General features: G+C 36.0%; 6 protein-coding genes across 6 annotated transcripts; 4 read left to right on the top strand and 2 right to left on the bottom strand.

Annotated features, from left to right (window-relative positions):
* Window positions 1–4,692: 4,692 nt before the first annotated feature.
* LOC110290220 (olfactory receptor 9G19-like) lies at window positions 4,693–5,628 on the top strand. Its single transcript, XM_021156712.3, has one exon. The coding sequence runs from the start codon at window positions 4,693–4,695 to the stop codon at window positions 5,626–5,628; it is 936 nt and encodes a 311-aa protein (XP_021012371.1).
* A 4,966-nt stretch (window positions 5,629–10,594) lies between these two features.
* Window positions 10,595–11,530, bottom strand: LOC110290180 (olfactory receptor 9G19-like). The gene has a single exon (XM_021156673.1). The coding sequence runs from the start codon at window positions 11,528–11,530 to the stop codon at window positions 10,595–10,597; it is 936 nt and encodes a 311-aa protein (XP_021012332.1).
* Window positions 11,531–24,705: 13,175 nt separating this feature from the next.
* On the top strand, window positions 24,706–25,626 carry LOC110290231 (olfactory receptor 9G19). Its single transcript, XM_021156726.1, has one exon. The coding sequence runs from the start codon at window positions 24,706–24,708 to the stop codon at window positions 25,624–25,626; it is 921 nt and encodes a 306-aa protein (XP_021012385.1).
* A 6,901-nt stretch (window positions 25,627–32,527) lies between these two features.
* On the top strand, window positions 32,528–33,445 carry LOC110290181 (olfactory receptor 9G19-like). Its single transcript, XM_021156675.1, has one exon. It carries the CDS (start codon window positions 32,528–32,530, stop codon window positions 33,443–33,445), a length of 918 nt encoding a protein of 305 aa, XP_021012334.1.
* Window positions 33,446–41,553: 8,108 nt separating this feature from the next.
* LOC110290193 (olfactory receptor 9G4-like) lies at window positions 41,554–42,492 on the top strand. The gene has a single exon (XM_021156687.2). The coding sequence runs from the start codon at window positions 41,554–41,556 to the stop codon at window positions 42,490–42,492; it is 939 nt and encodes a 312-aa protein (XP_021012346.1).
* A 19,831-nt stretch (window positions 42,493–62,323) lies between these two features.
* On the bottom strand, window positions 62,324–63,253 carry LOC110290288 (olfactory receptor 9G19-like). The gene has a single exon (XM_021156814.1). The coding sequence runs from the start codon at window positions 63,251–63,253 to the stop codon at window positions 62,324–62,326; it is 930 nt and encodes a 309-aa protein (XP_021012473.1).
* Window positions 63,254–72,089: the final 8,836 nt, after the last annotated feature.

Genomic DNA, 72,089 nt, shown 5'->3' with positions numbered 1-72,089 from the left:
AGAGAGATTGTATGAGAAAACTGTTATATTTTGAGTTGTTGCAGGCATTTCTGAATTCCAGTTTGAATAAAGATGAAGTGACAGTTTATGTTCATGCAAGTAAGTATTACATCTAATAAGCAAAAGTAAATAGACCATAAATTATGATACAGTCAAGGGATATAATGATTCTTAATGTAAGCAATCCACAGTAGAATTCTACTTCATAAATACAATGAGGTTTCCTAGCTGTGATTATACATAATGGAAAGATGAAGTCTCTTCACATAGCTCCCAGTTAGGCTTTAAAATTTTTTTTTGGTGAAATCAATGGTTTGATCAGTTCCTGGTATATGTTTTTATTATTGTAGGTTTTATGTAGTTATGGCTGGCCTACTATGACCAGTAAAGACCATTTTGTAGTTAAATTAGAAATATTATGAGTTAAAATTTTCATGATTGTAGAAATGTTTCTTTTTTACTGGTAAGCAATGTATGAATAAGTTTCTTCCTTAAGAGTAGGAGTGCACATTTACACACACACACACACACACACACACACACACACACACACACACATACACAAACACTTTTGAAAACAAATTCAGTGACACTTGTATATAAGCATAGGTTGGAGCCATCCACTGGAGCATGAGGATGTATTAGGGCCTTCTTCCTCAAAAATCAAATGTTTCTCTCTCTAAAATTATCCATTATCAATGGCTTCTTGGTGTAGGGGACTGGATATCATCTACCCAATCTATACAATGATTTTTGCTGGCTTATTCGTATAAAGTTTGGATTTAGGTAATGACCACTGCTGTGAATTCATGAATGCAACAGCCATGCCATGTCTAAAAATTGAAATTTCATGCCACTACTCATCCATAGGTTCTTAAGTTCTTTATGCTCTCCATAAAGCCTTGGTATTGTGGTGATGTAGATGTCTGTTTAGGACTGGGCATTAAGCCTGTTATTCTTGGTTCTTTAGGCAGTTATACAACTCTCCACTGTCTGGTATCCACAGCAAAGTCAAGTTTCTCTGACTATGATTGATTGCACCTTAGATCAATGATTATAAGCATAAATATTTACATAAAAATTCAAAGGCATGACCATTTAGCAAGATAACAATAGCAGGTTTGCAATAATAACCTCTGTAGTGATAAACTTCTAACCTGGATTGCAGTATGAGACATGCAATTCCATCTTATGAAGCAAGACTTAAATACAATCAGAACAGTGTTTTCTATCCTAAAATAACAATGCTCTTATGGTACCAGTGATATCTCAACATTCAGGGTCAGTCTCTGGGTAAAACTATTGATTTATTTTCTCCTTCAATAGCATATATAACACCTTTTGACACCATCAAAGCTACTTACTTAGAAGGGAACTTCTGGATCAGTTTGAAATTTTTTTCTTAGATATTCTCTTCATTTATATTTCAAATGTTATCCCCAAAGCCCCCTATACCTCCCCCTCTGCCCTGCTCCCCAACCCACCTACTCCTGCTTCCTGGCCCTGGCATTCCCCTGTACTGGGGCATATGAAATTCTTTTTGCTATGTTTGAAACTGTTTCAGTGTTTTCAGCAATAGGCTCTTACTATGTGGTTATGGTAGCTAATAAGGGGCACGGACAATAGACAGTGATGATTTAGAGATCATTCGGGACTCCCTAACTAAAAACTTATATAGGAAGACATTGAATGTCTTGAACTATGATTTCTTTTTAATAACCCAGGTTTCTGGAAATGACAGTGTCTATCCATGCAAGGTAATTTAACTCAAATCCTTTTTGTTGTTGTTGTTAAAAGATAAATTTTAAAATTAGATTACTAACTAGTAACAAGTAACTTACAGAAACTACTAATTTGTGAGCACTGGCTGTCCTTGAACTCATTCTGTAGATCAGGCTGGCCTCAAACTCAGAAATCCACCCGCTTCTGCATCCCAAGTGCTGGGATTAAAGGTGTGTGCCACTACTGCCTGGCAAGAGTTAATTCTTTAACCTTTGGTCTTGTCATTCATTTTGGTTTACTCGTGTTATTCTTCATTTATTTGCTTTACGATGGGTTGTGTAGTAGTAGGTTCGGATATGACATTTCATACTTCCTTCTTTGGCTCAGTGTCCTTCTTTACATTGATTTCTCCTATACTCTCAAAGCCTCCCTGCTTAAAACTTTCTTCACACAGGATTCCATCTTACGGCTTTTGTTTTACCTATACCTACTAACACTCTTCCCTTAACATATCCCCAAGTCTCATTTCTAGTTTCTTGTCTATCACTTTTGCAAAAAATGAAAGTGATTTGAAGCTAGAAAGAACGTACAACATTGGTTTTGTAACCTTGAGATACTTTTCCAGTATTTTACCTGAAAGTTTCATATTATGTTTTTCCATTTGTATGCTACATTTTCTTATCAATGCATCTTCAATGAGAATTTAGGACTACTCCACTTTATGGGTATAGTGAACTGAGTTTTTATTTAAGATAGGTTCTTACTCTGCAGGCAATGTGGTCTAGCTCTTAGATTGTCCTCAAACTTCTGCTTCAGGCTTCCAAGTGCTTGGAGTACATTCATGAGCCACTATGCACTACTTAACTTTAAATTATATTCTAAGATGCAGTTAGAATAATGTAAGAGAAAATGAAATAGTTTAAAGTTATAAAGAGAAATTGACTCATTCATTCAAGCTAGTGTTCTCATGTAGACCACAGGATTCCTAAACAACCCATCCATGTAAGGAAGAGCAATGCACAATTCAGATCATTCACTAGATTTTATCTGCTATTTTTACTTTATTGATAAAATTGAATATGCTCTGGATCACTCACCTTGCATATTTACTTGATTTATCCCACTCTAAAGTTCCTCTCTATTTCTTACTGACTGTCCCCTTAACTTAGTTATGTGCAATGTCTCTTGTTTCCTGTGCTGTTATCATTATAAATATAATTTATGTTTATAAAAAGCCTTGAAGGGTTCTCCCTGAGTTTTCTTAAATATGTTAATACTTTGGGGGCTTTACATTTAAGTATTTTTCACCAAGGATTTATTTGTGTACAGGGTGAGTTTTGGAGGTCAAGATTTAATACTATGCATGTGATGTTTTCAGCACCACTAATTAAAGAGGCTATTCTTCTTCCAGTGGATATTTGTGGTTATAATGGGGATAATGTGCTGCAGATTAGTTTTCTATACAGGTCTTAATTTATCTCTGGAATCTAGAATCTTTTTTGTGCTATTGCAAACAATATTGAATACCACTAGAAAATAGAGAAATAAAAACAAAAGTCTTCATGGTATATAATTTTACCTTAGTTAAAAAGGCTAATATAAGATGTTTTAGTTGACTTAATATGTAACAAGTACCAGTACAATTGTGAAGTAAAATTAGTGTCATACACTGTTGTTAGGAATGTAATAGTATTTATATTCCAGAGAATAATAAGGAAAATCATCAAAAAACTCTAAAGGAATATATCTTAAGATCCAATATTTTTTCTCCTGTGTGTATACCCACAAAAACTAAAATCTTACATGCCCACAGTTACTCTGGTACTATTCACTGTTACAAAGATATGAAATTTTATTCAGCCATAAAAGATGGAGTCCTATGATTTTCACAGAGCAGAACTGGAAAGCCTTAGAGTAATTGAAATAAGCCAAGAACAGTGGATAGACACTGAAGGTATACAGTCATAAGAGAAAATCATTAAAAAGTCATCTTGAATGAAAAATAGTGACTATTTGAGTTCATGTAGGAGAGTTGAAGAGAATAAACTTGCATTTGGATAGTTCACATTATGTGTTATTTTTGAAATATCATATTGTATGGTATCCTAATAATATGCATAATTAATAAACATGCCTAATGAAATAAAGCCAAAATGAAATATTAAAAAAGAAAATATTTGCTAAAAGGGCTCAAAATGAATCTAGTTAGTTTGATAAAGAAAAGTTAAACATCACTTTCCAGAAAAATCAAAACTCTTATCAATAAATCTTATTTTAATTAAATTAGTCTTTATTTTTGTACTGTCTTAACAAAGTCTAATAAATGGTTCTCTAGTAAACTGTTCTTTGAGAGTCAGTCTTACTTCCTTGGAATAGCCAAGCCTAAGGCACTATGCATTTTAGAGTGTACAGTTAATCTTACTACACTATATCTGCCAGTATTTGTGTGTAGTTTATAGCATCCATGAAAAGTAGTTAATAATTATAGTGTAGAAATATGAAAAAAGCCATTTAAAATCTTTTATTTTTGCTTTTGTAGACTTAAAGAAAACTAAATAGCATTTTTCCAGATTTCACCATCAGTTATTTTAATTTCTGAGGTCATTTACGGAGTACTTTTATCTATTTCTGAAATTATCAGTGTCTTAAAATATCCAAACTAAAGAATAAAAGATTTTAACTATGAACAGAACACACAAGTTTATAAAGATAGAGACACTGGGTTGAAAATGTAAATGATTTGCACTATTATCTATTTAGTAACTGGCATTTCTGGGCAACACGTGGATACTTTGTCATTTGTAACAATGAGACCAATTTAGTATTTTTATATTTCATAATAAGTTATGTTTATGGATCAGTGTTTTTCCTTTCTAGCATGTAGAATGACAAATAATGGAGAAAATATTTAGTGAAAAATTTCAACTGTAATTTAATATTTTCACAGAAAGACCATAAATACCCAAAATCATGGATGAGGAAAATGTTACTGCAGTGACAGAGTTTATTCTTTTAGGATTCACAGAAGACGCAGTGTTACAGCAAGTACTCTTTTTCATCTTCCTTACCATTTACATCATCAGTCTGCTAGGGAATGTTACTCTGATTTCTCTCATCTGTGCTGATTCACGACTCCATACACCTATGTATTTCTTCATTGGAAACCTGTCATTCCTGGATCTCTGGTATTCTTCTGTCTATGCCCCCAAAATCCTGATCACATGCATCACTGAAGACAAAAGCATCTCCTTTGCTGGTTGCCTGGCTCAGTTCTTCTTCTCTGCTGGGCTGGCCTACAGTGAATGCTACCTACTGGCTGCCATGGCTTATGATCATTATGTGGCCATCTCCAACCCCTTGCTTTACTCCCAGGCTATGTCCCAAAGGTTATGTGCCAGTCTTGTTGCAGCATCCTACCTTGGTGGCTTTGCAAACTCCACCATTATCACCAGTGAAACATTTACCCTGAGCTTCTGTCGAGACAATATCATTGATGACTTCTTCTGTGACCTGCCTCCTCTTGTGAAGTTGGCGTGTGATGTGAAAGAGAGCTACCAGGCTGTGCTCTATTTCATATTGGCTTCTAATGTCATCACTCCCACTGTGCTTATTTTGGCCTCCTACCTCTTCATCATTGTAGCCATTCTGAAGATCCGTTCTACCCAGGGCCGCCTCAAGGCCTTCTCTACATGTGGTTCCCACCTGACAGCTGTCACTTTGTACTATGGTTCAATCCTCTTTATTTACTCCCGGCCAAGCACAAGTTATGCCCTGGAGAGGGACAAAGTGGTGTCAGTGTTCTATACTGTAGTGATTCCAATGCTTAACCCTATGATCTACAGCTTTCGAAATAAAGATGTCAAGGATGCATTGAGGAAAATGTTAGACACAGTCAAGTTGTCATGAAGGAAAAAAAAAACAGGCAAAGCAATTTAAAAATGTTGATCTTCATGCAATTGTTCTTAGTTGTTATTATCAGAAATAAGTATATTAGGGATGTAAAGGTAATCTCTCATTGTGCATACAGAGGTCTGGGTTTTCTATTTGTTAAACTGTATTTCTTGAGACAATAAGATTCTATTAACTTTTATGTAAAATTAAAACAATTCTCTTCCCCACACAATAGCCTATCATTTTCAAGTTTTAAATTTTTCATATTTTAATAATTATTCAAATGCATGTATAGAATAAATTGTCATATTTAACAATTTAATGGCACAAATATATTTGTGTTTGTTTGTTTGTTTAACCTGTGTGTGTGTGTATGTGTGTTAGTGTCAGCGGCACAAAAAATGTCAAGGTGTGCAGATGGAGGTCAGAGTACAAACTCTGTTTTTATCTTTTATGAAATAGGTTTTCTCTGTTGTTCATTGCTGTGTAAAACAGACTGTAAGTGTGCAGTGTATTTCCAGCATCTAACTTTATTATAGGAACAGAAATATATAGAACATATACTTAATTGTATGTGAGATTTGAGAATTTAAATTCAGATCCTATTTACTTACCCAATTTTCTGCCTAACCTTATTTACTATTTAATTATCACACGAAGTATTGGGTGTTTTATTATTACATTTTCTATCAAAATTTGTTTTTCCTTGATTCTTTTTTCCCCTGTCTGTATCTTGACATCAAGAATAGTGTTGGGGTTTGGTGTCTAGGCTGGAATGAATCCAAAGGTTGGGCAGTCTCTGGATAGCCTTTTGTTCAATCTCTGCTCCATTTTTTGACCCTGAATTTCCTTTAATCAGGAACAATACCTGGTTAAAATTTTTGAGATTGGTGGGTGGCCCCATCCCTCAACTGAGGGCCATGTCTATCTGCTGGAGCTGGTCTCTTCAGGTTCTATTTCCACACTGTTAGTCATTTTAGCTAAAGTCATTCCCATTGGATCCTGGGAGCCTCTCACATCACTGGCATCTGGGACTTTCCATTGGTTACCCCGGTGGTTTGCATGTAGAAAAATGCAAATTGATCCTTTTTTTTTTTTTTTTTTTTTTTTTTTTTTTTGTTTTTCGAGACAGGGTTTCTCTGTATAGCTCTGGCTGTCCTGGAACTCACTTTGTAGACCAGGCTGGCCTCGAACTCAGAAATCCGCCTGCCTCTGCCTCCCGAGTGCTGGGATTAAAGGCGTGCGCCACCATGCCCGGCTAATTGATCCATTTTTAATCTCCTTGAACAAAGTTCAAATCCAAGTAGATCAAGAACCCTCACACAAAATCAGATATGACAGAATCTAACACTGAATCAAACAGAAGAGAAAGTGGGAAAGAACCTCAAGTACATTGACACACGGGAAAATTTCCTGAACAGAATATCAATGGCTCAGGCTCTAAGATAAACAATTGACAAATGGGACCTCATGAAAGTGAAAAATTTCTGTAAGATAAAGTACACTGGTCTTTGTAACTAGAAAAGAACTTAAGAAGTTAGAATCCAGAAAATCAAGTAACCCAATTAAAAATGGGGAACAGAGTTAAACAGAGAATTCTCAACTAGGGAATCTCAAATGGCTGATAAGCCCCTAAAGAAATCTTCAACATCCTTAGTAATCAGGGAAATGAAAATTAAAATGACCCTGAGATTCCACCTCACACCAATCAGACTGGCTAAGATCAAAAAGTCAGCGGTCTGCAACCCTATAGGAGGAACAACAATACGAACTAACCAGTACAACCCAGAGCTATGTCTCTAGTTGCATATGTAGCAGAAGATGGCCTAGTTGGCCATCAATGGGAGGAGAGGCTCTTGGTCTTGTGAAGTTAATATGCCCCAGTACAAGGAAATGCCAGGGCCAGGAAGCAGGAGTAGTTGAGTTGGGGAGCAGGGCGAGAGGAGGGTATAGGGGGCTTTGGTGGTAGCATTTGAAATTTAAATGAAGAAAAAATAATATATATATATAACCTCAAGTGACAGCAGATGCTGGGAAGGATGTGGAGAAAGAGGAAAACTCCTCCATTGTTGGTGGGATTGCAAGTTGGAACAACCATTTTGGAAATCAATCTGGTTATTCCTCAGAAAATTTGAAATGGTTCTACTTGAAGACTATGCTACACAATTACTGTGTATATTCCCAAAAAAGGTTCCACTATATCACAAGGATATGTATGCCACTATGTTCATAGAAGCCTTATTTATAATAGCCAGAAGCTGGAAACAACCCAGATGTCCCTCAATGGAAGAATGAATACAGAAAATGTGATACATTTACATGATGGAATACTACTCAGCTATTAAAAATGAAGGCACCATGAATTTTGCAGACAAGTGGATGTAACTAGAAAATATCTTCTTGAGTGACGTAAACTAGACCCTAAAGGACATTCCTGGTTTGTACTCACTGATAAGTGGATATTAGCCCAAAAGCTCAGAATATGCATGGTACAACTCACAGGCTTTCTGTTCTACACTGTGGTCATCACAGTGCTCTGATCTATTGCCTGAGAAACAATGGTGGCAAAAATGCCTTCAGAAATGAAACAAAGACAATACATCCATAAGCATGGACATTATTCCTCCTTCTAGGGCTTTGATTATATTTTCTAAATCATTTAATCATAGACATGCTTGTACATTTATCAATTTCACTTAAATTCAGCAAGTGATCCTCTGAAAATGAACTGTTGAACAAATGATTTTTAATTATCATTATTCCCCTGTTGTGTGATATAAAACACTTAATGTGCCTGTTATAGCACTTGAGTGTTTGGTGTTTTTCTAGTTTGTACCTTAAAAATCATTTCATTGGCTATTTATGAATTTTATATGGGGTAAGTTACAGCATTTCAATGATTAAGTTTGATTTTAAAAATTCTAAGCCATGCTACTGTCTGAAGATTTAGAAAGGTGAGATTTACAGATTTGTGAACAAGATTTTATAATTGCATTTGTATAGGTATTACCTATAATACTTGATAAATCACCAATGGAGTATGTACAAATAATCTTATAAACCATACTACATTTACATACTTGTAACATTAGTCAAAATATTTGAGTTTCTCTAAATTTTTGGAAAAACATGAATCCTTTTGGTTGTATGTTACTCTAACCAGTGTGTTATCTTATAGGGAGGAATGGTACTTCATAGAAGCCTCACACAGATCACACATTAACATTACACAAATCAGCAGGAAATAGTGACTTTAGGCAAAATGAAACAAATAAATCAATAGTAGCAAAGTTTACAGGTAGGGTCCATTGCTCTTTCTTTTTGTACCTATCCTGATCTATCCAGATATTGCCTTTTCTCTGTGCTCTTTGTTGTAAGCCAGTATCTTTACCATTATCAATCTCTGCAAAAGTTTTTTTATGATGGTGCAAGATATCTCAGTGGTTTAAATACATTGCCAAACCTGTAAGAACTATGTTTGGCTCTGAGCCTAATTCCTTATAACCTCATATGCTCAATAACTCAACTCTTTTGTGGCCAAAACCAGATAGAATACCCCTATGCTGGTGTGTTTTTCAAGGTCCTGCTGAGATCCTTTCTGTATTTAATTTACATTAATAGGTCAATATGTATGTTATTTACTGGGATTGGGGGGCAGTGGAGAAAAATCACTTTAGGTGCTATCTTAGAGTTGTGTGGGAAACTCCTTTGGGGCAATTTCTCTGCAGTACATTTAGACTTAATCTAAATATACTTTAAGATCAATTAAATAACACTATGATCTCAAAACCAGTACATTTAAGCAGAAAATTTTAATTAAGAAAGAAATAATATTAATACATGGCTGATTTAGGAATAAGTATTTTCAATATCCTTTGCATAAATGGAAGTGAGGGTTTGCACATAAGAGACTCCTTTATCAGAGATTAAACTTGTATATTATTTGGGAATTTCATGCATTCACTCACTGCATTTTAAAATCAAATGTACCTCTACTTTCTCCTCTTTCATTCTTCCCCTACATACCACCCATCATACCACTTTTCCTTATCCTATTCATGACCTCCATATGTGTGTTTTAAAGTTGCAGAATCTACTTAGTATTGCTTGTATGTGAGTGTAGGCCCTTCTACTGAAGTATAGTATCTTTTTAGTGGCTGTATCCCTGAAGATAACATATTCTTTCTCCCCTAGAAGTTATCGTTCTCAACAGCTTCTCAGCTAATGGTGAGACTTCATGATTATATCCTCTATGTATGCTGGAGTTTTGGCTGGCAACAATTAGTAAAATGAATATATTTTAAGATTATTAAAATTAAAAATTTAGCAAGTAGCTATAGATACCACATTGGGTATATGTTAGCTTCCAGTTTCTTATCCTTTCCTTTGCAGTGATGTTTGTTGACACATAGAGACATGTTGCCCCCTCTCTTTCTTTAAAATAAAATTTAACATCCCATATTCATACTCATTGTTATTTAAGAATCATTTCTAGTATTTGGACAGAAGAAATTAAGTTATATTCCCTGTCTGTTATAATTCCATATGATGTTTTCTTCATATCTCTATAATAGGCATTATGCAAGGAAAATAAGAGGGAAAATAAAGTAAACTTCATTTTTTTGAGGAAGTATTATATTCTGTCCTATTTCACACTCAATTCAAACACCCAATCAAACCAGTTTTAATATTAACAAATGGCTGTAAGCAATACTATAGAATATAGTTCAATCATTAGACATACGTAAACATGAAGTAAATATGAACGACGTTCATTATATACTTACATGAAGATATTACAATGTCACTCATCATTTATTACACTAAAAATAGACTTTTAAATAAAAACCCATGTACCCTATTCAAAAATTTTTGGTGGAATTTCAAAAGATGGAAATTTAATTTCTGATACCTACTTTCTCAACCTTGTCCTCAAGTAGTCTGTTACCATTTAGTCCTGGCTTGCCAAGTGTGTGTCAATTTAGAATTCAGAAGGAGCTAACTTAAAGAGTTTCCTCAGAGCTTCCTTTACATCTTTATTCCTTAGACTGTAGATCATGGGGTTCAACATGGGGAATAACACAGTATAAAAGGTAGACACCATTTTATCCCTTTCCAAGGAATAACTGGAACTTGGACGAGAGTAGATGTAGAGAATGGAGCCATAGTACAAGGTCACAGAGATGAGGTGGGACGAGCAGGTGGAGAAGGCCTTGAGACGACCCTGGGTTGATCGGATCCTCAGGATGGCAGCAATGATGAAGAGGTAGGAGGTCAAGATGAGAAGAGTGGGAGAGATGACATTGGAAGCTAGGAGGAAGTACAGCACAGACTGGTAACTCTCCCTGACATCACATGCCAACTTCACCAGAGGTGGGACATCACAGAAAAAATCATCAATGACATTGTCACCACAAAAGTCCAATGTGAATGTGTTGCTAGTTAATATTATTGCATTGACAAATCCTCCTGTATAGGAATATACAACCAAACAGACACACAACCTTCGTGACATAGCTTGAGCATAAAGCAGGGGATTCGAGATGGCGGTGTAGCGATCATAAGCCATGGCAGCCAGTAGGTAGCATTCACTATAGGCCAATCCAGCAGAGAAAAAGAATTGAGACAGACATCCAGCAAAGGAGATGCTTTTGTCTTCAGAGATGCAGGTCACCAGGATCTTTGGAGTATAGACAGAGGAATACCAGAGATCCAAAAAAGACAGATTCCCAATGAAGAAATACATGGGTGTGTGGAGCCTGGAGTCATTGCAGATCAATATGATGAGGGTGGTGTTTCCTAGCAATGTCAGGGAATATACTCCAAGAAACATGACAAACAGTATCTTCTGCATCACTGGGTCTGTTGAGAAGCCCAGCAAGATGAAGCCAGTCACTGTGTGATTGCCCCTCTCCATCCCTCTGGGAGCTTGCACCTAGGAGTACAGAAAAGCTTAGTTTTCTTTACAAGTATGAAATGTCAGCATTTTTTTTTCTGATAAACTCCTGTAACATAATCAGCACCAGGGTGAACACTGTATTTCTTTTGTAGGTGATAGAAATCTCCAAGTGTAAACACATTTTCAATGACTGTAATTAGAATACATTGGTTGGATTTTAGAGGAATACCAGAGATCCAAAAAAGACAGATTCCCAATGAAGAAATACATGGGTGTGTGGAGCCTGGAGTCATTGCAGATCAATATGATGAGGGTGGTGTTTCCTAGCAATGTCAGGGAATATACTCCAAGAAACATGGTATCCCTCTAAAATCCCAGTAGCAGCATGTTTGGAATACATTTGAATTTTGCTTAGGGTACCTAGTACTTAAAGTATAGCTGGATTCAACTTGTGAGATATAAAGTCTAATGTATAAAGTAATATTAACATGGAGTGGGAGGAGGGGGAAGACAGTGGTTACAAGATTAAACTGAAAGGTCACAAATACTTGCCATGCTTCTAAATCGAAAAAAATACAATGTTTCTTCAAATTTCAACTGAAAGGGATTTATATGGAACTGATAAAACATATCGTTTCCATAAAAATGAGAAATCTCAGCAAACTTCGTGTCAGTGCTGGTGACCTCTATAGACATTGCAATGGCATTTGTGTGCCTGCCCTATATGAACATGCCAAAAAGAAATTCACATTTACCAAAGGAGATGGAACGATGGATCAGCAGTAAGGGACACTTGCTGATCTTCAGACACTCACATAGTAGCTGACAACCACCTGTAACTTCAGTTCCTGGAGATTCAACACCCTCTTCTGGCCTTTAATAATATGTAGTTAACAGTTATACATGCAGGCAAGTCACGATATATATAATATTACAATAACAACAAACACGAGATAATAACCTTAGAGTTCACTGCTGACAAACCTAACTTGGTGGTGACCAATAATTGATCTATTTGGTCTATTCAACAAGAAAGAAGTCATGCCTGAAATTGGAAAACTAGACAACTACTAAGTGCTAGTGAAGTCATGGATCTTGGAGGAAAATCTATAACTATTACTTTACTAATCTAGCATAATGCCTAGCAAAAATCTAAGCATTTGTCTCCATACCTAGAGATAAGTATTGTCCTCACTCTTCAACAAGGAAACTTCTATTTGCAGCAGAAGGAGACCATGATAGAAAATAACTGACCCAAATTGCAGATTTGTGGAATCCAATCCCAATGGATATATCTAAAAGTTATTTCCACACCTAAGGTTTAGAGAGTATTCTGAAAGAGGGAAAGTAAAACTGTAAGAGCCAGAGGATCAGGGAGTTTGCTGAGAGATTGTTTCCTAGTAATATCGGAAGATACTTCCATAAAGTGTCAGTAGCGTGACTGCTTAAATATGAGCAGAACAAGGGCAACAGATATAGACATGACAACCTGAAGCTTGTCTCTCTACAAAGATAACTAGAGGCAATTACGTTATACTGAGAGTAGAAGAGACAGTCTTGCCTAGGGAAGAGTACACCAGATGTCTGTTGAATCGCAAATGCTCAGCCCTGAAGACTTATATACAAGTAGTATTATACAGACTGAGCAATTTATATTTAGGAAAATATGTATGTACATATGTGCGTGTAATGACAGTTAATAAGAAAAGGGGCTATGAGTTTGAATACAATATTGTTAATGCATAAAAATGAATGTGTAAAAATGTCCTTCATAATATTATAGCTTTTAAAAACATGAACTGTGAACAGTGCTGTTTTCATTGTGATTCTAAGAACTTTTAGAAATATGATTTCAAATGGCTTACTTACATAATCCTAACCTGATTTTCCTCTGTAATGCAGATGATAACAATTTCTTCCTATAGTTACTGAAACAGTGAAACATTGCAGATAAAATCATTAGTACATTGTTATTCAAAATACCTGTTATATCAAACTGTTACACAGTTGGAATATGGTGGTTTTTATTGATTTTTTTTAATTTAAAATATTGCAGTTGGTTAGATTTTTACTTGCAATGTTTTTGTCCTACTTCTATTCTTCATTGGCATTCTTTTTTCCTTTCTGTAACTACTTCTTCTGAACTGTCATCTTCACACTGGGCTAACCAGAGGAATGCCTCTCAATATCGATCCTTTATTCTCCCATCTCAATTACTCTTGAGATATTCAGAGGATATCTCTTTGGTTATTGCACCTGGACTCCTTGCTTTTACATTTATTAACTCTTCCCCAAAATTTTCTGTATTGTAAATTAATTTTTTGTTTCTATTAGTGTAAAATTCTACTTTTCTAGTCAACAATCAGCAGTTTCAAAAAGGAAATGAAAGGTTGTAGATATAAGACACTCTTTCTCCAGCACATACCACATAGCTTTATCAAAAGGCTATAGTGCTGATTTTACAAACAAATACAAGTCTAAAACAAACAGACACACACACACAAAAAAAGGAATAGTAATTTATAAAACTTACCTAGTTTTCACCAAAAACATCTTATACAAATTTACCTCTGCCTATCTTTTATGCCAGCTTCTGGATTCCCAGAGTTATAGATTCCTGAATGCCCTCAGGATTTCATAGCCTGCAGGGAAGGACCCACAGGACAATTAAAACTCTATGTTGATAAATTGGATATTCTTAAATATGATGGAGAAAAAGTTATTGTTAACTATGTTTCTGTAGTGAAAAATGAATCAATCATAAATTATTTCTCTCTTAACTTGTGTAGATAATCTAATAAAATACACACACACACACATATATGCTTTGTGTATTCATGTATGTAAATATAAACATTTTATTATATATTTTCTTCCATAAAGTTGATATTTCTGTTTGTTGTCTCTCCAAGTATACTTTACAGTTTTACAATATTTTTGAATTATCATGTGAACTGTATTAATCAGATTGCTGGGATCTTTTACTGTCTGTCTACCTAATGACATTATCCAGAAATATCAACATCAGAATAAAGGATCAGCTCTTTAGTTGAATACACAATATAGCTGGCTGCACTTCTGTCTGTGACAGCTTGGCCTCTCATATGGCTCTCTCTTCTATACCCATAACACTTTTTCCCTGTACTTTTAAACATGGAGGTCATAGGAACTCTCAGTGAATAGGTCTCATAATTTTTACAGAATTTTTATAGAATCCACTGCAAGATAGATATTCCTTTGTCTCTTTTGAGAATTTTGGTTTGTATTATAATTTTTTATTTTTGAAATTTTCCTAAGGTTATATTATTATATCCTTCAGCTGATATCCTTCCTACACCTTCTCCAACATGCCTCTCAACATATACTGGTCTCAACCATTTGTCTTTTTTAAAATAAGCCCCTAAGTTAATTAATGCTGTGTATATGTGTATGGGTGTGTGATCTTGACCTTAACACAAGCAATTTACTAGTGGGAATACCTTCAGAAAGAATGACTTTTCTCCATCTGATAGTTGTCTGTTTTAATAGTTTCTCATTAAGAGCAAGGACTCAAAAGTACCCAAGGAGCTGAAGGGGTCTGCAGCCCTATAGGAGGAACATCAATATGAACTAACCAGTACCAACAGAGCTCAAGTCTCTAGCTACATATGTAGCAGAGGATGGCCTAGTTGGCCATCAATGGGAGGAGAGACCCTTGGGCTTGCAAAGATTCTATGCCCTAGTATAGGTGAATGCCAGGTCCAGGAAGTGGGAATGGGTGGGTTGGGGAGCAGGGGGAGGGTATAGGGGATTTTTGGAGAGGAAACTAGGAAAGGGGATAGCATTTGACATGTAAATGAAAAAAAATCTTAAAAAAAAAAAAAAGAGTGAGGACCTGCAAAGTACCTCATTTATCTAAGCTGAAAGGTTGGTTGACTTAATCTTTGAAAGGTCTCATGCTAAGAACTGCAACTTCTGAGAGCTCAAGAGTATATTTCTCTCATACCCAGAGGCCCCCATTTGTCATAGCTGTCCACATCCTATAGCCCTTATGTTCCTTTTGCTTTCTCTCCTATAACATTCCTGAGCCTTGGCAGGGTAATGTTGGTTGTAAAAATGATGTCTCAGTTTCATCTGAGCACTCAGAATATATTGAAGTTCTAAGATTAAGAGGCAATGTCTGTGTAACAGCTTTTTACAAAAACTTATATAAATGAATGTATTTAGTTGGTCATATAATACTGTCTGGTTTATAAGTGATAATATTTCTATAGTATCCTTAGAGTTCTAAAGTAGTTGCAAACTTCCCTTGATGAGAGAATAAGACTATATTTATCTGTAGTTGTAACAACAAATGTTTAGATTATGGTTAGGGAATATGCTAATGTAGTAATGGATATAGATTCTCCTCCAATAACCATAAATTCATTAGTACTTATTAGTTGGATAAGATTCCAGGACTAAACATGTTTTATCACTTGTTGATTAAATCTTATATCTAGTTAGAGAATTGTTGGTTACTGCCAAGGTATGAATGCAACTCCTGTACTCTTAGACTTATATCATGATACCATGCTGATTAAAATACATAGTTATGGAGTCTCGTCCCATTGGTTATGTCTACAAAATACCTCCACACCTAAAGCTCAGGAAGCACTGTAAAAGAAGGGGATGAATGATTCTAAGAGCCAGAGGCATATTACGTAGTTTGTTGTGAGACTATCTTTTACAAACATCAGGCAGAGCCTGAGAAGTCTTGTGGAAGAGTGGGGGAGAGAAGTGAACAAGTCAGAGGGATCAAGGACATCACAAGAAGACCCAAGAGTCACCTAACCTAGGACCATCGGGGTTCATAGAGCCTGGGTCACTAAGCTAGACCTAGACCTCCTGCAAATTTATAGCAACTATGCAGCTTAGTGTTCATGTAGTTCTCCTAAAGAGTGGAACAGGGGCTGTCTCAGTCTCTGTTCCCTGACATTAGATCCCCATTCTCCACTACTTTTGGACTGTCTGGTTGGGCCTCAGTGAGAGATAATGTACCTAGACTTGCTGGAATTAAATGCTCCAGGGTGGAACAATACCCAACATGGACTCCTCTTCTCTGAGAAGAAGATCGAAGAGCATTGGGGGGATTGATTTATGAGGGTGAACTGGGAAGAGAGGAGGAAGGGGGCTGTGATCAGGACATAAAGTGAATTTAAATAAATAAATAAAATTGGGATGTGGGTTATCATCAGTAACATACACACACACACACACACACATGAAATATCAGAAACATCACCCATAAAGCCTCACCAGCTTGACTATCAAAAACCAAACTGAACTGGGATGACACCAATGGACATACTTAAGAAGTCAGGGAAAAGTTTATAGGTATTCATCTCTATACAAAGAACTATGGACAACTTAGAAAAACTTTTGTGATTGTGTTACCTCACTCAGGATGATGCCCTCCAGGTCCAACCATTTGCCTAGGAATTTCATAAATTCATTCCTTTTAATAGCTGAGTAGTACTCCATTGTGTAAATGTACCACATTTTTCTATCCATTCCTCTGTTGAGGGGCATCTGGGTTCTTTCCAGCTTCTGGCTATTATAAATAAGGCTGCTATGAACATAGTGGAGCATGTGTCCTTCTTACCAAATGATATGTACTCACTGATAAGTGGATATTAGCCCAGAAACTTAGCATACCCGAGATATAAGACACAATTTGCAAAACACATGAAACTGAAGAAGAACGAAGACCAAAGTGTGGACACTTTGCCCCTTCTTAGAATTGGAAACAATCACCCATGGAAGGAGTTACAGAGACAAAGTTTGGAACTGAGAAAAAAGGATGGACCATCTAGAGACTGCCATATCCAGGGATCCATCCCATAATTAGCCTCCAAACGATGACACCATTGCATTCACTAGCAAGCATTTGCTGAAAGAACCCTGATATAGCTGTCTCTTGTGAGACTAGGCCGGGGCCTAGCAAACACATAAGTGGATGTTCTCAGTCAGCTATTGGATGGATCACAGGGCCCCCCAATGGAGGAGCTAGAGAAAGTATCCAAGGAGCTAAAGAGATCTGCAACCCTGTAGGTGCAACAACATTATGAACTAACCAGTACCCCGGAGCTCTTGACTCTAGATGCATATGTATCAAAAGATGGCCTAGTTGGCCATCCCTGGAAAGAGAGGCCCATTGGACACGCAAACTTTATATGCCCCAGTACAGGGCAACGCCAGGGCCAAAAAATGGGAATGGGTGGATAGCGGAGTGAGGGGGGGGGAGGGTATAGGGGACTTTTGGGATAGCATTGGAAATGTAATTGAGGAAAATACGTAATAAAAAAATATTAAAAAAAAAAAAGAAAAAAAGAAAAACTGGTAACGGGGAAAGTGAGTCTACTCCAGAAAGAACATAATAAACAGATAAATGGGATTTTGAAGGTTTTTATTTTAGTCTGGCCTATGTTTTTTTTTAAAGATCTATTTATGAAACTATAAAATACCATCATGCTGGCTGAGTAAAAGCTTTTCATTGTAGCTGTTTCTGGGTCACCTACACTCCCATCAGTAACTTTGTACCAATTGTCTCTAATCCCAGACTCATAGTTCTCCAGTATGAACTTTGAAATTGAACTTTTTTTTTTATCATTGAGATCACATGAAGAGTGGATAGACACTCCTTAGTCCTCCTTCCACAAGGGAGATAATTCTCACAATAGATAGTAAATTCATTTAATACTACTATGTCTCATGGTATTAAGAAATAAAAAAAACTATTATACAAATGGAAAGATGGAAATTGTTTATAGTAAAGAAGGGTTAATACTAAAAAAAAATAGTGTGAATGGATTGATATTTCCAGAAAGAGTAAGATGGGTGGGTAGATGTTTTCATAATGGAAAAAAAAACTAGAAAACTTTTTCAAATTATAAAGGTTTGGGTAAGATATATAAGTACTGTAGCCATGCAGTTGTTCTGATTAAAAGACAATGTTTCTGGAAATAGGCAGAAGGAGAGAGGGGAGGAGAGGATGAGCAAGAAAACAGAGTGACACAACACCTAGCAGTTAACACTCTCACTTCTAAATCTCATGGGACATAGAACAAGAAAAAAAATGGCCATTTATTTGGAAGAATTTGCATATCTATATCCTGTTGTAGGTATTCCTAAGGATATGACTTTATAAATATTCAAATATCTCCATGTATAAATGAAGATGCCCACACAAATATATGCTCAAATATGCAAATAGTTATATGCATTTATTTGAATTCACTAAAATACAAAATGTGTAGAGATTACAATTGAATACAATGGGAATATACCCCATAGATTATCTTTCTTTATCTCATTAAATAAAATTAAACCAACATCACCAACAGACTGTTGATTAATTGTCCTGCTTGTAATTTCCCTGAGCTGCAAAACCATGAGGAATTCCATGAATAAAAAACCTCTGGGATCAAATAGCTGTTATAAAGATCTGGAAGTAGCTGATTTGAATGCTAGGATGAGGTTTCTGCTGAAAATTTGGTAAGTTGTGTTCTACAGGTATCAGTGGCAAATAAATTTTGTTTTATTCCCATAATCACTCAAGAGTTATTTGGTTTATGTTACAGGTGGGGATCTATGAAATCACATTTTTTCATACCCATCCATTACTGTTTAGCAATTTATGAAATTTCTGAGAGCAAAATCAAGGGTTTAACTTTTCTTCTATTTGTAACAAGAAAGGCTAACATATGTTAAAGGAAGGGAGAGATACCTGAGCTACGTGACTCTCTCCTAACTAAAGGAGTGTCCACTGAGAAGAACTTCCCAAAGCTTTGAGCTGTTGTGAATATCTCACAAACTCTGTGGGTGATAGACAGAAAGGGGTATTTCCATGTCTGCCAGAGCAATGAAAAGTCTCAAATATATCAGTTCCTATTTTCCCAGAATGTGAGGTTAGGTGCTTTGTAAAGGAATATCTGACAGCAGATTGCCATGGCTGAGAGCTTTCCATGTTTTTCTAGCTGAGGTTGTCTAGAAGAACATTTGAGAAACATTAACCTTTAACATAAAGTTACTGCTAAGCCTCACTGGTCTCTATTATTGACTAACAAACACTGCAAATATTTTGGCTGTGTGTGTGTGTGTGTGTGTGTATGTGTGTGTGTGCACGCTTGTATTATGGATCTAAATATGTTTTGTTATGGAAATCCAATTAACTCAGGAATCAAGAAATTCGAGCTTCAAAAATTCATAATTATTTTGAAACAAGAAAGCTTAAACTAATGGTCCAAAGAAAGCTACGTATGGTGAATGCTCATAGGTAATTTCCATGCAAGAAGGTTTGGAGAACAGGAAAAAGTGAAATAAATAAGACAGTTATATTTTTTCAATCATTTGTGTAATATTAAGCACTCTATATCCTTATAATTATGTTCCATCAATGTCAAATAATGTTAAATTCTTCCATATAATTACTATTATTAGTAATCATTGGGTCATTAGATACTCTTTAAAAAGGTTTCTGTTTATTCTAACTGCCATCTTATTCGTAACTTCTACTTTATCACATGGGGATATGCATTAAAGGGAGACAATTGATTATCTAAAGAATTAAGTTACTTCAAATGTTTATCAGAACAACCAAATTTTTCTGATCCTCTGTGTCACACTAGGGTCTATTTTGCCTCTCAGAATTATTGTATAAACATCAACAAAACACCTCTGTGTGAATATGCATTGGTTTATTTAACATATATATCACTGTGACTTTGCTGTTGTTCTCATATAAGTGGTCAATACTGCATTTTTTCCATAGTATTACATGGAGACAACCAAGATTTGGGGAGGTTTGACTTTATCAGATATCAGAGAGTTATCATGTTCTCTGAATTGGAAGAACACTGATTTATTGAATATTTTCCATGTGGTTACCCCTAGAGTAAACAGTACACTGTACATTTTACAGTATCTTAACAGTTCCAACTCTTGTACTCCCTTTAGAAGTGTATTAAACCTGATTAAGCTGTGAGCATGGTGAGGAACTTAGACACATCCTACTATCAGTTTACAATTTCAGATCTGTCTGGTTTCCTCTCTCTCCCATTTTGACCACATGTTATATTGAAGATGTTTCCCAAAAGCTCTTCACATTGAAAGACAATTTGCTGCCCTAGTGGAAAGTGCTTTCTTCACAAATTTTAGTACTTTTCAGTGGCCAGATAGTGAAAACAATTGCTGTCCATCCATTTTTCTTGTTTCTGTTTGTGAAGGCCACAGGATGGTCAGACATATTAAATTAAGAAATGTGAGATATACTTTTGGGAAAAATTCTATGATTCATTTCACCAGAGAGTAGGTTCAGTGGATGTTCATAAAACATAAGGTTTTTCTAGTATGATCTTGAACTTGCTACATAGCTGAGAATGGACTTAAACTCCTGATTTGTTTTTAGCTTCTTACTTGTGTCTCCTATGGCCATAGTCTTCACAAAATGGCATTCTCTTTAGTGGGGACAAACAGCAAGCTCAATGATTTTCTTCCTTCCTTCCTTCCTTCCTTCCTTCCTTCCTTCCTTCCTTCCTTCCTTCCTTCCTTCCTTCCTTCCTTCCTTCCTTCCTTCCTCTCTCTTTCTCTCTCTCTTTCCTTTCTTTTCTTCCTTTTTCTTTTTTTTAATTGAAAAGTATGTTTTGCTATAAAGTTCATGTTTACCAATGCATAACTATCTTGTGAGGGCATAACATATACTACCACATTTGTTCAGATTCAAAAATAATGATTAGTACAACTTTTATGAATATTAATAAATATCCACTGTCATTTGAGGTATCTCAGTTTCTACTAATCTTCATATATATCATATACATTCTATGCCAGTCAGGTCTGCCACAATTATCACCATCTTTTACCTTCCTTTTGATTTCTCCCTTCTATGAAAGGGTAATTTATTTATTTGTTTGTTTGTTTATTTATTTATTTATTTATTTATTTATGTAGCCTAGAAATATCCTTTCCCACAGGCAATATTCCACACTTTCTACACATAGAAACATGCACTATCTTTCGGTGAATTAAGTGAGCACACATAAATTATTATCCTCATTGCTTTTTTACCAGAGTCTATAATTTGACATTTTACAGTCAATTATGAGAGAGATTATAACATTTTATTCCATCTATTTACAGAAGTTTCATTTATCTCAGTAGCATATACTCATTTTATATACAGGCCTATTTGTCCTTTTCATTTTTCCTCCTTGGTGATTAGAATACCTGGAATCTAGCAATTCTTTTGTATGAGCAGAGTTGGAAAGAGATGATACTTTCTTGAAGAAATAGTTTTGATTAATGGCTCTGTCTACATTGAATCCTACCTGGGCATTTATTAGTAATCAATTTGGAAAATGAAAGTAAACATGTTTGCTTTATAAGATAATTTTTGATACTTTGATGGAATACTCTTTAGAATAGAATGTCTGACAAATATTCAATGTTTGATAAATGTACTCTTCTAAAGGCTGCACGGGTTAAAATTTTTTAGCATGGAAAATATGTCAGCAAAATTATCTGTTGGACAAAATTTTTCATTGGTAAATTTGATTCCATTTTTATGATTTAAAAAATATATAACGAGTTGAGGAAACAAAACTGTCCCTTTCTCTCTGCCTTTCTCTTCCCTCTTCCCTATTCCCCTCTTCCCTCTTCCCCCTTCCCCCTTCTCTCTCTCTCTCTCTCTCTCTCTCTCTCTCTCTCTCTCTCTCTCTCTCTTTCTCTCTCTCACATGTTTTTGTTCCTGTGTTTATATGCATGCAAATACAGTGAAATATGATACCATAGGTAATGAGACAGGGGTTTTCACTGTTTTTGTTTGTTTGTTTTTGTTTTTTTGTTTTTTGTTTTTGTTTTTGAGACAGGGTTTCTCTGTGTAGACCTGGCTGTCCTGGAACTCACTCTGTAGACCAGGCTGGCCTCAAACTTAGAAATCCACCTGCCTCTCCCTCCCAAGTGCTGAGATTAAAGGTGTGTGCCACCACACCTGTATGGTTTTTCACTGTTATAAAAACTCATTAATACAACAAGTCTAACTGTCCAATAAACCAAAGGGTTCCTCCTTCCTTGCCTGCCTAACATTAATACTACAGTTATGTGCTACTGTGCACAGAATTTTATATGGAACCTGAAATCTGAACCTGGGCCCTCATTCTGCATGATAAATACTTTACTGAGTTAGCTGGCCATTCCTCCAAACTGAAGGTAGATATTTTGTTACAAATTTACAAACCAATACTATGAGTAAGATCTGTCTTTAAAGTAATATAATCACAGTTGAAAAGAAATCAAAAGTATACATACATCTGAATTTACATGGTACATGGAAAATTTATGTTTTTTTGTTGGTTGTTGTTTTTTTCTTTTTCCCCATTTTTTATTAGGATTTATTCCATTTACATTTCCAATGCTATCCCAAAAGTCCCCCACATGCTCCCTCCCCCACTCCCCCACCCACCCACCCACTCCCGCACCCACCCACTCCCACTTCTTGGCCCTGGCATTTCCCTATACTGAGGCATATAAAGTCTGCACAACCAATGGGCCTCTCTTTCCACTGATGGCCAACTAGGCCATCTTCTGATACATATGCAGCTAGAGACATGAGCTCCGGGGTACTGGTTAGTTCATATTGTTGTTCCACCTATAGGGTTGCAGATCCCTTTAGCTCCTTGGTTACTTTCTCTATCTCCTTCACTGGGAGCCCTGTGATCCAACCAATAGCTGACTGTGAGCATCCACTTCTGTGTTTGCTAGGCCCCAGCATAGTCTCACAAGAGACAGCTATATCTGGGTCCTTTCAGCAAAATATTGCTAGTGTATGCAATGGTGTCAGCGTTTGGAAGCTGATTATGGGATGGATCTCCAGATATGGCAGTTTCTAGATGGTCCATCCTTTTGTCTCAGCTCCAAACTTTGTCTCTGTAACTCCTTCCATGGGTGTTTTGTTCCCAATTCTCAGTAGGGGCAAAGTGCCCACATTTTGATATTCGTTTTTCTTGAGTTTCATGTGTTTCACAAATTGTATATTATATCTTGGGTATTCTAAGTTTCTGGGCTAATATCCACTTATCAGTGAGTACATATCATTTGAGTTCTTTTGTGATTGGGTTACCTCACTCAGGATGATGCCCTCCAGGTCCATCCATTTGCCTAGGAATTCCATAAATTCATTCTTTTTAATAGCTGAGTAGTAATCCATTGTGTAAATGTACCACATTTTCTGTATCCATTCCTCTGTTGAAGGGCATCTGGGGTCTTTCCAGCTTCTGGCTATTATAAATAAGGATTGGAAAACGATCTTTTCCTATCCTAAATCAGATAGGGAACTAATATCCAATATATATAAAGAACTCAAGAAGGTGAAATCCAGAAAATCAAATAACCCCATTAAAAATGGGGCTCAGAGCTAAACCAAGAATTCTCACCTGAGGAATACTGAATGGCTGAGAAGCACCTGAAAAAATGTTCAGCATCAATAATCATCAGGGAAATGCAAATCAAAACAACCCTGAGATTCCACCTGACACCAGTCAGAATGGCTAAGATCAAAAATTCAGGTGACAGCAGATGCTGGTGAGGAAGTGGAGAAAGAGGAACACTCCTCCATTGTTGGTGGGATTGCAAGATTGGGATTGCAAGAAATCAGTCTGTTGGTTCCTCAGAAAATTGGACATAGTATTACTGGAGGATCCTGCAATACCTCTCCTGGGCATATATCCAGAAGATGTTCCAACCGGTAAGAAGGACACATGCTCCACTATGTTCATAGTAGCCTTATTTATAATTGCCAGAAAATTTATGTATTTTATCACCAGAATTCTTTGGGCTCATTTGCTACAAAGTTATAAGATCACTCAGTCAGCTGAATTATGGTCTGAATTCTTTTTTCTACTTGATAAGTATAAATGCAGCAATACTGTGATAATTCAATAAGTATTATTTTGCAAATGACAAGTTTTCTATATTATGATCTCATGTATAACATATAAGAACATAGAATCATTGTAAATGTTAAAATCTCTTTATTCTTATCTTTTTAATTAAATTTACAAAAATATTATCAATTTCATTTTCCTGACATTTATTTATTCAATTTTTTTATTTATTTAGTACAATGATTTAATTTGAAATTTCATTTTCTCTCCCCTTAAGTTCCATTTCTTATAGCCATGGATCAGAATAATAATAATACCGTTAGTGAGTTCATCATGTTGGGATTCACAACAGATCCTGTGATGCAGAAGGTCCTGTTTGCAGTGTTTCTTGTTGTGTACACATTGACTTTGCTGGGAAATAGCTCCCTCATTATGTTAATTCTCAATGACTCTAGGCTCCACACACCCATGTATTTTTTCATTGGAAACCTATCATTCCTGGACCTTGGATTGTCTTCTGTTTACACACCAAAGATCCTAGAAATCTGCATCTCAGAAGACAAGAGCATCTCCTTCGCTGGTTGTGTGGCTCAGTTCTTCTTCTCAGCTGCACTGGACTATACTGAATGTTACCTTTTGGCTGCCATGGCTTATGACCGCTATGTGGCTATTTCAAAGCCACTGCTTTATTCCCAAGCCATGTCCTTAAAGCTGTGTGTGTGTTTTGTGGCAGCCTCATATGTGGGTGGTTTTATTAACTCTGTGATCATTACCAAAGACACATTTGCCTTGACTTTCTGCAGTGATAATGTAATTGATGACTTTTTCTGTGATATTCCACCCCTGGTGAAGCTCGCATGTGGCAAAAAGAAGAGCTTTCAGTCTGTTTTATTCTTCCTCTTGACTTCCAATGTCATCATCCCCATTGTGTTCATCCTGGCCACCTATCTCTTCATCATTGCCACAATCTTGAGGATCCGTTCCACTCAGGGCCGCCTAAAGGCCTTCTCCACCTGCTCCTCCCATCTCATCTCTGTGACAATGTACTATGGCTCCATTCTTTACATCTATGCTAGGCCTCGGTCCAGCTACTCTTTAGATAGAGACAAAATTGTTTCAACCTTTTACACAGTGGTTTTCCCCATGTTGAATCCCCTAATCTATAGTCTTAGGAATAAGGATGTGAAAGAGGCTCTGAATAAACTCCTCAAGTAAATCAAGGTTATTTCCTTATATTAAGAAGAGAAATATTTAATTGGATTACCTATGTTTCAAGAAAAGTTGACAATTATCATAGTGGTATAAACAAATTATAAAAGTCCATGTGCTTTATCCACAAGATTTCATGGTCTTTATACAAACAGTCCAAGCCAGCTACCATAAAGATACATGTACACTCATGTTTATTGCAGGAATAGTAACAATATCTGCGTTATGGAATCATTCCTGATATCTATCAGTAAATATATACAAGGGACCATTATGATTGGGTAGTGGTAGAACAGGCAATGTATAACTGGTTATTTATTCATCCCTACAGCCTATTCTTTCCAAATCCGTGGTGTAATTATAGATAAAAAATTTACTTATCTCTCTCAAGTCAGACACACTGCTTACATAAAGCTTGCCTTGAAATCTTGTCCTATTTCTCTATTAGCAGAACTTTCTCTGATAAACCAGTGGTATAAATAGTGACACACAGGTTGCTAATAAAGTTTAAACCTTATGCCTTTTGCTAGGACAGCCTCCCAGTTAGCTCATCTAACTTAACCTAATCATCTAAACTTTGATTTGCCACAAGGCTAGCTCTGTATTTCTCTGCTCTGCTTTGGTCCATGTCTGTTCCCCTTGGTGTCTACTCCCAATTTTCCCATGTCTGCTTTCATTTCCCTCCATCCTCTGCATGGAAGTTTCAACCTCTTCTTTCCTGATGAACTATTGGCCATCAGATTTTTATTACAACCGATCAGTAGCAAGACATTCTTTAATGCAATTTTGGATGGATTTTAGGCAGGTGAGGAAGGATGAATATTTACAAAATAGATAATCCAGTGATGAGCCATAGGATGGATAATATCAGAATCTTGCCAGCACTTTGTTCTTTGCCTGTACAGAATTAACAATTGAAAATACAGAGTCTTATGTTCATAGAACATGATGAAAGGATATCCCAATACTGCTAAACTATAGGAATTACAAACATAAAGACTCTGTTTTTTTATAGCTCATAGTATCATGGTTATATTCTATTCCATAGCATTGACTCTTTGCCCTTGATTCCATTTGGATTTCATGCTGTGACATCACTGTCGGTGTGAGTGGCATATACCTTGACTGAAGTGTTCAAGTTTTAGGTTCCCCTTTGCTATTTATTGTATCAGTAGGAGTTCTTCTTGGACGGTACTGTTCTACTGAAATTGACAAGTTAAGGAGGATTTGATGTACACAATACATGAAGAGAGCATGGTAATTGGAGAATATAATAGGGTTGAGTAATTTTTTTCCATAGAATTTGACTATATCTAGGCATACAAGGGGAGGGTAGGAGAGAGAAAGGAGGAAAAGGGGGGGAGAAGAGGAGAAAGAGGAGGAGGATAAGGAGAATGAAGAGGATGATATGAAAGAGGAAAAAATGAGGGGAGATTAGTTAGGGCAACTGTGCAGAGCTTTGCATCCAGTGAAAAATCGGATCTTCCAATGACTCTGTCTGAGGCCCTATGGATAAGAACACTCTCCTCTGTCCATTACTTCCCACATATTTACATATTTAATTGGTACAAGTTGGTAGATTGGTCTCTTGTGGTAGTGAGCAGACTGTTATTGATCTAGTGGAAATGGAAGAAACCAGAACTGTGTAGGAATATATGTATTAATCTATTTAAGAATATTCAAATGCCTATATTGAACCATAAGCAAGTAAATATAATCATGAAAAATTTGAAACCAGTAAAATACAGAATGTGGGGAAATGTGACTGAATATATCCATCAGTTGGGAATCAGTGTCTAAAAAAATTTTCCCGAGTCTTACTGACATTGATCCAACTTCAATAGACAGCTTTGCCTAATTGCTTTGTTGTTCCCCAAGCAAATGAATTGCAAGGTATTTCAGATTTCATTGTCTTGGGATTAAATATTAAATATAAATGATCCTAGAACTAGCTGGTTGAATTTTGGAGACTAGAAAGAGGTATTTTCTTTAAATTTGGTAAGTAGCAGAGTGCCATTGTGTGTATCATTAGAGTTTTATAAATTTTATTTTGCTTTCCTAATGACTCAACAATTGTTTGCTTTCTGCTTCAGGGGGAACTGCAAAGCTTTCTTTTCCTATACCCCCATCATTCTGTAGCAGTTTTTAACTTTCTGAATGAGAAGACATTTAATTTCTTCTATATGAGTTACTATAGGATAATTTACATGAGAGGAACATAGAGAAAAATATAATTAACCTTAGTATGATAGTATTAAATATTCATAATCACTTAGCATGGAACTTAGACTGTCTCAAGTGCTTCACTAAACAATAGATTGGTGTTTCCGAGCTCACATTCAGGGGGAATTATAAAACATTTAAATTCCTTTCAATTTGTTCTTGTTCCCCAGAAAGCAAGAAGAAATGAATGGTTTTGAAAGAATGCTTTCATTCATTCAAGTAAGGTTGGCCAGAATGGAGTTCCTTTCTTCCACTCTTCTCTTCCTCCTTCCCTTCTTCTCTCCCTTCCTTCCTCCTGCCTTCCTTCTTTTTTTCCCACTCCAGGTGACAGGATTGTTGGCATGTGCCAGTCTCAGCTGTCAATATCTTTTACTTAAAGGAAAATTTCAGCGTATGCCTTGATGTCATTAATGAATTCAGAAGAAAAACACAATTATGTACTTAGACTGTTTGTGTGGTGGTTTTGAACTTTTTTATTGCAAAGATCTAGACTATTGACATTCTCAAAGTCATTGCCCCCTATCATAGTTCACAATTTTATGTATAAACCAGTCCAATACATGAGAGTAATAAGCTATAAAAAAGATGAATAATTTGAAGTCATATATAAAAGGCAGGGAGGCCATTGAAGTATATGACTAAATTGAGAGAAAAATAGCAAAGGAATAAATGGGAAAATCAATATTAACTCTTGAATACTTATTATGATATTAGTTTTATATTAAAGTATGGCATGAACAAACACATTCACATTAACATCTCAACATATAATATCTATTACACATCTGGTATTTTAAAATACAATGTGTATATTAAATAAAGTTATAATTTTATAGGATATACATTAATATAGAGATATTCCTTATATTGTAGATTAGGAAAGTGCTCCTCATGAAGATTAATTAGGTTGCCAATGGTGAGCAAACTGTACATCAGTAAGAACAGAGTTCACTTAAATCTTTCTGACCACACATCCCTGGATAAGGAGAATTTGCTATTTCCAAAATATATGTAACTACTCATAAAATATTTTTGGGCACACATATGAGTCATTAAATCTTAGCAAGACTATAAAATAAGAATTCTGCCTTTCCTATAGTAGTGGAAAATTCCACTATGTGCCTTCAATGTTGTGTGGAGTGTGTTTTCATCAGAATGTCTCAAGCTAGTAGAAATGTGAGGAGATTCCATAAACCACTTCTTAGAAAATTGTGCCATCTCAGGGTGAGACTGAGAGAGCGTTGTATTGCCCATGTCAGGTTCTACCAATGCTTTTGAATTAGTGACTGCTAATGAAAATCTTTCTTGTGTTTATTCTATTAGTAAGCAGTTCAGGCTTTTGTTTGGTTTTACTTGCTTTTATTTATTTTTATGTTATTTCTTAATATTTTATTTATTCATTGACAATTTCATATATTATATATACAATGTGCCTTGATCATATATACCCAAAATTAACTCCTCTCCCTCCCTCTCACTCTCTCTCGCTCTCTCTCTCTCCCCTTAAATCTTCTATCCATATATAACCTACCCACTTTCATGTTATTTATAAAATAACACACTGAATCCATTTAAAACTGCTTACATGTGCACAGGTATGGTCTACCCCCTGGAACCTAGATAACCTAACAAGGACACATTCTTGAATAAAATGGTCTTTTCCTTTCCCAGAAGTCATCAGCTACCTTTAGTTCTTCTTCTAGGGCCTATTAAAATAAACTAATTGCTTTTGGTAATGTCTTTTTATGATTTTAATTTATTTTGTCATAGAGTGTACTTAATCATGTTTCCCCTAACCAACTCCTCCCAGATTCTCCATGCCTCTCTGAACACACAATGTCATATTCATTCCCTCACTGCAAAAAAAAAAAAAAAAAAAAAAAAAAAAAAAAAAAAAAAGAAAATAAGTGAAAATAGAAGCAAATCAAAACAACTAAGACATTTAAGTTTATGTTACATTCCAAAATTTTCAGCTGGGAGTTTAACTAAGTCTTTGTGGTTCCAGTGCTAGGTTTGATTTTCCTCATCTCATTTCCCAGTCTAATCCCAGTCTATGCTAAAGTGGAAAACTAATAGCTCTTGAATCTGAAATAAGTTTTGATACTCAAAAACAGCTATGTCCTTCACAAAAACACTGTATTTAAAGAAATTTTCTGTTCATAAATTCTGCCTTCCGAATTCTGTAGAACTCTTTGGACTTTTTTGTGTCTATTTCTGAAGAACATAGAATACTCATAATTTGGTTATGGCCATGAACGTGGAAAGCCTATTCATTTAGGGTTAATGGTATGACTAGGCATGACTAGAATGTGTCTTTTCCTTGAGTCTATTCAGGATTTGATTGAAATTTTTCTTGAGTATATCCATTCATCCTCTCAAGAAACATGATCCATGGAAACAGAAAAAACGGAAAAACATTTGGTGTATGGAGGCAGGAGTAGAGTTGACCTTTGGATCCTTACTGAGAAGGTCACATATTTATGAGCAAACAAAAATCGATCAATTAAATCTAAGCAGAATGAGCAGATAGTGAAAGTATATTGATTTTTAGTTTTGTTCCCCAGATACAACTAGTCTGTGTAAATAGCTGTGCGTAATCCCATGTAGCATATGTAGCATGCAAAAATAAAGTATAAAAAAATTCTGTGAGGAGTTCATTTCAGTGCTGTCCCTTTTTTACCTTGCTAGATCATGTACTACATGGACAAGAGAAGGGTGGACAGGCCTTAGAGATCTAGAACATAGGGTTACTTGCTCATCTCCAAGAATTGAGAAACATCAAGAAATCTTAAAGTACGTTAGAGTGATTTTCATGGCCCAAAAGCATTGTAGTAGTTTACCATAGCAGAAGGAGCAGACAATATTTAGAGTCTGCTAAGTTTAGTATTCTCATTGCTGATTCAGTATTAATTTATGACCCCAGAAGTCTTCCAGCTTCTTCAGTAGAGTCTAATTTTGGGGGTTCATAGCATTCTCATGAGACTGGGGTAAGACACATGAGCACACTCTTTTCTAGCACTTCAATTTTAGTATTATTTTTCTCCAGCACTAGCAGGAGTTTTCTGCAGCCACAGATCAGTATAGAAAGATCATGGGTAAATTTACTTTTAAGTACAAAGTATAGCACTTGGCATGCAATAAGAATTCAAAACATATTGTAAATGTTTTTGCAAGATGGCTCACATGTGTTCATTGTTGTGACCAGAGGAGGGCTGAAGAACAGGTGAGATGTGCAAGACAGGTCTGGGATTATGACCCCTAACAATCAAAGAAGGTACTTTTAATTTTCCTTTTGTTTCTATAAATCCCATAATGGAGATATAGGCATCTGGATACAAATGAGACTTTGACATTCTGTATTTACATAATATAAAAAAAGTTTAGGTTTTCTGTGTGAACAATCTTAAGTGTAAATCCAATTTATTTGTTGATATCTGCACTTAATATATTTGATATCTGTCCCTATACTTGCAAAATGAAGATGATGTAGCCTTGGTGTTCTTAGGTTGTCATAACATGATACCATGTAGTAATGTCTTCAACAATGTGCAATTGCATTTTCAGAGATTTGCAGGTTGCACTAAGTAAAAAATCAGGGTGGATCTATGGTTGCCTTAAATGATTTACATTTCACAAACTAGAAATGCCCATCTGAGACAAAGGGATGGAGGAAAAGATAGGAAACAAGAGGGATATGGAGAGGGATAGGGAGAGGCAAGAGTGGTTTCTCATCAAAGCACTTAACTGTATAGACTAGGACATCAGGTTTTTCTTCTGGAATTTCATCCCTTTCCCAAATGCAGTCACATTGAATTCATCAAATGAAATGCAGGAAACAAGTATGCATTAAGTATCAACACAACAATGATATGTTGAAAGGAGGTATCTCAAATATCAAGACTAGCTTCGCATATACACATTTCTTCTGCCTCTTCTCAATCTCCAACCACTTATTTTCAGTTTAATATATTTTTGTTTGCCTTTGAAAATGCTTATGTGGGTGAGGGTGCATTATGGGAAGGGGTTCATGTGTACATGTGTGTATGTGTGGAGCTTAGAGGGCAACTTTTGGTGTTGTTCCTTTAGCTTGTAGTTTTGTTTTGTTTTTTGTTTTGTTTTTTGTTTTTGTTGTTGTTGTTTTTTTTGACTGTCTCTTACTGGCCTGGAATCCATCAAATAGGCTATGCTAATGCCAGTGAACAAGAGGGATGCTTTAGCCTTGGCCTCTTTTATACTGGCATCAAAAGTGTGTACTACAGTGTCTGGTTTATATTTTGAAGTCATTTCTTGGCCTTAACCTAAACTTTTCATGCTCATAAGGCAAGCTCTTTAGGAAAAGAGCTATTCCTCAGTATTTGGGTAGTAATTTTATAATTGGGAAATAAACCAAGTCTATTCAATCAAAATATTTGTCATTTAATTGGGTGAAAATAAATTATGATTGACTCCATGATATTTTTTCTATTTTTGTTTTGTTAAAAATACTTATATTTTCATAAAATAAATGTTGATTACTATTCACACTCTCTCAACTTTTCTGAGATCTCACATCCAAGTACATACCTTTATTGGATTACTTACAATTTTGAAATTTTATTTATTGAATGTAATTCCCATTTATTTACCATAACAGGTCAAGCTAAATTCTAATTTTATCTAATCCTAGGTGAGATTACCTAGTGGAATGGAACAATATAATGATACAGTGACTGAGTTCATCCTGGTAGGATTCACAACAGACCCTGTCATGCAGCTGGTTCTGTTTGTTATTTTTCTTGCTGTGTATGCATTAACTGTGTTAGGAAACAGCACCCTCATTGTGTTGATCTGCAATGACTCTAGGCTCCATACACCCATGTATTTCTTCATTGGAAATCTGTCTTTTCTGGATCTTGGATTGTCCACAGTGTATACACCAAAGATCTTAGTGACCTGCATCTCTGAAGATAAAAGCATCTCCTTTTCTGGCTGTGTGGCTCAATTCTTCTTCTCTGCTGGACTTGGGTATACTGAGTGTTATCTGTTAGCTGCCATGGCTTATGACCGCTATGTGGCTATTTCAAAGCCACTGCTTTATTCCCAAGCCATGTCCTTAAAGCTATGTGCATTTTTAGTTGGAGTCTCATATTTGGGTGGTTTAATTAACTCTTTCATAATCACCAAAGACACATTTGCCTTGACTTTCTGCAATGATAATGTAATTGATGACTTTTTCTGTGATATTCCACCCCTGGTGAAGCTCGCATGTGGCAAAAAGAAGAGCTTTCAGTCTGTTTTATTCTTCCTCTTGACTTCCAATGTCATCATCCCCATTGTGTTCATCCTGGCCACCTATCTCTTCATCATTGCCACTATCTTGAGGATCCGTTCCACTCAGGGCCGCCTAAAGGCCTTCTCCACCTGCTCCTCCCATCTCATCTCTGTGACATTGTACTATGGCTCCATTCTTTACATCTATGCTAGGCCTCGGTCCAGCTACTCTTTAGATAGAGACAAAATTGTTTCAACCTTTTACACAGTGGTTTTCCCTATGTTGAATCCCCTAATCTATAGTCTTAGGAATAAGGATGTGAAAGAGGCTTTGAGTAAACTGTTCAAATAATCACAACCATATTCTACAAAAAAAGGGCAAAGATGAGTTTGATTTAGAGATTGTATGTATAGTAATGCTTTCCCCATTGTCCATCATACTTATGAATTATTATAGTATTAGTTATTCTATGTAAACACTTGAGGATGACAGTTTGCATTATCTGTGCTTGAGGATGACAGTTCAAATTATCCAATATTAAAAATCAAACATTTCACAAGGCAATATTTGAAAACAAAATATGCATATTTACATTCATTTATATATTACTCTTGACTGAAATCAAATAAAGAAATATTCTACCAAAGATTTTTCTACTATAACAAAACTACAGATTGTGTTTTCCTTGAAGTAAAATTATGTAGACTGATTCCTGTAGAATAGAGTGATTAAATTTCCAATCAAATATACTATAGATTGACCTAATGCTTTCTCCACATATAGATCTCACTTCTTTACTGTCATAGTGTGCTATGGTTCAGTTCTCTTCATTAATCCCTACTTTTTCATAATCCTTGAAACAGAACAAGGCTAAAGTAATATCTATATTCCATACTGTCGTGGTTTTAATTTAGAATCCTATATCCTATTGATTAAACAAATTAATTATGTTGATGATGCACTGAGGAAAATCGTAGATTACAAAAAAAATTGTAAAATCAAAATATGGGTAAAATAGTTTTGAAAAACCTGTTTGTTGATCTATGGCTGTTTTTACCCTGTACTCCCAGATAAAAATAAAATATAAAAAATAATTATTATACTATGTTTATTAAATTAGTTCTTTTTGAATTAGCATTATCATATTTTAATATGTTGTTAAATAAATGAAGCATGGGAATATGAAAAGCCTGTGTGTTTTTACTAAAATTTATTGAAATATATTTTATGTCTATAATTGCATATGCTTAAAGTAAGCAACACAATGTTTTGATATACATTGTGATTATATTATTATGAAGTTGGTTAGTAAACTTATCACATCAGATACTATTTAAGTTTTTGTGAAACAGTCTATAATCCATCCAACCCATTTAAACAATTTAATCTTGTATTTATTTAGCATGCTTTATGTTAAATATATTTTTAAAATTTCCCCTTGTGAAACTTAATTTGTTATTTTATCTTCTGCAGCCCTGCTAAGTTCCAGAAACTACAAATGTAATTTGGTCTTTTTTTATGTATTTAACCCCATAAATACTTGAGTTCATGCAGTATGTGCCCTTTTGGCACTCAGGCAAATTCCTATGGCAGTTATCCCCAGTGCTTTCTATGTTGCTGAAAATGGAGTGATTTACTGATTTTTCAAAGTGTGTCTGTATTTGTGTGTGTGTGTGTGTGTGTGTGTGTGTGTGTGTGTGTATTGTACCTTATATAAATTGCTTAGTATATACAGGGTTTATCTATACCTGTACTCTTGTGATTGTGAAATAAACCCAAAATTCCAGATATCTTTTGTTAAGTGGATTTTATTTACACTGAACATCCCTTACAAAATGAGATTGTTGAAACTGTATGGTAGTTTTATTGTAAAAATCCTTTTAAGTAATTTTCACACTATTTGTTGTGATTATTATAATTTATGTTTGCACCACTAGTTTACAGGAGTTTCTTCCACTTAAAATCCTAGCACTTCTTTTTTCTTTAAATTTTTTCTATTTTAACAAGTATGAAGGATAACTAATATGAGTTCAAAATTTGTGTTAGTTATCATTTTTTTTAATTCTCTACTATACACAATGTGTATGTGCTTTAAATTATTTGAGTAGCATCTGCTCAGACATTTTTTTTTCCTTTTTGGCTGTTTTTTTCTATACATACACTATCTTATAATTGGAATTATGAGAAAGTAAAGAGGAAGATGTACATATGTTACATTTTCGTTGTGACCTGCACCTGTAATATTTAAATCCAGGGAATTTATCATTACATATTTACAGAATCATCATTAGTACAGGGTTAAGAGACTCAACATAATGTATAAGTAAGGAATTATGAACACACATCTGCACCATTTATCTCTAAAGATTTTTGGCCCACTTAACAGGAAGGACCATTAATAAAATATATATAATGTGACTTTAATTCCATTTTTAGGATAGCCTTGCCCTGTCATAGTTAATCACCCCAACTTCTCTACTTGTAGTAACTCAAGAAAAAAAATTACAAAATGAATAGGACCTGGGGAACTCTGAAGAAGGAAGTGCTAGCCCAGCTACTTATGTTTCTTTCTAGAACCCTCTTGGATCTCGATATATATTCTCAGGCACGTTTACAGTCTCTTACCTCCTCTACAAGGAGATATGTGAGAAAAAATTTGACGTAGCTGGCATGAACATCCTAAGTCTTTGAGGACAGGTTTGCAAGGAATCTATTGCTTTTTTTCACTATTTGTAAGTAATAAAGCCTTTTCATGTTATTTACTATGCATGAGGAGTTGTGGCTCTTAGACGTCAGCTAAGTTGGAAGCAGGACAAAGTGAACATCCCTTACAAAAGTGCTACAGAAGACAGTATATTTTCTTTTCTAGTTTTTATTGCTTTACTGGCTGCAACTGAAAGATAAAAAGATTTTGTTGGCAATACATGAATCTTAATAAATACTTTTACTCAGAGTTACTGTGAAGTTCAAGTAACGAATCAAGAGTAGGTATAGAATAGTAATCTAGAAGAGAGAGAAAAGGAGACATATATAAGTAGAAGAAATAAAAGATTTATATCATAGACAGTGAGAATTCAAAACTCTATATCCCAAAGAGTCATGACAAAAATTTTTATTAGGTAAAATAATTATTTACAAAAATATTTTAAGAATTCTTCTTTCATTTTTGAGTATAATATATAATTAATTTAAAAGTTATAGAACATTCCACTTTGATAAATAAATTTCCTAATTTAACATTCTTTTGTCTATGAAATTGAAGTTTCACCAAAATAAAATCCTTCTGTTGGTCACCACATGAAATTGTTTTCTGAATACAAACAAACTGGCTGGCTTAAATAAGAAAAGTTCATCTTCTTATAGTTTTGGATGTTGTTACATTTGGTTTTATGTCAAAATGACATAAGCTTAGTCATTAAAATAGAGGAGATTGCTATAAGAAAATGCCCTCACCCAACTGGCCTGTCACTCCAATGTGAGCAGATGGTGGTGGATAATCAAGTATGTTGAGAAAGTCAAAGGGGACAAGTCAGTAAACAGCACTCGTTATGGTCTCTGCAACAGTTCCTGTTTCAAGGTTTTCCCTGAGTTTCTGTCATGGTTAGGCATTTAACTTCAAGTTATCAACAAGTTGCTGCTTATGTAATCCTTATTCAATAATATAGATAGCATAAGCTAGTGGGTTTCAGTCTGAAACCTCTATACATGAATATGTTGTGCCTTAATTATGTCTATTTTCTCTAGCTCTATTCTTTTTTTTTTGTTTGTTTGTTTGTTTGTTTGTTTGTTTTGTTTTTTCCATACAGGGTTTCTCTCTGTAGTCCTGGCTGTCCTGGAACTCACTTTGTAGACCAGCCTGGCCTTGAACTCAGAAATCCACCTGCCTCTGCCTCCCAAGTGCTGGGATTAAAGGCATGTGCCACCATGCCTGGCTCTAGATCTATTCTTGTCTTTTTCTCTGCTCCACTCCCTACCCTGTCTTTCTTTTAATGGGACAAAACAAGATTCCTGAAGACAAGGCAAAAGCCCTCATATGGAGACTGGACAAGGCAATCAGTAAAAGGAAAAACATTTCAAAGAGTTTCCCAATGTACACCAGTTTCCACTGTTAGGATTCCCATAAAACACCAAGATAATAGCCATAACATATATGCAGAAGACCTGGTGAGAACCCATGCAGGCCTGGGGCTTGCTGTTTCAGTCTGAGTCCATGTGAGGACTTCTTAGTTAATTTAATGGGCTATGTTTTCCTGGTGTCCTCCATTCCCTCTGACTCCTAGAGTTTTTCCTCCCTCATTTCTGTAGGGGCCCCAATAATTAAGGAGAGCCACCTAATGGAGATATTGAATTTATATTCTCTCTGACCAAATCCAATTTTCAGGGTTGCCCTTAGTGCTGCAACAGAACACCAGAAGATCCCACGCTATTTTCTGACGAGTTTTTTTTTTCAGGTTTTCCTTTGTTCTCACTTTATTCTCCCTACCCTTCCTGTGTCCCCTTTCCTTTTTCTACACTTTCTATTTTTCACCAATAGATCAGGGTTTCTTGATGGACAAGACAATATATTGTAGCCTGAAGATTAAGAAGAGCATAGGACAAAGAATAATATAGATTATGTTATAAGTCCAAGATAAGCTTAATTACCAAAATTTAAGTCTGTTTTCAGACATATTTAATGATGAAATTGAGGCAGCCATATATCAACTTTTAAAATGTGTTGCTGAATTCATCTTATCCTAATTAATTCAGTATCCTCAAATTCCAGATGGACTCTAATTAAGTCTTTGGAGACATAGGCACATATTCTTCTACTGCTAAGTTGGGAAAGTCTCAAAGGGATGTTAAGGAAATATGTATACTGAGTTCAGTGGACATAGGTCATGCATGAGAGAGTAGAGAAAATGTGTTACATCTAAGAATTTGTTCTTCTAACCAAAGGTAAGCATAAATAGTAAAGCTTAGCCAAGCAAGGTGGTTCCTCTGTGACTTTGGCTGCAATTAGAATAAGCACAGTCCATTTTGGTTGTAAATGGATTGGTTCTATATACACACATGCACACCTTTCTTTTCAGTCAGATCGTATTTGATAAGATGCATATTCCTAATCTACACCTTTAAATTTTTTCTGAGGCCATACCATGGATATTCTTATTTACTCAGGGGAAATTAAGAGGACAGAATCTGTGGTATTTTTGTGAATTTAGTTCTTGTTTTGAACTTTGCTTCCCAGACGTCCAAGGTATGAGGTTTTCATTTCTTGGTACTAATTTTAAAGTGCCAAAAAGTCATATTTTCACTGAATTTGAGGTACTCCTATGAAGAGAGCAGGGGAGGGATGCTATGGAGTAAGAGGTGTCTTAACAAAACTTATTCTTAATGCATTCCCTATGGGAAACATCTTCATAAGCCATAATTTGTAGAGGAAGACAGATCTTGATAGATTATTTAGAATTGGAGGCTTTAGTTTGATAACTTTTGATATTTTTTTCCTTATTGCTTCCAAAGCATGCTTTAGTTGACAACTGATTAGAAGTTCCTGGTAGGTTATAGACTTTGAAAATGAGCTTTTAGTTTTACTTTTATTCTGTCTTTCTAGTTATGAGATAATGCTGTATACTTGGAGAATCTAACAGCCTGTAGATTTTTTACTATCAATTGTGTGATTAGGAGTCAACAGCTGAGGAAATAGTTATATGATAGACCACCAATGGCTCATTTACTCACTATAGAAATACTTATTAAGTGCTGAACATTTGTTAGAAACTATCCTATGTAGTACATTATATTTGCAAGCATGATAGCAAAGAGTAAAACACGACAGTATCCTTTTACAGTCATTTCAAATGCTGTAGTAAATTGCTCCATTCATGCATTTAAATTTTTTAATGGTTTTCAAATTGCATGAAACATTATATTTAATGTGTCTTTAAACTTCTCTTAGAGATTTTTGGTGTTTGAAGATACAAAGTACAAGGATTTTAACTCTCTTGATGCCATCACATTAAAGATGAGACTCTTCTGTCAGTTAGCACTGTGATGTCAAAAATGCCCCCAATCATGTTTATATTCCCACAGCACCAAAGAGAAAGTGAAAACATGTGGTTTTAAAATAAATATTTTAAAATATTTTTAGTAATTAAAGAAGTTGATGTTAGCTAACGCATAGGCTCAGTGAGTGAGAGATGGGAAGACACAGCCATTCATTTTTTACCATTTGTAACGTCTTAATGTTTGGGAAATATTTTTGTTTTGTGAAAATAATTTTATTTTCATATCATGTATTCTGAAAAATTCTTCCCCTCCCTCATCACTTCCTAGATCCTCTCCACCTCTGTGCTCATCTGATTCCATACCTTATTTATCTCCTTCTTTAGAAAATAAACAGGCTGAAAATATGGGAGAATAATTAAAAAATTAAAATAAAACCAAAGTTTAAGTAGATAATTTCAGAAAATTAAATAAAATCAGAATTAAGCAAAACAAACAGACCAAAAGAAAAACAAAAGCAAAGAAAACCTACAGGAAACTCATAGTAGACAGACACACACCATAAAAACACAGAATCAGAAATAATAATAGATAAGTAAAAGACAAGTAAAGTGAAAAATGCTCCAACAAAGCATTATGAGACAAAAATATCTCCAAAAACATCCCAGCATTTATTTTACGGCGGCTATTTACTGCTGGGTCATGTTTATATTTTAATAATATTAAAATTATTTTCACAAAACATGGGTCCTTCGGTAAGTGTGGTTTGTATTACCAGTGAGGTGCCTTTGGAGAAAACTAAATTTTTTCCTTGCCTATTAGCCTGGAGATATATTTACTTTCTTTCTTTTTTATTATTAGGTATTTCCTTTATTTACATTTCAAACGTTATCCCCTCCACCTATTTCCCCTCCAAAATCCCCCTGTCCCATCCCTTCTCCCCCTGCGCACCAATCCATCCACTCCTGCTTTCATGTCCTGGCACTCCCTTACACTGGGGCATCAAACCTTCACAAGACCAAGAGCCCCTCTTCCCACTGATGTTTGACAAGGCCATCCTCTGCTACTTATACAGCTGGAGCCATGAGTCCCTCCGTGTGTACTCTCTGGTTGGTGGTTTAGTCCTTGGGAGCTCAGGAGGTACTGGTTAGTTCATATTGTTGTTCTTTCTAGGGGGCTGTAAATACCTTCAGGTCCTTTCTCTAGATCCTCCATTGTGGGACCCTGTGCTTAGTCCAATGGATGGCTGAGAGCATCCACCTCTGTATTTGTCAGGCACTGGCAGAGCTTCTCAGGAGACAGCTATATCAGGATCCTGTCAGCAAGCACTTGTTGGAATCCACAATAGTGTCTGGGTTTAGTAACTCTGTATGGGATGGATCCCCAGGTGGGACAGTCTCTGGATAGTCTTTCTTCAGTCTGTGCTCCACACTTTGTATCTCCTCCCATGGGTATTTTGTCCCCCCTTCTAAGAAGGATGGAAGTGTCCACACATTGATACTTTCAATCAAGGAAATTCTGAGTTACATTATGAACTAGGCTGCTCACTAGATCATCTTTATCACTTTAGACATCCAATTAAATCTGTGATTTCCTTTTATCAATTAATTCAACAGGTGTATCATGTCCCCTCATGGTAAGGATAAAAGTTGGAGGTAAGATTTATCGTCATAACTGGAACATAGTAATTAATAGTTTTTCTCTGTGTACTTATAGTTTGGAAGACTGCAATATACTGCTGCTCATAAAATATCATGAAAATTCCTAGCATATAAGATGTTTTTCATAGCTTATGGAAAGATTATTGAATATTTTAAATTTAATGGAAACTCTCTAGGTTCTTAGGTTATAACAGTACACAAGACAGAGAACTAAGAATAATATTCTAGAAAAGACAACAGATTTTTTTATTAAATTTAAAAGTTGTAATTTGTTTCATTCATGTATTTAAGTTTTTAATTAATAATGTATATATTTTATTGGATTATTCTTTTAAAATATGCTCACAACTATACCTAGTTGAATATTTTCTTGTGCATTTTTTAGTCAGTCTGACAACCAATCAAAACATCTTACATAAGGTTCATGAGCTTTCTGTATCTTGTAGTTTTGGTAATAGAATGGCTCTGAATTATGCAGTTCAGTAATGAAACTGAAAATCTTTAATTTAAAACTTGGGCTATTGCTTTAATTGCAGGAGTCTTTCATACTCATAGCAAAAACCCCACAATTCTTTGATCATCATGCCATTATTTAAAGGAGTAAATGTCTATAAACCTCCAGTCATTGTTGATTGATGGATACATTGCTTAAATATCTTAGTAGGCTATATTACTAATCTATGTTTTCACCACATCATGTTATTCAGGTCCAGTATTTGTTGATTGCTTATTTTTCTTAATCTCTTATGAGATTATCTCTAAACTGTGTCTTCCCTGCATCCTTCTACACTGGATTTCCCCTTTGTCAACATGGAAGTAGACAATCGTACGATCCTGACTGAATTTATTCTTCTGGGCTTCTCAGCAGACCCCCATTGGCAGCTGATTCTATTTGGAATATTTCTAACCATCTACTTGATGACCTTGTCAGGGAACATGACCTTGATTATTTTAATCCGCATCGATTCCAGGCTGCACACACCCATGTACTTTTTTATTGGAGGTCTATCTTTTTTGGACTTCTGGTATAATTCTGTATACATACCAAAAATCTTGGTCAACTGTGTTTCAGAGGATAAGCGTATTTCTTTGGCTGGTTGTGGGGCTCAGTTTTTCTTTTCCTGTGTAGCAGCCTACACTGAGTGCTACCTGCTGGCAGCCATGGCATATGATCGACATGCTGCAATTTGTAGCCCATTGCTCTATTCAAGCATCATGTCCACTTCTCTCTGTGCTGGCCTAGTGGGGGCCTCCTACGTGGGAGGGTTTTTGAATGCCATAGCCCATACTGCCAACACTTTCAGGCTAAGGTTCTGTGGTAAAAATATTATTGATCACTTTTTATGTGATGTGCTTCCATTGGTAAAAATGTCTTGTACAGACACCCGTGTCTATGTGAAAATTCTTTCCAGTATGGTGGGCTTCACTGTCCTCTCAAACATTCTTGTCATCCTAATTTCCTATCTCAACATCCTGCTGGCTATACTGAGGATCCGCTCAGCCTCAGGAAGACGAAAGGCTTTCTCCACCTGTGCCTCTCACCTGGTCTCTGTTACACTCTTCTATGGCTCCCTGCTCTTCATGTATTCAAGACCCAGTTCCAACTACTCCCTGGAGAGAGACAAAGTAGCTGCCATGTTCTATACCATCATCAATCCATTACTCAACCCTTTCATCTATAGCTTGAGAAACAAAGATGTCAAAGAAGCCTTTAAGAAGTTGATGCAGACTATAAAACAGCAAACCTGAAGATTGCATTTATACAATGGGGCTGTTCAAAACTCGCTTATAGACATGTTTGTTGCATTTCTCTCTTTAGTTTGAGTTAGAAGAATATACTCACAACCATGAAAGTCTTAATTGCATTCTTTTTAGCTATGATTAATATAGTCTTGCTATGTAAACCTTTCCAAATCCAAAATGATGGATTTTTCTTCGTAATATCCTTGTTTACTTGCAATACTAGCTTTAAAAAAGAATGCTTCTCCATTTTTGGTAGGGATGATACTGTGAAAAGAATGAAATAACAGAAGTTGAATTGTTTTCTACTACTTAGTTTGATTTTGAAATTTTGGGCATGAACTGTATCAAATATGGAAATGATAAAAGTGGTTAGATTGGTAAAAATTTGTTTACGATTTTATAAATTAGTTTTCTTACTAAGGTGTCTCTTACATTTCTTCCTATGAATATAATTAAACACAAAAATATATATGTGTACAACTTTTGTTTTCTGCACCTAGATATTAATAAAATGTTTTAAAGAAGTATTTTGAATTAAATAAAAATAAAAGGCTGGAGACATGGCTTATTGATTATAGCATATATTGCTCTTGCAGAAGACCAGAGGTCAGATCCAAATATCCACATTGAGTGGCTCATCATTGTCTGTAACTTAGACTACAGATGCATCTGATGTCTCTGGCCTCTAAGCACCTGAAAAGAAGTGCACATGCCCATATACAAACACAGACAATGTGTACATAATTAAAAGCAAAATAAATCTTCAAATAAATATTTAAAAATAAAATATTCTAAATCTAACATTAAAACACATTTTTATGCTAGTATTTTAACCTAAAAGAGTACATATATTGTCCTTATGATTTCCTTCAATATAAGTCCCATTGAAGTAAAATATTATAATTAATTGGAAAAGGCTTAAGTAAAATTATATTCAGATCTATTCTGGACCCCATGATTGTTTTCTTTCCTCAGGTATTTTATGTCAACTTTCAGTTCAGTATTTTTCATAATGTAGTGGCTTAGTTGATATTTTAGTTACCTTTGTAAGATTTTAATCAAAATATTAAAAATCCTGCACTTTGCAAATGAAGATAATACAACTCAATGTTGGAACTTCCCTATTGAAAAGAATGTTGGTGTTGTGAGAATGAGCTAATTATGTTATTAAGTTAATTTTCAATTTGTTATTTTAGAAGTGAAACATAACATCTTTTCACTTTTGTAATGGACCTTGATTCAGCTTCTTTAATTGTAAATTATTTCTAAATAGACTCAGTATATTACAATTCACATTGTAGTCTGACATAAAATGATAATGCAAATGATACATGTAATACCCTTATTTAATTTATTATCATAAAAAAAATTGAAAATATTCAGTTTTATTGCTGTATTTTTCTTTTATGAAAATAGATTATTTTCTGATAAGATATACATAATATATCCTCATTACATTACCCCTTCTATTTCTCCCTGTTTCTGACCACTTCCTCTTCCATCTAGATCCACTCATTTTCTGTATCTCCTTAAAAACAAAGCAAACAAGTGAAACACTCCAAACAACGAACAAACAAAACAAAACAAGAAAACAAGTTTCTAAGAGATACCAAAACAGGAAACAATAAAATATAATAAGATGAAACAAAAAGCATCACATTGAACTTAGACATGCCAAATGAACCAAAGGAAAAGAGCCTATGAGAACTCACAAGAATCAGAGACTTCTTGTGCACACATACAGGAGTCCCATAACAATACTGAACTGAAACCTATAGTATGTGCAGGGGATCTGGTGGAGACCATCATCTTTTCTTACTCTTACAGACTTTCTTCACCCTCTCTGGTTTTCCTTAACTTGAAGGGAAAGACTTGATGGAGACATCCCATTTACAGATGTGTGTTCCAAGCTCTCTCTCTCTCTCTCTCTCTCTCTCTCTCTCTCTCTCTCTCTCTCTCTCTCTGTGTGTGTGTGTCTCTCTCTGTCTCTCCATACTCTCTGCATGTTGTTCTCTGCATTTGTTTCCATTTGCTGCAGGAGTAAGCTTCTGTGTTGATAGCTGAATAAAGTAGTTATATATTAGTATAGCAGGATATCATTACGAATGATTCAATCATTACCTTTTTTTTTTAAAGATGAGTAGTATTTTCATAAAGTAGTCCATTAAGCCTAGCATTGATTTGAGCATAAAATAAAATATGTCTATTAAGACTTTGAATAGAAAAGTATGTGATTTCTTCTGTCCATACAAGTCAGCACTTTGCCTATTCTACATCAATGAAATGTGGATAATGTGGAAGTTTAAGTAAAAATGGCCCATATAAGCTCATGTATTTGAATGGTTAGCAATTATCAAGAGAATCTTTGATAAAATTAGAAGAATTAGAAGGTGTCTCCTTGTAGTAAGTATGGCCTTGTTTTAGGAAGTGTGTTACTGGGGAAGAACTTTGAGGTTTCAACAAAGCTTGTGCTAGGTCTAATTCCTCTCTCTCTCTCTCTCTCTCTCTCTCTCTCTCTCTCTCTCTCTCTCTCTCTCTCTCTCTCTCTCTCTCTGTCTCTCTCTCCCTCCCTCCCTTCCTTCTTCCCTCCACTTGTGGGACAGGATGTAACCCTTAGCTACGTCTCTAGCACCATGAATACTTGCCACCATGCCCACTGCCATTATGATAATGGGTTAAGTCTGAAATTGTAATGTAGACCCCCAATTAAAAGCTTTCTTTTATAAGAGTTGCCTTGTCTTGGTGTCGCTATACAGCAATAGAACAGTGACTACGATTGATGACACTCTCATGGGTATTTTGTCCACTTAAAACTGGAGTTTTTCAGGCTTCAATATATAAGCTAATACAATAAAAGCCCAAAGTTGTTGGCTCTCTCTCTCTCTCTCTCTCTCTCTCTCTCTCTCTCTCTCTCTCTCTCTCTCTCTCTCTCTCTCTCTTTCTAATGCATTTCATGATTCCCCAAGTACTTCTCTGAACTCTTTGATAGAGCCATGAAGATGATAGACCTGACCCTTATCTGGTGGGATCTTTACTCCAGGAATAAGTTACTCAAAAGTGTAACAACAACATGCATCTAAAAAACAGATGAATTCTCAGTTAATGCAACTGAGAAGATAATTTTGGATGGCAGGTGGAACAGAAATGAAGTATTAGATGAGGTAATTGAGTAGAAACAAGAAAATAAATAATCTCATTAAAAAAGGCCAAGCCTAGCCTTTTCTGATGTGAAGGGGAAAGGGTAGATGGGGAATGAGGTGAGAGGGAGGGGCTGGGAGGAGAGGAGAGAAGGAAAGCTTTGATCTGGATATAAAGTAAATAAATAACTTAATAAATAAAAAGAGGGTCAATCAACTAAATACAAAGCCTCTCAAAAACTACATAGAAATGGTCAACAGATAGATGAAAAATTGGTCAGTATCACTCTCAGGGAAATTACATTAAAATCACAAAAATATAATTATTACAGCTATTCAAACAGCCATTCTGAAGAAAGATGCATGGTAAGTTATACAGCCATCACAGGGAAATGGGGCTATTTCTATACTGTTGGAAGGACTCTAGATTGTTGTTTCATAATGTTCCTTTCATTTAAATATAATGAGCACTTTTGCTCTCTTCTCAGTGCTTGAGAAATAGAGTGAAATAAGCATAAGGCTGATGGACTAGAACTTCTTGTTCATTTATTTTTGCTTTCCTTCTATCTTTATTTTATTTTCTTTTTTGAGAAGTTCATACAAGTACCATATTTATATCATTTCTCATTTTTTTGTTCCTTCCAATTCCTGATATGTCTTCTCTACTTCTTATTAAATTTATGTTTTTGTTCTTTAATTATTATTGTTTTATATAAAAATTGTTTTATAAATATGTGTGTGTGCATTTTATATGAATATATACAACCTACTGAGTTAATTTAGTGATGTTCATATGTACACATATTTATAACTGATCTCTTGGGATTTAATAACCAATCTGTGGACTCTGGGGAAGACTGATTCATCCTCTCTCAGCAGCCATTGCACAGCTTATAGCCTTTTATATAGGGTTAGGTTCTTGTGAACTTCCCCCATCAACATTGGCATGTCTACTAATATTGTCATTTTCCCACGCTTATTCAGGAAGCCATTTTGAGAGCAGTTTAGCTGACATATACAGAAGACACTACCTTGTAGCACACATCTTTGTCTTCTAGCTCTTACCACATTTCTATTTCCTCTTCCACAATGTTCCCTGAGCCTTGGATGTTGGGTTTGTGCTGTAGGTTGTATCAGTTGGGGACAAAGTCATGATAAGTCATCCTTTGCCTTTTTATCAGTGTAATGGTATCTGTCTGCTACAAGAAGAAGCTCTTTTGGGGAGGGCCGAGAGCTACACTTACCTGTGAGTTTAAGGATAAGAATGTATAAAGCAGTTAGAAATTGTACTGGTTTAGGAAAGTGGCAGCAGTAGGTTCTCTTCTCTGGTCCTTCAGCAAACTACCTATAGGGAATGGGCTAGGTTTATAGTGCTAGGCAGGAATTCCCCACATTTCTGTGGCCTTGAGCTTCAAGTAGATGGCTGTTGGTTATCTCCAGAATGTAAGTGATATGATTGTACCTTTCAGGTGTGATGGTCATTGTTATGTTCATAAGTATCTTCTTTTAAAAATGCCACATATTGACAGGCTCAAAGAAGGATCCAGCTCAAGGGGAGGCCCCAAGGCCTGATACTATTACTAGGGCTATGCAGTGCTTACACAAAAGGACCTAGCATCACTGCCTTTAAAAAGACCCAACAAGCAGCTAAAAGAGTCAGAAGCAGATATTTACACCAAATCAATGGCCAGAAGCTGCTGGCCCTAGTGCTTAAGTTAGGGAAAAGCTGGAGGAAGCTGAGGAGGAGGTTGACCCTGTAGGAGGTCCAGCAGTCTCAATTAACCTGGACCCCTGAGATGTCTCAGACACAGCACCATCAAAAAGACAGCATACACTGAAAGACCCTCGTTTCTGGGAAGACCCTGGGATCAGCCAATGCCCCAATAACTTGAGAGAAAAAACTCTTCTCAAGGATAAAAGAACCTCTGGTGGAATCACCATGCCTGACCTAAAGCTTTACTACAGAGCAATTGTGATTAAAAAAAAATGCATGGTACTGGTATAGTGACAGACAAGTAGATCAATGGAATAGCATTGAAGACCCAGAAATGAACCCACACACCTATGGTCACTTGATCTTCTACAAGGGAGCTAAAACCATCCAGTGGAAGAAAGACAGCATTTTCAACAAATGGTTGTGGCACAACTGGTAGTTATCATGTAGAAGAATGCGAATTGATCCATTCCTATCTCCTTGTACTAAGGTCAAATCTAAGTGGATCAAGGAACTCCACATAAAACCAGAGACACTGAAATTTATAGAGGAGAAAGTGTGAAAAAGCCTCGAAGATATGGGCACAGGGGAAAAATTCCTGAATAGAACAGCAATGGCTTGTGCTGTAAGATAGAGAATTAACAAATGGGACCTCATGAAACTGCAAAGCTTCTGCAAGGCAAAAGAGAGAAACCATTCTTGATGCAATATCACATGAGGTTTATTTGGGTATCAGCATTCTGAGGCTGAGCTCGTAACCCACACAGGTGGAGATCTACCGTCAGCAGTTGCAGTTGAGGGTTTTTAAAGAGTAAACCACAAAGTGAGGGGGGGATAAGACCACAAAGAATGGGGAAGCTGAGTAAACATCATAAGAATGGGGATGACGAATTATAGCTTATTTCTCACAGAAAGGTTATAGGCTATCTTTGGCAAACATTCTTGGTCCCTTAGATAATGAGTCAGGCGCCTGGGTGGGTCACCCAGTGGTCATTGCTCTCTCAAGCTGATGGGAAAGAACAAAGAACTCCATGCTGGGCTTTGTTTCTAGGGGTCTAAGAAACACATTGAGTTGGGGTCTTACAACACCAGCTGATATGAGGCTTCCAACACATATACAGCAGATGACTGCCAGGTCTGGGTTCAGTCAGAGAAGATGCACCTAACCCTCAAGAGACTGGAGGCCCCAGTGAGTAGAGAGGTCTTGTGTGGTGTAAAGTGGGGCTGGGGACATCTTCCTGGAGAGGAAGAGGGGAGGATGTATGGAACAGTAAAAGGGTGGACTAGGATGGAGATAAAATGTGGAGTGTAAAAGAAAAAGATTAAATACAATTTTTAAAAAATGCCACATACTTTGAAATCTATTAAGTAGTTATAGAAAAACTGTCATGTTTTATATATATATATATAAATTTTATTTAATCTTTTTTTTAACACTTCAGATTTTATCCCCATCTCGGTCTACTCTCTGACTGTTCCACATCCCATATCTCCTCCCCACGAGGTCATAAATCATCTTGGGTAGCACATATGTTTTCAGTCTTTCTTGGAAACCAACCTTTGAGCAACAAAGGAAAGGACCTGCCTTGAACAGCTGTGTTCTGAATGACTTATCAGAACTAGAGAGTGTGGCAGCCTACAAGTGTATGCCAATCAGATAGTACACCATACCATTCTCTAAGCATATACCTTTGTTTTGTTTTGTTTTGTTTTGTTTTGTTTTGTTTTGTTTTGTTTTGTTTGTTTTTTGTTTTTCGAGACAGGGTTTCTCTGTGTAGTCCTGGCTGTCCTGGAACTCACTCTGTAGACCAGGCTGGCCTCGAACTCAGAAATCCACCTGCCTCTGCCTCCCGAGTGCTGGGACTAAAGGCGTGCGCCACCATGCCCGGCTTAGCATATACCTTTGAATTGTAGTAAGCATAAAGAATGTTTTGCCCAAAAAATATCAAATTGTCATCTTTTTATTTAGAAACAAGTGTGTGCTGCCTCAAACTGTGGCATAAGTAGGTACAGACTGAATGATAGAACAATTGTGTATCCTCCCCCAGCCTTGAACAGGCTGGCTCTGATCTGCTTTGCCACTGCCAGCTAGCCCACCTAGGGTGGAGTCTTCTGACCTAGATTAGGTCTATTGTTCTGCCACAACTTCTGGATTTCTCCAAGAAGCCACTACCTGCTGAGAGGCTGAACCATCTTCCTGAGGCCATCCTGACTAAGCAACAGCCTGGAGATAAAGCAACAAGAGCCTGGCGTGGTGGGGGATGGGCTTTCCCCTTTTTAAAGTTCAGACTCAAAAAGTAAACTTTGGGCTTTGATCAGTACTTGTCTTGGTCTCTTTCTTCTCTCTTTGTCTCTCTTATACAACCCCAGCCTGCCTTTCAGGAACCTAGTTTATATAGCTGCTGGCGGCTACCTAATAGGATGGTTATGTGATTCATACACACACACACACACACACTTGCCTCCAAGCAAAAAACTTGCCAAATGTGAAATGAAGCAACAGGACATTTTTAAAAAAACTGCCAAATTTAGATGTTGGTAAGTTTTAAAATAGTCAAATATAACAGAAAAATGCCACTAAGTTTTAGGTTTCTCTAAGTAATGTGGAATTGAAAGAAGTTTAAATATTCCTGAGAATTTTATTTTCTCACAGATCTAATATTTCTTCATTGCACAAGTAGCACAAGGAAGTGCTACTTGATTCTGCTCTCAGTGTGAGATAATACAATATGACTGTTTTTTTTTTTTTAGACATTCCTGATGTTTACTTGATGTAGTCTTATATATATCTTCCATCATATAATTTTCTATAAATTATGTTAAATACATTTATCTCTAGTAGCTGGAAATATTCTTCCTGTTACCTTTTTGGCATACTAGCCCTTTCTGGGGTAATTTGTGATCCACCTGCCAGCTGCACGGTTAAGTTAGTGTTCTTCATCAAACCTTGAAGCAACCAAAACTAAACACTTGGGGAATCACATTTTATAGGATTTTTAAATTTTTTAAATGCTCATTTTTTTATCTAGTTCCTCTCCTCCTAGATATCTACTATTATACCTTATAATTTCCATGAGTGGTTTCTCTGTATTTTTTAAACAAAAATATTTTTTCAATTCACTCACCCAGCAGCCACTCCTTATATATCATCTATGTGAAGACATTAAAATATGTATCTAATAAATTTATCCAACACTGGTACTGTAGTAACTTTTAAGAGAGACACTGGTTTCTTACTTTCTGCAGGAGATAAACTGGAAGTCCTTTAGATACATATAAGCTCAATTTAATTGTTTCTAGAGTTCAGGGTTAGGGTCTGTGGCCTAGATAACCCTAAGCCATATTAGCCAACATGTCCAAAATAAGTCAATGAAAAGCCAAAAGGAGTGGTGAATGGGTGGAGGAGCACCTTCATAGAGGCAAAGAAGAGACAAAAAGAAGGGATGAGATTGGTTTGTGGAGGGGTAAACAGGAATGGGGATGTCATTTGAAATGTAACTGAATAAAATGATTAATAAAAAAAAGGAGAGCCGGAGGACAGTGATCCGCCCTGCAGGGAGCGCCATCTTGGCTCCAGGGCTCCGCCGAACTTAGTCTGCACAGGTGAGAGTGAGGACCACAGAGGCAGACAGCTTCTGGGACAGGCTGGAGCCACAGAGCCGCTGAGGCAGCACCCTTTTGGGGCCGCAGACATCCGGCACCCTCCCAGCTGGAAGACAGTGGTCTGCCCTGCACAGGAGCCCTCTGCCTCAGGAGCAGGGAGCACATCTTGGATCCAGAACTCCACCGAACTTAGGAACTTAGTCTGCACAGCTGAGAGTGTGCACCACAGAAGCTGACAGCTTCTGTGACCTGCCAAAGCAACACAGCATCTGGGAAAGGTCCTGTTTTGGGCCTTCTTCTTCGGCCAGGAGGAGGTCCAAATGCCAGATATCTGTACACCTTCCCTTTAAGAGGAAAGCTTGACAGCAGGGAGTGCTCTAACCACTGAAACTCAGAGGAGAGAGGCTGTCTCCCAGGTCTGCTGACAGACGATACTCAGAATCACCAGAAGAACAACCTCTGAACAGAGACAACTATAACAACTCCAGAGATTACCAGATGGCAAGAGGTAAACGTAAGAATCTTACTAACAGAAACCAAGACCACTCACCATCATCAGGACCCAGCACTCCCACTTTGCCCAGTCCAGGGCACCACAACACACCTTAAAAGCTAGACCTGGATTTAAAAGCATATCTCATGATGATGGTAGAGGACATCAAGAAGGACTTTAAAGAACTACAGGAGAACATGGCTAAAGAGTTACAAGTCCTTAAAGAAAAACAGGAAAACACAACCAAACTGGTAGAAGTCCTTAAAGAGAAACAGGAAAACACATCCAATCAGATGATGGAAATGAACAAAACCATACTAGACATAAAAAGGGAAGTAGACACAATAAAGAAAACCCAAAATGAGGCAACACTGGAGATAGAAACCCTAGGAAAGAAATCTGGAACCATAGATGCAAGCATCAGCAACAGAATACAAGAGATGGACGAGAGAATCTCAGGTGCAGAAGATTCCATAGAGAACATCGGCACAACAATCAAGGAAAATGGAAAATGCAAAAAGATCCTAACTCAAAACATCCAGGAAATACAGGACACAATGAGAAGACCAAACCTACAGATAATAGGAGTGGATGAGAATGAAGATTTTCAACTCAAAGGACCAGCAAACATCTTCACAAAATTATAGAAGAAAACTTCCCAAATCTAAAGAAAGAGATGCCCATGAACATACAAGAAGCCTACAGAACTCCAAATAGGCTGGACCAGAAAAGAAATACCTCCCGACACATAATAATCAGAACAACAAATGCACTAAATAAAGACAGAATACTAAAAGCAGTAAGAGAAAAAGGCCAAGTAACATATAAAGGCAAGCCTATCAGAATTACACCAGATTTTTCACCAGAGATTATGAAAGCCAGAAGATCCTGGACAGATGTTATACAGGCACTAAAAGAACACAAATTCCAGCCCAGGCTACTATACCCAGCCAAACTCTCAATTAACATAGATGGAGAAACCAAAGAATTCCACGACAAAACCAAATTCACACATTATCTCTCCACGAATCCAGCCCTTCAAAGGATAATAACAGAAAAAAACCAATACAAGGACAGAACCACACCCTAGAAACAACAAGAAGGTAATCCCTCAACAAACCTAAAAGAAGACAGCCACAAGAACAGAATGCCAACTTTAACAACAAAAATAACAGGAAACAACAATTACTTTTCCTTAATATCTCTTAATATCAATGGACTCAACTCCCCAATAAAAAGACATAGACTAACAAACTGGCTACACAAACAAGACCCAAAATTTTGCTGCTTACAGGAAACTCATCTCAGAGAAAAAGATAGACACTACCTCAGAATGAAAGGCTGGAAAACAATTTTCCAAGCAAATGGTATGAAGAAACAAGCTGGAGTAGCCATTCTAATATCTGATAAAATTGACTTCCAACCCAAAGTCATCAAAAAAGACAGGGAGGGGCACTTCATACCCATCAAAGGTAAAATCCTCCAAGAGGAACTATCAATCCTGAATATCTATGCTCCAAATAAAAAGGCAGCCTCATTCATTAAAAAAACTTTAATAAATCTCAAAGCACACATTGCACCTCATACAATAATAGTGGTAGACTTCAACACACCACTTTCACCAATGGACAGATCATGGAAACAGGAACTAAACAGGGACACAGTGAAATTAACAGAAGTTATGGATCAAATGGATCTGGCAGATATCTACAGAACATTTTGCCCTAAAACAAAAGGATATACCTTCTTCTCAGCACCTCATGGTACCTTCTCCAAAATTGACCATGTAATTGCTCACAAAACAGGCCTCAACAGATACAAAAATATTGAACTTTTCCCATGCATCCTATCAGATCACCATGGACTAAGGCTGATCTTCAATAACAAAATCAATAATAGAAAGCCAACATTCACGTGGAAACTGAACAACACTCTTCTCAATGATACCTTGGTCAAGGAAGGAATAAAGAAAGAAATTAAGGACTTTTTAGAGTTCAATGAAAATGAAGCCACAACATACCCAAACTTATGGGAAGCAATGAAAGCATTTCTAAGAGGAAAACTCATAGCTCTGAGGGCCTCCAAAAAGAAACTAGAAAGAGCACACATTAGCAGCTTGACAACACACCTAAAAGCACTAGAACAAAAGGAAGCAAATTCACCCAAGAGGAGTAGATGGCACGAAATAATCAAACTCAGGGGCGAAATCAATCAAGTGGAAACAAGAAGAACTATTCAAAGAATCAACCAATCAAGGAGCTGGTTCTTTGAGAAAATCAACAAGATAGATAAACCCTTAGCCAGACTCACTAGAGGGCACAGGGAAAGCATTATAATTAACAAAATCAGAAATGAAAAAGGAGACATAACAACAGATCCTGAAGACATCCAAAACACCATCAGATCCTTCTACCAAAGGCTATACTCAACAAAACTGGAGAACCTGGATGAAATGGAGAAGTTCCTAGACAGATACCAGGTACCAAAGTTGACCCAAGATCAGGTTAATCTTCTAAACAGCCCTATATCCCCCAAAGAAACAGAAGCAGTCATTAATAGTCTCCCAACCAAAAAAAGCCCAGAACCAGATGGGTTTAGTGCAGAGTTCTATCAGACCTTCAAAGAAGATCTATTCCCAGTTCTTCACAAACTATTCCACAAAATAGAAACAGAAGGTACTCTACCCAACTCATTCTATCATGCCACAATTACTCTGATACCTAAACCACAAAAAGACCCAAAAAAGATAGAAAACTTCAGACCAATATCCCTTATGAATATTGATGCAAAAATCCTCAATAAAGTTCTTGCTAACCGAATCCAAGAACATATCAAAACAATCATCCATCCTGACCAAGTAGGTTTCATCCCAGGGATGCAGGGATGGTTCAATATACGGAAATCCATCAACGTAATCCAGTATATAAACAAACTCAAAGACAAAAACCACATGGTCATCTCGTTAGATTTGGAAAAAGCCTTTGACAAGATCCTACACCCATTCATGATAAAAGTCTTGGAAAGATCAGGAATTCAAGGCCCATACCTAAACATGATAAAAGCAATCTACAGCAAACCAGTAGCCAACATCAAAGTAAATGCTGAGAAGCTTGAAGCAATCCCTCTAAAATCAGGGACTAGACAAGGCTGTCCATTTTCTCCATACCTATTCAACATAGTACTTGAAGTCCTAGCCAGAGCAATTCGACAACAAAAGGAAATCAAAGGGATACAAATTGGAAAAGATGAAGTCAAAATATCACTTTTTGCAGATGATATGATAGTATATATAAGTGACCCTAAAAATTCCACCAGAGAACTCCTAAACCTGATAAACAGCTTCGGTGAAGTAGCTGGATATAAAATTAACTCAAACAAATCAATAGCCTTTCTCTACACAAAGAATAAACAGGCTGAGAAAGAAATTAGGGAAACAACACCCTTCTCAATAGTCACAAATAATATAAAATATCTTGGCGTGACTCTAACTAAGGAAGTGAAAGATCTGTATAATAAAAACTTCAAGTCTCTGAAGAAAGAAATTCTAGAAGATCTCAGAAGATGGAAAGATCTCCCATGCTCATGGATTGGCAGGATCAACATTTTAAAAATGGCTATCTTGCCAAAAGCAATCTACAGATTCAATGCAATCCCCATCAAAATTCCAACTCAATTCTTCAACGAATTAGAAAGTGCAATCTGCAAATTCATCTGGAATAACAAAAAACCTAGTATAGCAGAAACTTTTCTCAAGGATAAAAGAACCTCTGGTGGAATCATCATGCCAGACCTAAAGCTTTACTACAGAGCAATTGTGATAAAAACTGGGTGGTACTGGTATAGTGACAGACAAATAGACCAATGGAATAGAATTGAAGACCCAGAAATGAATCCACACACCTATGGTCACTTGATCTTCGACAAGGGACCTAAAACCATCCACTGGAAGAAAGACAGCATTTTCAATAAATGGTGCTGGCACAACTGTTTGTCATCATGTAGAAGAATGCGAATCGATCCATTCCTATCTCCTTGTACTAAGGTCAAGTCTAATGGATCATGGAACTTCACATAAAACCAGAGACACTGAAACTTATAGAGGAGAAAGTGGGGAAAAGCCTTGAAGATATGGACACAGGGGAAAAATTCTTGAATAGAACAGCAATGGCTTGTGCTGTAAGATCGAGAATTGACAAGTGGGACCTCATGAAACTGCAAAGCTTCTGCAAGGCAAAAGACACCATCAATAAGACAAAAAAACCACCAACAGATTGGGAAAGGATCTTTACCTATCCTAAATCAGATAAGGGTCTAATATCCAATATATATAAGGAACTCAAGAAGGTGGACTCCAGAAAGTCAAATAACCCCATTAAAAAATGGGGCTCAAAACTGAACAAAGAATTCTCACCTGAAGAATCACAAATGGCAGAGAAGCACCTGAAAAAATGTTCAACATCCTTAATCATCAGGGAAATGCAAATCAAAGCAACCCTGAGATTCCACCTCACAGCAGTCAGAATGGCTAAGATCAAAAATTCAGGTGACAACACATGCTGGCGAGGATGTGGAGAAAGAGGAACACTCCTCCATTGTTGGTGGGTTGCAAGCTTGTACAACCACTCTGGAAATCAGTCTGGCGGTTCCTCAGAAAATTGGACATAGTACTACTGGAGGATCCAGCAATACCTCTCCTGGGCATATATCCAGAAGATGTCCCAACCGGTATGAAGGACACATGTTCCACTATGTTCATAGCAGCCCTATTTATAATAGCCAGAAGCTGGAAAGAACCCAGATGTCCCTCAAGAGAGGAATGGATACAGAAATTATGGTACATATACACAATGGAGTACTACTCAGCTATTAAAAAGAATGAATTTATGAAATTCCTAGCCAAATGGATGGACCTGGAGGGCATCATCTTGAGTGAGGTAACACAATCACAAAGGAACTCACACAATATGTATTCACTGATAAGTGGATATTAGCCCAAAACTTAGGATACCCAAGATATAAGATACAATTTGCTAAACGCATGAAACTCAAGAAGAATGAAGACCAAAATGTGGACACTGTGCCCCTTCTTAGAATTGGGAACAAAACACCCATGGAAGGAGTTACAGAGACAAAGTTTGGAGCTGTGATGAAAGGATGGACCATCTAGAGACTGCCGTATCCAGGGATCCATCCCATAATCAGCTTCTAATCATGGACACCATTGCATACACTAGCAAGATTTTGCTGAAAGGACCCAAATATTGCTGTCTCTTGTGAGACTATGCAGGGGCCTAGCAAACACAGGAGTGGATGCTCACAGTCAGCTATTGGATGTATCACAGGGCTCCCAATGGAGAAGCTAGAGAAAGTACCCAAGGAGCTAAAGGGATCTGCAACCCTATAGTTGGAACAACATGATAAATTAACCAGTACCCCGGAGCTCTTGTCTCTAGCTGCATATGTATCGAAAGATGGCCTAGTTGGCCATCACTGGAAAGAGAGGCCCATTGGACTTGCAAACTTTATATGCCCCAATATAGGGGAATGCCAGGGCCAAAAGAATGGGAATGGGTGGGTAGGGAAGTGGGGAGCGCTATGGGGGACTTTTGAGATAGCATTGGAAATGTAATTGAGGAAAATATGTAATAAAAAATATTAAAAATTAAAACAAAAAAAAAAAAAGGAAAGAAGCCAGGCGGTGGTGCATGCCTTTTATCACAGCACTTGTGGGGTAGAGGCAGGCGGATTTCTGAGTTCAAGGCCTGCCTGGTCTACAAAGTGAGTTCCAGGACAGCCAGGGCTGTCCCGAGACAGAGAAACCCTGTCTCAGAAAAAAAAAAAAAAAAAAAAAAAAAAAACAGATAAAAGAAAGATTGATTCAACATAGACACCTAGAGTAGAGGGACAATGTAATCTAGTCAATTCTTGAGTCCATCTTTGTGCTCCTAACATGAGGTAAGTTTTCTTAGAGGCCAGAGTTACATGCGTCTAAGTGGTCAAGATTCTGTTCTGTCTAATTCTCTGGAATTTATTCTCCTCTTGCAAGATGGTCAGATAATTTGTTGGCACTATGGGAGTTCCTTCTATGGCTGGCTTCAGGATTTAATGAAAGCCCTATAGAAAATTTCAAATCTTTGAGGTGCTTTGTTTTACAGTCTGAGAAGCAAACACAGAGATATATCTCCTTTTATATTATTCTTATTGTTTCTAAACATGTCAGCCTTAATTGCATTTATATCAGGGAATAGAGAAAGTCACCTTGTGCCTTCATACTGTATAGTTATACAAGGACCCTCCTTGGAGCTCATGCAACCACAGAAGGAAAGGGGATATAACTGAGAAACTTGCTACAATGTCACAAATGCTGAAGCGGCATGTGAAATGTCCAAATCATTAAGGTCTTCTTTAAGGAATCTACAAGGATGTATATACTAATTATGCAAAGAAATGAACTAAATATTTTTCAGGAAAAATGCTCATATGTGAAATATCAGCAGAGGATTTGTTATCTTGTCCTAGAAAAACTTCACTATCATCCAAGAGAGCACACACAGAAAAACATCCTCTATCCAAGCATAATTAGAATGGAGAAATGACTAATGTAAAGCAAGAAACAAAAACCATCATGGAGATCATTATGATGAACTGGGGTCACATATTCAGTGATACAATTCAGAGCTACTCAGGCCTAGGGCAATGGACACAATGGCACAAGGGAAATACAGAAATAAGGGACAAGTAAACTATTCTTTTTTGTTGATGTTGTTAATCTTCAATGTATAAGTGATGTTCATATCACCATGTAGATTTATTAAGTGTTTGTAGAGATGAGACCTGAGCTGTTTCTACTTCTGTAGATGAAACCAAATGAGTGGGAAAGCAAGCAAAAGACAGGCATTGTGTGAAAGAGAAATATATATTTTTAATATGACTGTGTTATAAAATAGTCAATACCTCTTCTTCTTACCCTCAGACATTTATAGCAACTTGAGGGTGGGTCAAAGTCCCTAATAGCACTCCTAGTTACTTCTTTCTTCTATAGAATCTGTTATAAATACTCTGCTTTCTGTGGTGAAGAGTCCCATTACACTTCTTGTTAGTTTTTATGATGACTTTGGTGTATGTGTGTGTGTGTGTGTGTGTGTGTGTGTGTGTGTGTGTGTGTGTGTGTGTATGAGCATACATGCATACATGTGTGCCTGTGCACTTATGTGCATTCATGTGTGCTATTACCTGGTACATCCCTACTCATGTTAGGTGATTTAAATGAAGAGAAAATGTAGAACACTTGGTGATCCTCATACCTCTTCACAAGATAATCAAATCATTTCTTGCATTGTACATCAAAGGAATCACAGACCCAGTATACAGAAAACCTAGGCTTGAACACTGAGTGCAAAGGACAATACGAACTTGTTTAAAGAATGTTTTATTGTGAAAAATGGAAGTACAGAGCAATGGCATTTCCTTAAAGGAGGAAAGGAAAAAGAGAAAATTAATGATAGTACAATATCAATAGTGAAATAATAAATAGAATAATTTCATGTACTAAAATACACAGGGTTTGTCTGATTAAGAAGAGGCCAGCCTGGTTTACAGAGTGAGTTCCAGGACAGCCAGGACTACATAGAGAAATCCTGTCTCAAAAACAAAACAAAACAAAACAACCAACAAAACAAAACAAAACAAAACAAAAACAAAAAACAAAACAAAACAAAACAAAACAAAACAAAAACAAAACCAACCAAACAAAAAGAATAAATTAATGAAAAGAGACTACAGGTTTGAAAGATAGCAAGAAGGGTTAAATAGGAGTGTTTGTAGGTAGAAGAGGGAAGATGAAAGATATTAGTATACTATAATCTCAAAAAAATCAAAGAAATGACTTTAAAAGGAATAACTGGAGGTTTATTAACATGACAATTCTGTTGGTCTTTGGATTGGAAAAACAAGGGGCCTTAGACTGCTGGGCACTTTTTCAAAAGCTTTACATTGTTGCTTCTTTTTGTGTAGTGACTCAGACTGTCAAAGGTAAGAGGGCATAATTTAGAAGATTGAGGGAAGCACTAAAAGCTTTTAGTGTATGCTTATAATCTGAGTCCTAATTGTATTATGTTTATATTCATAATTTTTTAAAAATCCATTCAATGATAACAAGGGAGCTCCCTCCATTCTATTTCTCTGGTCCATAGTAGCCAGCTTTGCCAGCTGGGGAGTCATTTTATTGGTTTGGATCCTCAGATTTTCATGGAGTTTTGGTATTATTCTCTGACAACACAGTTTAATCAGAATGGATATTACTTATAACAAATATATCAATCTTCAGAACATTGCATGATTTTAAATAAATAGATAGAAAGACATATCAAATGGAAAGAAAGATAACAAATGTTTAAATTTTGATGCATCCACCGTTCTCTGAGAATCTGATTTATAACAAGTGGATAAATAAAAGACTACTAGGTCTTCTTTCAAAGTAAATAATTTTTGCTGTTATCAAATCTTATATTCTTAAATTTTGTATACTGTTCCTTTTATGTTCTCTAAATGTTTCTGAACTGTAAGTCATAAGAATACTGTGTCTATGATGGTTTTCCTCACTGTGTATGTATCTTAGGCATACCATAATACCCTGTTCCATACATAGTAATAAAATACTACTACATAAATATTTGAAGGAGGTTATGTAATTAACTAATTAATAAGCAAATTCATAAGTTTTTATGAAATGGCTTCATTAAGAAGGAAGGACATAGAACAGAGTATATACATCACCTCTCCATATGTGAATGTTATACGTATTTTGTATGCATATAACTATAAACAAGTTAATGTTCCTTAGGAAAGGAAATGAAGTGAGAGCTAGGTTTAGTGCTCACAGTTTTCACTGACTGCCTCTTACCAAACTCTAAGGAATATTATTACCCAGTCCTAATTTCAGAAATAGTCCAGAGAATATTTGGCAAGGCAAATTTTAAATGAGGTAACCAGTAAGTTGAAGACCCAAATAGAAAGGAGAATTAGTCCATGCCTAACAGGGCAAATGAGGAGAAATTGGGGGTCAGTGCTCTGAACTTCCTGTGCAGCACAAGATGCTCTAGGACTTTAGCAACTTCAATGGTATAAATTGTCACTCTTCGTATGTACATGTTCACCACACACAGATATCATTCTGGTTTTATTAAAATCCAAATGAATACTCATTTTTAGTAGAATGTTTAAGTTCAAGAGACTCATGACATAGTAATTCTTCCCAAAATTTTGTGTCATTTTAAAATATTTATTGGATTAAACATTTTACAAGTGAATTCAATTATAATATAAGATGCAAAGTTGAATGAATAATACATGAGTTGAACCATGGTAATAGCAGTAGACATATTAAAGTTGAAGATGGGAAGCTCATGAGGCCTTAACTCTACACAAAGAACAATGGGCAACTGAGAAATGGAGTGAGCAAAAGAAGTCATTTTCTCCAGGAATACGAGCACACCAATTATTTATACAATATGAAATGGTCAATTCTGAAAAGACACACACACACACAGATAGGTTAGGTAGGTAGATAGATAGATAGATAGATAGATAGATAGATAGATAGATAGATAGATAGATAGATAGTATACAGATACAATATACAGATTGAGCAGTTAGATATTTAGAAATACATATTTATATGTATGCTTTTAACTATTAATGAAAAAACAAGATCATAAATTTGTAAGAGAGCAATGAGGGAGTACAAGGGAGACTATAGAGGGAGAAAAGAGGAGGGGGAAAGTGATATAAATATACTGTAATCATGTCGTTACAACAGTTTATAGGCTAACATGAAAATTTCTAATGAAATACATTACTATATACAATGAATATAAACCAATGAATATGTAAAGAAAATAACAAATTCTAAAAATTAACACACTGAATTTACTAAGATTTATGTTTGAATATATAGCTAATGAAATCTAGCTACATTAAGAATTTAAACGTTGTCACTTGAAAAAGACAAATTTCCTGAAAAGTTTATACTAACATTTTAAATTAGTATAAAATATTCACCTGAATACTTTATGGTTATCCACATTTCTTATAGAGTGTGAAGATCAGTATAGTCTTAGATTTGCTCTAAATAGTCAGTGCTACTCACATTTTGACTGTACTTATCTTTCAATTTTCTTAGCTTGTGCTAGATGATCCTGGAGCCAATACTACCTTTCCATGAAGGGAGTAAATGAACATATACTTTGCTCAGCCATGCTTACATTATCTAAATATTTTCTGATCCTTATTAGAGAAGGGATTTTGTTTATTTCCTGTCAAATGATTAGAATCAAGTTTCTGTACATAGTGGATTGTGAACTATTGACCCCAAAGTAGTGGACTGGGTATGTATTTCTGATACAAATAAATTTTAAGAATACTTGCTATAATATTTTTATAATAATTTTAGATTTGGAACATGTTTACCTTTAAAATGGTATATATTTTTAGTTTCACTCATGTAGTTACATAAAAAAATAATTGACACACTTTGGTTTATGGGGAATGGAGTAAAATAAACTTAACAGATATTCTCATTCAAAATCAATAATTGTGTACATATTGTCTTCATATACTAATCAACCAGATTTTCTGCTACAATAGTGAGCTGTGACTCATCAGAGCTAGACAATCAATTGTCGATTTGGAGTTTTCTTTGTAATATAAAGTAATGGACATAACACAAGCCTGTACATGTTAAGTATTACCACATACATTAACCTACTTACTATAGTAGATCTCCTGAAGTGTCATGTGGTGTGGTGGAAATAATTTTATTTATATTTTTGGGGAGATGAACAGCAGCCTTATATCCTTACATGCATAAGCAATTTGCATGCTCTGTGTTTCTCACAAAGGAATGATCTTAAAAAGTTTATTCATAGCCTCTTTCACATCCTTATTCCTCAGGCTGTAGATGAAGGGATTCAACATGGGGAAAACTACTGTGTAAAATGTTGAAACAACTTTGTCTGAATCTAAAGAATATCTGGTACGGGGACGAGAGTAGATGTAGAGAATGGAGCCATAGTACAAAGTCACAGAGATGAGGTGGGAGGAACAGGTAGAGAAGGCCTTCATGCGACCCTGGGTGGAACGGATTCTCAAGATAGTGGCAATTATGAAAATATAGGAGGCCAGGATTAGAGCAATGGGTATCATTACATTGGAGGTCAGTAGGAAGTACATCAGGGCCTGGTATCCTTCCTTGCCACCACAAGCCAGATTCACCAAAGGAAGCAAGTCACAAAAAAAGTCATCAATGACATTGTCATTACAGAAATCAAAGGTAAAAGTTTTCTTGGTGATGATGGAAGAGTTAATAAAGCCACCCATATAAGACGCTGCTACAAAAAATGCACATAATTTCATAGAAATGGCCTGAGAATAAATCAGTGGCTTTGAGATGGCCACATAGCGGTCATAAGCCATAGCAGCCAGCAGGTAACACTCACTGTAGTCCAGTCCCGCAGAGAAGAAGAACTGAGCCACACAGCTAGCAAAGGATATGCTCTTATTTTCAGAGATACATATGGCTAAGATCTTTGGAGTATAGACATTAGACAACCAGAGATCCAGAAAAGACAGATTTCCGATGAAGAAATACATGGGTGTGTGGAGCCTGGAGTCATTGCAGATCAACACGATAAGAGTAATGTTTCCTAACACACTCAATGTGTACATAATGAGAAACATCACAAACAGGACCAATTGTGTGGTAGGGTCAGAGGTGAATCCCAAGAGGATGAACTCAGATACTGTGTGGTTGCCTCTCTCCATGGTTGTAAAGACTCTTACCTTAGAAGACAAAACAGAGAATTGTTTTCCAATGATTGCGCTGAAAAAAATATTAAATCGGTAAATCAGACATTCTCCTGGTAATCATGAAAGTCTCACATGCAACACTTCAAAGATTCATTTAGAAATAAATTTTATTTAGTAGCCAAATAAAATTTCTGGCAAATGTTTTTCATCTGTATTATCATTATATTAATAACTAGAGAGGTATATTACATTCATCTCTTTTATTCTTATTATTAAATCAGTCCTAATAACCAGACTTAATTCTGAGTAAAATATACAAAGACATGTGTTGATGTACCATGGGAGCTGTCAGAAGCTTACTTCACTACAAATTCAGTATATATATAATGACAGAGAGGAGAGAGAGAGAGAGAGAGAGAGAGAGAGAGAGAGAGAGAGAGAGAGAGAGAGAGAGAGAGAGATCTGACTTGATCTCAGTAGTATTTAGCATAGCTCTTGATTCTGTCTGTTGGACAACACACTGTTTGTTCACCAAGTTCTCATAGCTTTCTGAGTTACTTTTCTATTCTTTTACTGCATCTTCTTATTATCAACATTCCAGATTTTGAACCAGAAATGTCTCATGAATTGATCCTTGTGCCTCTTCATCATCACAACCCCATCAGACTTTGTTGAATACACTCCGATGACTTTAAATGTTTAACACATGTGAATAATTTTTAATGATAAATTTCATGCCTCTTTTCTGCCATATAATTTAGATACTTGGGTTCAAATGCTTACTTAATATGACTAATAGAAATACCTTTGAGAATCTGAGGAAAAAATTTTGTCTGCATAGTCCTTAATATCTCTTCCACTTCATTCTACACTTTTGACAGAGACATTATTCTACACTGTAGCAATTCATTTGGTCACATTTGCTATTGATCTCTAGCTTCATGTTGTCTCCCATTATTAACTAAAATGAAGGTAGGACCTACATAGTTTTCCACAGGTACAACATTTGCTTCTTACATGCACACAGCTTTTTAAAATTTCTCAATTATCGTGGAAGTCTTCTTGCTATCTCCTACTTCTGTCTTCATCCCAATTGAGTCAGCAAGGCATCCAGAGTGGTTATGTGTAAATATTAGTTTAATATGATGTTCTTTTGTTCTATACACAAGTTATTATTCAACCTATTTTTAGAAATGACCATAATCCTTCCAAAGGTTCTGAGGCCCTATGTTTATGCCTGGCACTGACTCTCTGCTCAGAACTGCTATACTTCTTTCCATTTTTACCTATACCCTTTGTCTGTCCTTGAATAACACATACTCAATTCATTCTTAGTTGTTCTTGCCTGTTTTTGGAGTGCTTGTCCTGCTGATATCTTTACAGGTCTAAAATTCATAGTCTCAGACTTTAATACACTCTTAAATGATTTAAAAATATATTCTCCAAGCAACACACTGCAATCTCCCCCACCTCCCTGACTTTTCTCCTATCACTTTCTAATCTACTATCACCTAACTACTATCAATTATCTAATAACACATATCCCATTAATTTAACTTTCCTCTTCTTCACTGTAAAATGTAATGTGTGTATAATGTTGACTTTAACTTTTGTTATGATGTTATGACTCATTTATTGTAAAACAGATCACGCAGAGTGAAAACAGTTTTAGCAAAAGGTATAAGTATAAAAAGATTTCAGGAGCTTCTGATAAAAACATCTGGAAACTCCTAGATTCGACCTGAAACTTAATATCTTGCGATTCTAGTTTTCTGTTTATCATGACAGGTGTCATAGTTGTTATTTTTAAAAATCATAGTCAGACATTTAGAACAACTTTCCCTGAGTCCAGCACCGTTATCTATTCACATACAAGATTTCATATATTCTTCAGAGACCTGACATTTTATGTCTTTAAATATTAATGGCAATATCTTCAAAAATGATCAAATTGATGTTTGCTAAGTAGCTAACAATAATTCAACAAATTTTTATTTTTTTAAAGCATATCTACTACTTAGTCAAAAAGCCACCCTTTTCCATCAAGTTATCAGTATATTAGTTGCTGGCTGGCTTTGTGGCTCTTTTAGATTTGAATATATTAATCTAGAGGCCAAAGGATAATCCTAAGGGATAATAGATGTCACAGGTAAGTGTTTAGGAGCTTCTAAAACCTGGTAAAACTATGTAATGACAGAATTATATGTATTTTATGTAAAAAAAATAACTAATGATCATAGACATATTCTATTATATCCAGTTAAGATAGAGCACTTACCTGCAACTCTCACATTCAAAACCAAGAGTAGATGACAAGGTAGATCCAGGCAACTTATGCTTGCTCAGATTCCCTTGAGTATATGATCACTCCCACCTCAGGGGTTCATAACTTTAAAAATGTTTGAAAGGCAATTAAGCAAAATCTGTTTATTTTCTTGTTCAATGCAAAATAAGAAAATGACTAAAATGGATTAATTTTGTGTAAGGAACAAAATTCACTATTTTCAAAAACTCTTAGAAGTATATATTGTAATTACAGTCAATCAATTATGTGTTAAAGAACAAAGTGCAATTATGTTTTGTGCCCAATGCATTTTAAATTTAAACTATGTGTTTGTTCTGATAAAATGATGATGCATTGCAGGAAGGTAATAATTTTTTACTTCAATAATTTCAAACAATTCATTAATTTTTGAGAAAGTGTCATATAGCTCATGTTCTTCTTGAGCTCATTCTGTAACTAAGGATGACTGTGAAATTCTGGTCCTATTTTCTCCATCACTCATATACTGAAAGTACACCTGTTATTCCCTTTTATGTTATGTTGGAGATGGAACCCAAGATTTCATGAATACAAGATAAAAATTCTACTTACTGACCTGCATTCCGGTTGCAAGGACAGTCTGTGAAAAGTTAGTCATGTTGCTTTAGTGGTGAAGCTTTCTCATTCTGATTTTCTATGTAGATATATTTTGCAACAGTCATACCTATTCTTACTTACCTATCACTACTTGAATTTAAAATCATAACAGAGATGCCTTATTAGGAAATATGAGAATGATGACTAATATTAATTTTCCTTTATAGTAACATGACAAAATGACTGAGAAAAAATTATCAATTTTGGTACTTTTGTAAGTTTCTACTAATCATTCTGTGATGTTGGATGCTTTCCTATCTACTTATTAATGTAATCTTAGTGGGCCATAAATGATCTTGTGGTATAAATATCATGATTTTCATTTTACAGATTAGTCCTCTGAAACATAACAATGTGATGCAGGCTGCTGGAGAACAAAAGAGTTCAAAGAACTTATCCATCACTGGGTACTTCATGTCACAATACAAATCCATTAGGCAAGTTATTCAAATTAGTTTTGTAGTGGCATGATATTTGTATAAGTAATTCTTCACATTCTTCTTGGATGTGAGACATTCTCTATAAGAGTGGTTTCATGCTGGTATTTTAGCCAGGGGTAACCTGTTATAATGCTTTCTTAAATAATCATGCTGTCAGATTCCCTTATTAATATGTATGTTTCTATCTATAGATTTGTACTACTCTTAACTTTGCTTAGAGAAACTTCTTTTTATAATGAATATAGGCTAATGCAGGGACTATAATTGTTCAAGTTCTAAGAAAAGAATTATGCATTTCCAGACATAGATGGGTAATCTATATCAAATAAACCTTACAGAAGAGTTGTTCCATAGAATATTAGACAAGAAGGATAGGGAGGAAAGCTGTGAATCATTGTCTTGTAGTATGGCACGGCTGATGCACACATCAACTCATAGAAATTATGATTGCCTTCACAAGACTTTCAGAAGATGAAAGATGGATCAGGAGGGGCTTCTGTGACCCATCTCCTAGCTGAGAAGCTATTGGCAGCGGGTAGCTTCTTGGAGATAGTTATTTTTCTTTCAGGGTTTACTTTCTTGTAAGTAGTCTGCATGCCAGTGGATGCCTACACTATCTTTTGCACATGGACAGCATTAACTGGAGCCAGGGAGTGGCTCCTGCTGCTAATAATAATAATAATAGTAATAGTAATAACAATAGTAATAATAATAAACAATAATAATAATAATGATATGAAGTTAGATGGATTGGAGAATTTTGATGGGAAATGGATGGAGATTGTGGGGTGAATAAGATAAAAATATATAACATGTTGAATGAAATTTTCATAGAACAAATAAAAGTATTTCAAAATGATCTAAATCAAAAGATATTTTTCAAGGCAAACTTATCAATAATGAATAGCATAACTTTGTTCATGTTTTTCGGGTAATTTATTTGCTACTAAAGTTGTAAAAGTTAATACAGAAACTGAAGAAACTATTATGTTATTTTAATAACTTTCAATGTAAGAGAATAAAGTATAATGAAGAACACATGTTTGCTTGATGCTAATGACATAAAGTAGTACAGTTCTCGATAAAGTAAAATGCATGATTGGTACCAGTTGTTGACATATTTTAGGATTAGCAAGCAAAGGCAATTTCTTCAGGAAGTATGTGGTAAGGTAACCATGTGTTGCTACTGGGCGTTCTCTCTACAAGCGTCTTTATGGTAAACTTTGTTTCTAAGATGAAATCGCAACACCTTAATATTCTAAGATGTAAAAAATCCACAGGTGGAACAGTTCAGAAAAATGATTAAGAGTGACATGTTGTCATATTTTTTAGTTTATTATTTCCTGATTATTGGGTTTATATAAACTTAACTTCTCAGATCTCTCATTTGAGAAAGAATAAATGCAGCTAGTCTTGCTTCAGAGGATCATTATGACAAGATAAAAATCTATAAAGTGCTTTTCCATAGGAAACTTACTAGGGTTTCAGTGCAAAGTATCTAAGACTGTTATTATATTAATATTTTCAATGAATGTTAATGTTACATACTTTCCTAAGCTATGTACATATATTTTAATTTAACAATTATTTTGTTAGCTTAAAATAGCAATTTTATAGATAAATTAAGTTCAGTATCCTCAGTTTTCTGTATTTCATTTTATTAATTATTTTATTTATTTACCTTGTAAATGTTACCACCCTTCCTGATTCACCCTCCATGAGTTCTTATTATTATTATTATTAGATATTTTCTATATTTACATATCAAATATTATCCCCTTTCCTAGTTTAACCTCTTAAAATCCCCTATCCTTTTCCCCCTTTCCCTGCTCCCCAGCCCACCTGCTCCAGCTTCCTGTCCCAGGCATTCCCCTACACTGGGGCATAGAATCTTCACAGGACCAAGGGCCTTTCCTCCTACTAGGCCATCCTCTGCTACATATGCATCTAGAGTCATGAGTCCCTCCGTGTTTTTCTTTGATTGGTGGTTTAGTCCCAGGGAGCTCTGGGGTTACTGGTTAGTTCATATTGTTGCTCCTCTTTAGCTCCTCCCCTCCCCTTTGCTTCTGAGAGGTGCTCTCCCACCCACCCACTCTTACCTCATCCCACTTGCATTCTGCTTCCATGGGGTATCAAGTTTCAACAGGATTAAGTGCATCCTTACCCACTGAGACCATACAAGGCAGTGCTCTGCTAAATGTGTAGCAGGGGCCATGGACCAGCCCATTAATGCTCTTTGGTCAGTGACTTAGCCTCTGGGAACTCTGAGGGGTCGGAGTCAGTTGATCCTGTTGTTCTTCTTATGGGGTTTCAATCCTCTTCATCTTCTTTAGTCCTTCCCCTAACTCTTCCCTGACAACAGTTGAATGGTTGGTTCTACGTATCTGCATCTGTCTCAGTCAGCTGCTGGTAGAGCCTCTCAGAGAACAATCAGGGTTTGGTACCTGTGCATGGGATGGATCCCATGTTGGGCCAGTCTCTGGATACCCTTTCCTTCAGACTCTGCTCCATTTTTCCCCTGCATTTCCTGTGTCTCTGGTTACAGCAGACCTCCTGCAAGAGAGGCAGGCTGTGTTTGTTGATTTTTGGCTAGTAATATCCACTCTATGTTTGTATGTGTTTATATGCTTATATTCATAGAATAGAGCTTGAAGTTTCCAAATATAAAGAAATAATGAGAAGGAAATGCCATGTAATGGCTAATCTTGGTTGTCAACATGAGTACATTTGAAAGTGGATAAAATAAGCAGCTGGCCACACCTATGAATGAGTTTTCTTGACTGGATTATTTGATGTCAGAAGAACCACCCTACATCTGGGCTACAGCATCTGGTAACATCACTCATAGGACATGGAAGAAGGGGTTTTTGCTTTCTAACTGTTTGCTCTCACTCTCACTGGCAAGCTTATTTATGCTTACCCATTCCTTCACAGGTGTTCAAACATATTCCTTTAGGATTCCAATATCAACTGAAAGCCGGCTCCTCTCTAGGACTGTTAGAAAATCTAGTACCATGGACTGAGCAACCACTAAAGCCTTGGCTTTTCTGCCAGAAGACAACCACTGCTGAACTACTCAAAACACAGCCTGTAAGCCACTAAAATAAATCTATTATTTTTGTTCCTTAGAGAGTCTTGCCTAATATACATTGTGGTGCCAGGAGTATTTCTAGGGAAAGAGAATAGTAAGGATACATTTGTTAAGTAAGGAGCAGGCTTGGCAATTTTCCAACACCTACAATTATGGTGGGCTCCCTTGATACTATGGAGAGTGCTGAATGTAATACCTGATGGGTTTGCTTTATGAAATAAAGAATATAGGAACTAGTACATAAGACTGATTGTAATTTGTGGAAAAATAAGTAAAATAGTGATGCATGTTGGCTGTTTCTAACATTTCTGACAAAGGAAAGGAATGGACTTGTCATAAAATTAACCAACTTCTATAATAATAGCAGTGGCAAAAGAAAAGGATAAGTTGTATTATAATTGACTGACATTTATGAGGGTATTCTTCTACCCACTCACCCACTCCTGCATTTCTTAATTTGGTTATACTTTCTACACCTTAACTTTCTTCAACTACAAAATGGGAATAGTAACAATCTGGTAGTGTTTCTATTTATGTTGTCTATAGATGTGATGTCTAAGCCAGTTTCTTGAACAGGGCACATGCTGTCAGGATTAGCTGTTATTTTTACCCTTACTGTCTTTGTCACTACTATCATGATTTCAGTGTTCTATGATCTTCTACTAGCATACCTTTGTGTTCAAGGTTCTCCTTGCATCTGAGTTACTAAATCATAGTCTTGGATCAAGCAGGCTTTGACTCAAGTCTCAGTGATGAGCCTGATTCTGTGTAGCATTGGTCACACTGATTAGCCTTTTCAACTAAGCCATGGTATAAAACAAACCAATCTTTCACTGTGTGAATACCTTGCATACCATTCACTATTTTTCCTCCTTAGATTCACATCTAGATAGACTGTTGATTATTTGCTTTCCCCAGGTATTGTTCATAGAGTCTTCTAATACCATCTAAAATGATTGACATATTTTCCAAAAGTAGTTATAACACTCTGAAGTTATATACAATAATTTTTATGAGTTAAAAAATATAGTTTTCAAGTATCAGTTATACTTCTTGTAGTAAAAATGATGAATAGGTAGGAAGCCAACAAGAGGGAAGTAGATATGATCATATCCAAAGCCAAGAACAAGTACATTGTAGCCTGGTATCCTTCTGGTATTTCTGCTACCACAAACCAGTTTCAGCAGGGGAAGCAAGTCATATTAAATTTCATCAAGGATGTGGTCATTGTAGGGCTTAAATGTAAAAGCTTTCTTGGTGATGATTAAAGAGTTAAGAAAACCACCTATGTAAGATGCTCTAACAACAACAACAACATTTAAAGGAATGCACACAGTTTCTAAGACAAGCCTGAGAATAAACCATTGACATGGCTACACAGCAATCACAAACTATACAAACATGAATCAATAACCCATCCCAGTAGGGAAGAATTGAGCAATACATTTAACACTGGGGATGCTCTTGACTTCATAGATCCAAATTACTAAATTCTTTGGAGCATCAACATGGGAAAACCAGAGATTTAGAAAAGACAGATTTCCACCGTCTGCATGAATGTTAACATGCAAGGAGCCATTCTAAGCAGAACACAGGCTGTCAGTTTGTAACCCAAGATTTGACTTTGAGTCATTTGTATTGCTGCTCCCAGACACCCCTTCTCTCAGAAACCCTATCCTGGCTGAGGTTCATCCTTGGCAGTAACTGTGCAATTACCCCTTTTCATGGCTGTAGAAATTCTTAAATTGAGAGGAGATAAAACATACCCAGCAAAAACAGAACATATATTAAAATTATCCAATGAAACAACATAGGCTAACATAATAGATGCAAAACCAGAATCCATTATTCTACTGCATGTAAGAATTATACCTTGACAATAAAGATAGACATTGCCTCAGAGTAAAGGGATGGAAATTTTTATCTAAGCAAATGGATCCAAGAAGCAAGTTTGAGTAGCCATTTTAATTTCTAACAAAATAGACTTTCAACCAAAATTAATAAAATGAGACAGGCAAGAACATTACATATTCATCAAAGGAAAAATATACCAAGAAGATATTTCAGTTTTGAAAATCTATTCCATAAACTCAAGGGCATTCACATTATAAACTCCGTACATAAATATTGAGAGACTCCAACACCCCACTCTGCTCGACAGGTTATCCTGGCAGAAAGTAAACATAGAAATAATGAACTCACTTGACATTATGATTCAAATGGACCTAACAGACATCTATAGAATATTTCACCCTAACACAAAAGAATATACTTTCTTTCCAGTATCTCATAGATCCTTCTCCAAAATTTACCATATAATCAGTCATAAACAAATACAAAAAAAAATTGAAGTAATGCCTGTATCTTATCAGACCACCATGGATTAAAGCTGGACTTCAA

Source organism: Mus caroli, unplaced genomic scaffold (genome assembly GCF_978045245.1).
Source record: "Mus caroli unplaced genomic scaffold, Mus_caroli_1 scaffold_2, whole genome shotgun sequence".
Taxonomy (NCBI): domain Eukaryota; kingdom Metazoa; phylum Chordata; class Mammalia; order Rodentia; family Muridae; genus Mus; species Mus caroli.
This window is presented reverse-complemented; position numbering and strand designations above follow the sequence as displayed.

What these genes read in the sequence shown, in the direction of transcription:
- LOC110290193 (XM_021156687.2), top strand. Translation starts at nt 41,554, where the DNA reads ATGGAAGTAGACAATCGTACGATCCTGACTGAATTTATTCTTCTGGGC.
- LOC110290220 (XM_021156712.3), top strand. Translation starts at nt 4,693, where the DNA reads ATGGATGAGGAAAATGTTACTGCAGTGACAGAGTTTATTCTTTTAGGA.
- LOC110290181 (XM_021156675.1), top strand. Translation starts at nt 32,528, where the DNA reads ATGGAACAATATAATGATACAGTGACTGAGTTCATCCTGGTAGGATTC.
- LOC110290231 (XM_021156726.1), top strand. Translation starts at nt 24,706, where the DNA reads ATGGATCAGAATAATAATAATACCGTTAGTGAGTTCATCATGTTGGGA.
- LOC110290180 (XM_021156673.1), bottom strand. Translation starts at nt 11,530, where the DNA reads ATGGAGAGGGGCAATCACACAGTGACTGGCTTCATCTTGCTGGGCTTC.
- LOC110290288 (XM_021156814.1), bottom strand. Translation starts at nt 63,253, where the DNA reads ATGGAGAGAGGCAACCACACAGTATCTGAGTTCATCCTCTTGGGATTC.